Raw genomic sequence first — 60,948 nt, forward strand, 5'->3', positions numbered from 1 at the left:
GTTCTTTAGCACTCTGAATGGCCTAACTTTCATGCCATTAGCCACTAGTGTGACATTAAACCTTGCAGTCTCCACCGACGGGTTACCCCATGCTGGTAGGACTGCATGGCTAAGCACACTGCCTCCTACTCCAGTGTCTACAATTCCCTTTCTTGTGATGTCTCCTAATGCTACCACTGGTAGAACTTCATGCATCTCTGTGCCCTCCTAAAAAGCATTTACATACAAGGATTTAGGCACTAAATTCAATGTTAGGCTCGGTATATACGTGGTTGCATGAGATCATGCAAATTGGCTACTCTTGGCTCATTAGATCCCTCCACCCACTCCTTTAACTCTCACCATAATGAGGAAATTTGCCTAAGCAGATCCCCCATTGGGAGAGTTAGTGGGGCGGCTGATATTAACATTGTAAGCAAGCCACTAGTTGCTTGCCTTTCACTATGTTCTACACTCTTTTGGCACTGGTCTTGAGAAGTCTGCCCGCCTGTGGCACCTAGGCTTTGTCTTTGTGGTGCCACATGATGGGGTGCAGATACTTCTCTAGATTCTATGCGAGTAGGTGAGATAGGCGTGCTCACACTAGAGAGCTTATCAATCTCATCTTCTAAGATGGGCTTGACATCCTTTAAGTGCTTTTGGGCCTCTCTCACCCACTCCTTGACCTTGTTAACCACTTCTAATTGGTGCCTCACCTCAAGATATTCCCCAATCTTGGCACTCCCCTTCTCCGCTATCTTAGGAGCCGATGTCTCCACTTCGGCATCCATGACTTGCTTACCCTTCAGTGTTGTAGTGGCACTGTCAATTTTGAGTGGAACTTTGGTCTCAGATCTCTTCCTTCTCCTCTATGACTCCTCTTTCCTATGGAGGCTGCGCTAAGGTTGATAGGTCCAGGTAATGAGACATCAGCCTGCCTCATCTGTGCCTTGGTCATGACATTCAAAGAGATGGGAGTGGCCTCACCATCAAGTGTCTCAACTCCAAATAGCCCCAAAGGTACGAATGGTACGATAGCTGAACTAGTGGACAATTTCCTACATGACACTTGGCATACAAATGAGTGATTCCACACTCAGGGCATCTCAAGTTAGCCTTTTCTCGACAACGATTAGCTTGCTCTCGTTCAGGGAAACGAGATGAGATGTATCCTAGGTCTCGCATGCAATAGGTTCTTGGTTTTGACTAGGTTTCTACCCCTTCCTTGACCTAACACCATCACCGGTGTACTGGTCTAAAATCCATTAGAATGGGATTACCCTCTTCATTGTAGGAGACGTAAGGGTTCACGTATGCCTCTTCCTCATTTGGCTCCTTGACATAATGCACTAGAGCATCACTCAATGATAGATCACAAAGGGTCTAGGTGGTCTAGGTATCCCTATGAGGTTGATGTCCATCCTAAGGATAGCTGGCCTTGAATCATTGGGTGCTGGAAGAGCTAATGAAGCCCCCCTTCCATAAGTTGGCTGTCTATTTCCTAAGTGGTAATGTTGATTGTATGGCTGTGGGTATGGTAATTGTCTCGATGATTAGCAATGCACTGCATCATGGCCAAACCTATTGCGATTGGCACAGGGTCTAGATTTAGGATCCATGCACTCGGTCAGAAGGTGGTTTCCTCCAGAATGCATGCATTGCGTATGAGGTCTTGCACACCTTCTCATCATCTCTTGAAGCTTAGGCAACTCTAGCTTCATGTCCGCCAACTCCTGGCTCTGATCGACATTCTTTCCTTTCTCCTGGTGGGTGCTTTGGCTCGATCCCTTGCTAGTGGTCGTGGCTCTCTCTCTAAGGTTCTAGAGGTTGCGCTATCTCGGCTTATGATCCTTGAACTTCTCTCTTTGAGCGGGTCATCCACTCATATGGCTTCTCCAAAGACCCTAGCTCGTACATCCTTTCGCAGGTTCAAGTTGCCCACCAAGGCCTTGTAAAGCTCTTCGCTTTGGATTCCACTTATGAACACGATGGAGACCACTCATTTTGTTGGGTCGCTTTGCAACTGGGATTCTCCTGAAGAGACTCCAATCATAGGTGACATAGTCTCGAATGTCCTCTTTGTCCTTTTTATTGACGTTCATTAGTCAAACAATAAGGTTATCGAAGTACCCTACCTCAGAGAGCCTCTTAATGAATAGACTCTTGAGGTTGTTGAAATTATTCCGTTCTAAACTAGTGTACCATGTCTGTCCTTTATCCCCAAGGCAAAGACCAAAAGCTTGTGCATGTTGAGTAGGGTCCATTAGGCCATTTGCCTCACATATCTTCACAAACTACTCTACAAAATTGTATGGATCATTGTCAAGCTGATACTTGTCGAGTTGCTTGGCAACTATAGGTATCTTCGTTTGGCTCTTTGAATTCGGAGTAATACCTAGTCTCGTTAGCAACGAAATTGCTAGGGCTACTTCACAACCATGTTATCTACGAGTCGCTTCATGAGAAGCTCACTCAACGTAAGGGATTTCAAGTGCTTTTTCCCCTCTCCGCATTGGGTCCTACCCTGTTTCTATTGGCAAGTGCTAACCTCTCACATTTCTACCTCTTGCCTCAACCTCTAAGTTCGCAGCTCCTGATTATAGGCGGCTATGCTTTGAAGTGCTTCCCTTGCGGGTCTTTGCTCTTCCTCGAGATATACTATGATGTCCTCGGTTGGTCTTCCATGGTGCTCCATTTTGGTCTGCAAGTCGTATCGATTTATCATCCATTGTATGTCAACTAGGAAGTCCCCCAAAGTTGAGCTCACTGTTTTTGAGATCAGTCTCTTGGGCAACTAGGGTGTCGATCAAGTTGATCAACTCAGGTAAGGTTGAGTCCCTAATCATGTCACCTCCTTTCACTCTCCAAGAAGCTTGCTCAGAGCTTAGTATCCTTGGTTGCACATTTAAGATCCGAGGGTCTTCTCCTATTAGTGGGTTTGTTCGGTCTTATCTTGTACGTGAGTTCCTTGTTATTTTAGACAGTTCTCAAATTTAAGTGCACTCGAGTGCTCTATGGGGTGCTTCCTTTTGTGTGTGGTATGAAATCAGGATTTCGGCTTTCTAGGTGCACTTCAAGTGATTACTTATGTAGTTTGTGACTGTGATGAAAACAATGTGGTGTAGCACACACTTTTCTAGTCTATTCTCACAGTTTTTAGAGTCTGGGGGCTCTATGAGCCTTTCGAGGTGTCTAGAGGCTTACAAGGGTGTTGCTCAACTATGGATTGGTCTAGGGCATGTTGATTTTGTCGGCTTCCAAGTCCTATTCTCAATGTTTGAGTCTTAGGCAACCGATTCCCAAAATTGAACTCTCCAATTTTGGCCCCTATTCGAGTGGTCAGCTCAGACGATCACAATCCAAGTGGTCGAGTCAGATAGTCTGAGTCTGTGTGTCTGATTTTTGGGAGTTCGAGTGACGAGGGTCCAAGTCGAGCGGTCCAAGTTGGATAGTCTGAGCAATCGGATTGATGTTTGTGGCCGAGTGGTCTAAGTCCAAGTGTATGAGTTTGGTGACTTCTTAGACAAGGAGGGGTGTGGTTCAAGTGGACAAAATTCAAACGGTCTGATTAGGTCACTCGGATATTGTTGCTAGCGTCTGAGTGCAACAACGAATTGTCGAAAGATGAAAAATATTTAAAAACCCTACTTGTGCCTTACTAATGATGGTAGCTAGGGAGTTGACATTGATCGTTGAGCACCAAGCAATGTCCAAAATGTATTTGGAGGGCGAAAGTGCTCTAGGATGAAGATCAGCTTATTAAGGCCCTTTTCTACTTAGTTTTGATCTTCCCCCTTTCTTTCTTCTAATGCATTACACATTAGAGCTCTTTTTCTCTCCCTCTTTCCCTATTTGGCCTATTCACAACAACAGAAACCCTACTGTGCATAACCTTCTTTTTCTTGTTTTTTTCCTTGATCCTAATGCATTCAAATCACAAGCAAATGCCTACACTAATCCAACCTACTCATCTAAATCCAAAAAAATAAGAAAATCTACTGGCTAAGAAGATTTAATACCTCTTCAAACTCCCTCGCTTCCTACCTATATATCTCAAGCAGTGGTTCGGGGAAAACTCTACTTCAATGCTCGATTCGGAGCACACAAGCACTCAAATCTTGAATTCATTCTCCCTTCAATAGAACCAAAATCTGGGAGCTTTTGTTCAACCGCTAAGACCCATGGACCGCTTATTGCTTCAAGCATTTCAAGCCAAGTGCAATGGGTAGCTCTTACATAGTCATATGCGCTCTTGCACCTACGAGTGTAGTGAGCTTACCTCAATGCCCGATCGAGTTACCTCCTCCTTCAAGCACTCCGATAGCTCCACAATCCAAGTGTAAGCTTCAAGCGAGCCTCAAGCTCCAAGCTCCATGCTCCATTGATGTGCGCATGAGACAAGAGAAGAGAGTAAGAGAGGAGAAGATAGACAGCTTCTCCATCACAGTCCCTCACCCTCACACACGCACTCCCTCGCACTCTCACACTCCCTCTCTTAAGCACAAGCACCACAAGAAGAAGAAGAAGAAGAAGAAGAAGAATAATAATAATAATAATAATAATAATAAAGCTACTTTTGGTCACACATAAGAATGAGCTTCTCTATTCACTTTTTGACTTTTATACATGTCTTGGTCCCTTTTGGGCACCCACCCCTTTTTTGCATGACTGGCCATTTTAGCCTAGGTCCTCTTTTCCTATTCCTTTCTATTTGCATTGTGGCTTCATCCATGCCCGTCTACTTTTTACAAATTGCACATAAGGGAGCTTGGCTCTCTTTTACAAAGATTTAGGGGCACCTTTGTATATTAATATATGCCTCTTTCATTTTTGCACTTGCCTTGGGTTTTTAAGGTGTGTATGTGCTTTTGGCCTCTTTTTTCCTCTTACTTTTGTTGTCAAGCTGCCTTTTTTCACTTTTCCCTGCACTTAAAATTTTTCTTATGCTTCCTTCTTTTCGTTTTTTGCATTTCTTGCACTAGGGTTAACACTACATGACCATCTTCACTGACTCTCCATTGAAAGTAAACTGGTGCTCAACTCTCATCACCCAAGAAATAGAAGTGTTAAATACCATAACTTTAGTTTTCCCAAGGTTCACCTTAAGGTCTCTATCTTAGCAAAAAGATGATAATGCATCCAAGTGTCTATGTAGTCCCTCTGGTGAGTCAGATTAAAGTACAATATCAACTCCATAAAGCAGTAATGGTACCAACACTTCAGCTAGGTTGGCTCTGGCTAACTAGTTCTGTCCACATATTATGAAGTTTCATACTATGTACAACCTATATAATATCAATGAAAGTGAGTAGCCAATGGTGCTATTGACTATATCTAAGATGCCCTTAGGTGTCCATAGTTTGCCTATCCCCCATGTCTCCTACAAGGCATATATACTCCACTGTATCTCTATGGGCACATCAATGTCTTGCATTCTTCTCATGAGTCTAGCACGTGCACTATGTTAAAGGCCTTGCAAAAGTCTACAAAGTAGCAATAGAATTTTTTCTTGAATGCCTTGCCTTCTTTGATGATTTTTCTTAATGTAAAGATATGGTCTAGAGTTGTATATCCCCTCCTAAAGCCATTTTGGCCTTTTGATCTCAAGCCATGCATCTCGGTCCATTCACTCAATGCTTGTTCCACAATAGAGCCATATATTTTGTCAGCCAATCATGATAATTCGATAGTTACTAAGTAGCATGGGGTCTCCACTCTTAAAGAGCGGCACAATAGTATGGTCCAACCAACTGGTTGGAAATTCCTCAGAGATTGCCCTGTTAAAGATGTGAGCCAGTGTTGGTACCTAGATATCACAAGCATGCACGAAGTGTTCTATTGCTAAACCATCATCATCTTGGGCTTTTCCATTTTTTAGTTTCCATATGGCATTCCTCACTTTTTTTTGTATGAAAATTTTGCAATTTGTTAGTCTTGAGGTTGAGGGGAGTGGCATAGGCTCTTGGCCAGGAATATCATAGCGTGCAAGCATATTCATGCCAATCATTTGGTCTGGTAATTTGTATAGGTAGTTGGCTCTCAAGCATCATTTTCCATGCTCTTACTATCTTGTCCCAAGAACATGGAATACATTTCTATTTCTAGTTATCTCAAGTATTCCCACTTCTTTTTGCATACCAATCATTTAAAGAGTATCCGAGCATGCTTATGTGTACATATGCCAAGTGCCACCTCTCACTGAAAATGTGTTCGTGTCTCTTTGCACTCATCATCATACTAACCATTCTGTGAGGCATTACCTCGTGGAGGCTTACCTGATGGTGTAGTGTGTGGGAAAGCATAGGCTAATGAAGTATGTATTATCTCAACCAACTATCTTGTAAACTCATTTAGAGAGGCCTATGTGTCTAGCTCCCTCGATGCATCTCACATAGCAGTGTTGTATATGTGTGAGGTCGCTTCCACAAAATCATAGTGTGGTAATTTTGGTATGTGTGACTGTGCCTCATGTATATGCCCATATTGCATTGTGAAATCTAGAATAGCATAGCTTATTGCTAATCCAATTGGTCTTTTTGAGATTTCAAAGCTTTTTATGTTAGGTAGCAAGTTGGGTGATCCAATCAAGTAGTCCATTGTGCTAGCCACTTTTGTTTTTGCATCATCTTCCTCAACTCACCAGGCCCCAATGATGGGTACATTTGTAACCCAATTTTGGTGGCAAGAGTTGTAGAGTCTTCAATTGGGAAGCTTTTCTTATCTAGTCCAACCACTCTTACGTGGAGTGCGCGTGCCCATCTTTTTGCCTCTTCGTCCAAGGTGGCATCTATCCATTTTGCACTTTCTTTGATAGCATTCTCCATTTTCTTTTGGGTGCCTTTCACCACACTTGCATAGGTGTGCTCATCCTTATTTAAAACATCCATTTCTTTTTGCAGCTTCGGTGTGATTTATGGTTCCTTTTGTGCATCCAATTTCTTTTTGCTTTCCTATAGTTCTTCTTTCATGTTAGAGACCATTGAGTCTTTCTCTGCCATGTGTGCATTCATTGTTTATCGCATCTCTTTTTTTAGTTCATCCATCATTTTAGCTCAAAGTTACTCTTGTATATCACTTTCCATTTTCTTCCTCATGATATGAATTTTAGCACGACATTCCAATCTCGGGTTTTATGCCTATAGGTTTTTTATCTTAGGTTCTTTAGCGATGTATGAAACATTGTTTCCATGGTTGGTTTTGTGATTCCTTCATTATTAGTTTCTTCCATCATGATTATAGCATATGTTGTAGCAAAAATTGTTTATAGTCTGACTAGAGCAATAAACATGTAACATAAACTATCAATGTAGCATAAATTGTTAGTGTATCATAAACTATCAATGTGATTGTAGCATAAATTGTCAATGTAGCATAAAATTATCAATCTAACCTAAACTGTCAATGTAGCATAAAATGTCAATGTATATGCAACATAAAATGTGATTGTAGCGTAAACTGTCAATTTTGGCACAGCACGTCAGACTTCTGAGCACATTTACATCATTATGCATAGCGCAACATTCTTTATCATGCCTATCTTGGAGCATCTTATGGCATTGTGGTCATATATGTCCATGTTTCCCATAATTATGACATGTAAGTGAAGACTTAGGACTGTGGAATTTACTACAAGCCTACCCAGGAGATTTAGAGTTAGATCTATTCTACTGCGGATCTCTACCATGACAGTCATAACTACCTCTAGCATCATTGATGTCTCTAACTGTGAGAGCATGAGATGCATCGACTGCATCAACATGCTTCCTACTAACCTCTTTTGTGTGAGTAAATCTCCCTCTACATTTGATCATTTGAAGCCATCCTCAAGAGCATTAGTGCTAATGGCAGTACAAAATATATCCCATGACTCAGGAAGAGTGACAAGCAAGAGCATAGACTTAATATTATCATCAAATATAATTTTTTGTGATGTAAGCTAGCTACAAACAAAATGGAACTCATTCAAATGAGTAGACATAGGAGTGCCTTCCTTCATATGAAGGTCCACAAGCTTCTTGAACCAATATAATTACGAGGTTGGGCTTTACTTATCACAAAGATCACATGTCTTTTTTCATAATTGCCATGCACCACTAATAGTCCCAATGACATTGAAATATACTTGCTTAGATAAAGACAAAATAATCATAGACTTGCATAGCTCATCAATCTCCTCCTAACCATCAACATTGAAGTCTTCTAGCTTTATACCTTTGCATTTCAATGGCTTCACCTACTTCTTTTGGACTAAGTCTTGCCAAATTTGTATCTTCAAATAGTTAAAGTTATTGCCATCCAACTTGTCAATGTTAAAGATAGCACTATCCTTAGAAGCACTAAAAGCACCAACCACAATGACTGCAAAATAAAGAGAGTATGGACTACTATAATTTCCATAAAATAACCCCAAAATTGAGTCAAAAGTGTATGCAACAAGAGGAGTACAAGGCAATGTACTATTGGCCACAAAAGAGAAGCAATAAAGTGCCCAAAACAAGTGTCTACTCTCAATAAGATAGCTCAAAGGAGAAATATAACAATATTATCCATAAAACTATAATAAATAAGAGTTCAAATATAGGCAAATGTCGAAGATAAAATGCTCCCACTACCAAGGAAGTCTGGATAGCAATCGAACATACAATGCAACTAAGAGTAACAAATAATGAGAATATAACTCCAAGTACCAAATATTTTCAGAGAATCCAACAATGTTAGATATATAAATGCATCTCAAACAAAAGGCTAACCAAGTACATGGGCTAACTATGCATAACAGATCTCCAAGCAACGTTGAGATCTACCAAGCTACAATCAACTCACTACTCATGAATAGTGAATTTCAGTACATAACAATGCATGTATCCATGATGACTGACAATCCCTCTACCAGGAGGAAGTACTAGGCAACCAAAGAGTCAAATTAATAACTGCAAAGATAATGTTTGCATAAACTAATGAATATATATGAGACTCCCATAGCCTCTAAAAGCCAAACTTTGTAATAAAATTTGAAAGTATTCCTATAAGTAGCAAATTAGAGTTTCCAAGAGCAAAGCAAGCTCAATATATGTATGTCATAACATCAAGAAGCCCAAAGATACCAAGTAATATATTCACGAGCATATAAATGGCATAAGTGTCCAAGCATGTAAGTAATAGATGATTGACCATACATCCTCTACCGAGAAAAAATATAACAAAGCTTAAAATCAAAGCTCAAAGCTCAAAGCTCAAAGAAGTACATATCCAACATGACTAGGAGTGGAAAGCATACATATGATCCAAGAGCATTTGTGAATGACAAGAAAACATAGATTTTAGTGATGTTCAAAGCATGTGCTTGTTGTCCACAATTTATATAGCAAAATACTTTTCAATGGCTAAGTAAAATGAGCTCTAATAGATATGTAGGGCATCCCCAACCATCAATACATCCTTCCAACATTAAAAATTCAATGAATAAGCATCAAAGAAGCATAAACTTTCAAATGCTCATTGGCCCAAACTATGAACATCATGTCTATCCACAAATGATAGCCAAGGGTTGATAGTCTTTTCCATGAATAGTGCCCAAGATAGAGACAAGGTGCTAGAGACAATGCCCAACGTTTGAGCAAGAAGTGGCATGAGTACTGGAAGCAAATGGTAGATGCAACCAATGTGGAACATGCCCCTAAAAATGCATCTCAATTTGACTTGGTGCTTTGCTTACTGCCATTGGCCCTTCTAGGTCACTTGCTAATGGTTGAAATTCCTTTCGAAGCTAGGAAATAAGTTGAGAAGATGGGGAGTAGATGTTTACCTCTGTTGGTTGCAAATATGATTGTCATGGAAGCTCAGTTGAAGCTCTCTTTCCTGGATTAAAGTGGAATGACTAAAGCTCCTTGAATGCCTACTCTAATACCGATTAAAAGGGCGAGTAGAAGTGAGAGAGAGAAGACCATAAGTGAAAGCAAAAGCAATGGTTTGAACTCAAGAGAGTATGATTGGTATGTGGGAACTCCAGCAACAGTCACAATGTGTTATTACCTTCCCTTTATTGATTGCCGTGAAAAGCTCATGTGTCTGTTGCAAGTACTCTCAACACATGTGTTTTCATTCTATGCAATGTTTACAAAAAGGTAATGCTTACTTTGTTACAATCCTTAATGCTTGTAGGTTCCAAGGAATGATACAGAATTTATGCAAACACCAAAGACAAATATGTCAAAGAGTATGCATGGTTCATGGCAGGGAGGGATTAAAGGACAAGATCTCACTCTATGATGCATGTTTTTCACATATGGCAAATACAATGCTTTAGAGTGTAAGATAGCATGTGTACACCCTCAACAAGCATCTTGATGATGCCCTGAGCATGGAAGCACTTTTGCAATGCATTGTAGTGAAGAATGCCCCCGAGCCCAACACACAAGCTAGATGTAAGGGTCAAAAACATCCTATTTAGGGTGGTTCATCCTTGTCATCATGGTTTTGTATTAGTTATAAGGTACATGACCCTATCTTGAATCAAAGACTCTGCATGGACCTAGACAAGACTTATGATAGGGTTAATTGGTCTTTTATAATCTTCACATTGCTTGCAGTCAATTTTGGGTCGAATTTCATTCGAATGGTGGAAGCTTTATTTACTAGTGCCTCAACATTTGTTTATGCAAATGGATTGATAACTACTCTTTTTGCACTCAAACAATCCATTAGGCAAGAGTGCCCACTTGCACCCTTCCTATCCACACTTGTCGGGTTGATCCCTTATTGAGAAAAGTTGATAAGAAGGTTCATGATGGGGCCATCAATGGCCTTCCATTGCTTTCAGGGTGATGATTTGCAACACTATCTTTTGCGGATGACAATAAGATCAAACTTGAGAAAGAGTCCCTTGGTAGCTTCCTCAAGTTCTATGAAGAGTTTGCTCTTCTATTAGCATCACAAATAAAAACTCAAAAAAACTAAACTTGTTCTCTTGAGTTGGGAAGATCCTCTGGAGTGGCTCTTAAGATAAGGATTGAAACTTGGGTAGCTAGGGCAAATCTTCAAGTACCTTGGGTACCCTATGGGAATGGGAATCTCTATGAGGTAGCAATTTAATTGCTTTTATACTAAGTAAATTACCACTGACCAAATGGCAAGGTTCCCTCCTTCTTTTGGTGGGAAGCTGACTATCTTGAAATCGATTCTCATAGTAGCATAAGCTTCAATGTGTCTATTTTTCCCTTCACAAAGGTTATTGGAGAAGATTGAAAAGCTATTCAGAAGCTTTCTTTGGACACAATGTGAGAAGAAGAAAGTTCTTTAGTTGAGTTGGGACACCTTCGCAACTGACAAGGTTGATGGTGGATTTAGACTAGAGCTTCTATAAGAGAAAGCTAGTAGACTTTGTCTCGAGTTCTTGAGACAATTTGATGAACCTCAACCATGGGCTGAATTAATGAAGCATTGGATCAAGAATGCCACTACTATAGGCATCATGTGGTTCGAACCTAGGTAATAAGATATGCCTTGTAGTGGGTGCTTTCTCTAATATAAAAGAATCTCAGATGGCACAAGCTTTAATGAATGTTTAGATTATTGCTCTCTAAGAGCCGAGCCCTAAGCAATGAGTAGGAAAGAGGACCCCTCTTTCTTGACCAATATCTAATGGTCCTTGTTTGCATATGACCCCTTTATTGCCTTAGGTAGAGAAGAGCCAAATATGGCCAATGTGATCCATATGAAAGGGCTTCGATGTTTAGAACAAGGAATCCCATTCTTAGAGAGAGTTGGACTAGATTCAATAGCATTTCAATCTAAATAGCAAGGAGATGCATTGGATCACTAAGCTTGCACAAAGAGTTAAAGGAAGCTTGCCAACTATGATTGAGAACCCATGGATATTCATCCCACTAAGGTACTTGAAGGCCCCAATGGGAAAAAGCTGACATTGTGAAAAGCATAAAGATTTACATGGCCCCTCACCTCATCTATTCATACAAGCATGGTCTTCTTGGAAAAGGCAATTCCCTTTCGCCCAAATTGTTAGTTGGAAGAAAATAATAAAGTGTGTGGAAAGCCACTCCATTAATTAACTTAACATTTTCTAGTTGAAGGTAACTAGTTGCTAATAAGTTCCCTGTTAGGAGCCAACTCACAAAGGTTACTTTGATCTCCTCTTTTGGGAATGTATGTCTATTTGGTGACAAAAGAAGGTCTTGATGATCAGTCCTTGAAATTCATGGATCTCATTGATGTAGTGATCTCTATGACACTCTATCCACTATGACTCGGACACTCACTTCTGAGCACCGGGTCTTTAGGCCCTTTAGTAAAAGGTTAGCAAGATGTAGCTCCTAGGCTTTGCCTTGATGCATTACTATATGCGTGCTACATCCTTTACTTGTGGCATAATATGATAACTAGTGTTCCGCACGTGCTTCGCGCGCACAGAATGCTCGTGCGACTTCGCTCAACAATCCATTTCTCATCTTTCTCTCTCCTCTTTTTCCTCTTTCTCTCTCTCTTTCTTTGCCTTCTATTTTAGTTTTATTTTTTTCCTCTCCTGGTTCTTTCTCTCTCCTTTTTCTCTCTCCCCGCTTTTATTCTCTCTCTCTCTCTCTCTCCTTTTTTCTCCCCACTCTCTCCTCTCTTTTCCTTCTCTCTCCCTCTCCTCTTTTTTCATTTTTTTCTTCTTCTCTCTCTCTCTCTCTCTTCATTCTCTTTTTAAATTTGTTCTTTTCTCTCTCTCTCTCTCCCCTTTTCTTCTCTTTGCACTTTTCTTCTCTCTCTCTCTCTTTCTCCTCTCTTTTCCTTCTCTCTTTCTCCTCTATTTTTTATTCTCTCTCTTTTTAAATTTTATCTTTTCCTTATATATAATTCTCTCTTTAAGTTTATATTCTCTCTTCTCTTCTCTCTCTCTCTCTCTCTCTCTCCGTCCCCTTTTCTTCTTCTCCCCTTTCTCCTAATTTTCCTTTTTTTCTTCTTTCCCTCTCTCTCTTTTAAATTTTATATTTTTCTTCTCTCCTTCTCTCTTTTAAATTTTATATTCTCTCTCTCTCTCTCTCTCTCTCCTTCTCTCTCCCTTCCTCTCTCTCTCTCTCTCTCTCCTTCTCTCTCCCTTCCTCTCTCTCTCTCAAAAAATATTTAAATTTTATGAAGACTTTTCTCTTTTCTCTTTTTTTCCATCTCTCTTCCTGTTTTTCTCTCTCTTCTTCTCTCTCTCCCCCCTCTCCTCTCCTTTCCTTCTCTCTCCTCTTTTTTAAAAAAAAATTCTCTTTAATTTTTTTTCTTTTCTTTTTCTTTTAAATTTTATCTTTCCTCTCTCTATAATTTTCTCTGTGTTCAAATTCTCTCTCTTCTTCTTATTGTTTTCTCTCTTTGTCTCTGTCTCCCCTCTTCCCTCTCATTTTTTTTCCTTTTTTCTTTTCCTCTCTCTCTCAAATTTTATATTTTCTCTCTCTATAATTCTCTTTCTCTCTGTTCCCTCCCTCTCCTCTTCTTTCTTCTTTGCTCTTTGTATATTTCTCTCTCTCTCTCTCTCTCTCTCTCTCCTTATTTTAATTAAAAAGAAAGTTTCTTTTTTTCTTTTTCTTATTTTCTCTCCTTATTTTAATTAAACGAAGAGTTTACATTAAAAAGTTTAATGTGTGAGAGAGAGAGAGAGAGAGAGAGAGAGAGAGAGAGAGAGAGAGAGAGCGAGCGTAGGCCCTATGCATGAGAGAGAGGGGGGAGGGGGAGAAAAAAAATGTTTAATTAAGAAAAGACTATTCTCTTTCCTCTTTCTCCCCCTTCTCTCTCCGTCTTCTTCTTTTTATCCTTCTTCTTCTTCTTATTCTCTCACTCTCTCTCTCTTTTATTCTATCTCCTTCTCAAAGTGTGTGAAAAACTATGTTCGAAAAAATTTTAAATTAAAAAACTTTTAAAATATTTAATTAAAAAGTTTAATCTAATCGAGAAAGAGAGAGACTTTTGATTTAAAAAGAAGTTTGATTTAATAGAGAGAGAGAGAGAGAGAGAGGGAGAGAACCTAGGCCCTACACATGAGAGAGGGGGGGAGGGGGGAGGAATTTAATTAAAAAGGAAAGGGGGTTTTAATTTAAAAAAAGGAAGTGAGGAGGGGAAACTTTAATGAAAAAAGGAAAGGGGAAGAGAAAATGAGATATTACACGTGAGAAAGAGAGAAGGAGAAGGGGTTTTGATTAAAGAAACGAGGTTTGGAAAAGAAAGTAGGTTTGGGAAACCCTTTGAAAGTTCGAGGCTTTCCGAACCTATAGCTAAAATAATATAATAATAAGATACCTTCGCGGTTAAAAAAAGACCACCAAAAGGGCAATGCTCGAGTGCACTACATGCGCCCTCATTTTAGCTTAGAGAGGAGTATTTTAGAAATTTGCGTATAGCTAAGGGTATTTTGTTAGATTTTCTTATTATTATTGTCATTGTTATCGTGGTTTTTAAGTTTTTGTTTGTAGTTTTACGTAGTCAAACATGAAAAGTAGTTAATAAAATAAAATAAATAAATCCAATTACTTAGAAATGCACAGAAGTAGTTGAAGAAGGAACTCCTCCTCCAGAGGGAACAGGTATGCTCTTCCCGTCAAGGCTGTCATGGCAAAATCAGGGTATTCTCTGGTTCTTCTTCTTCTGTCGTGCTTGTTTGCTGTACGCGGTGATCCTGCTGACGAAGGGCGTGTTCTGGAACTCACTGATTCCACCTTTGATGGCGCCATTGCCAACCACGATCTGATTTTTGTGGACTTCTACGCTCCATGGTGCGGCCACTGCAGGAGGCTCTCTCCTGAGGTACTCGTCTCAATGTTAATAATTTGTAGTGTGACAGATGCCCCGAATTATACTCCATTAGAGCTGAGATTAAGCTTTGGCACAGCCTCTCCTCTACCACTCTTTCTTTATTTGTATAATTTTTCCTCTATTGAGTTATTCCCCACCCATTAGAGTTCTCCATCCTGAGGCAATTCTTATTTCATTGGATTCAATATCGATTTTCTAATTATGCCCTGGTAGTAAGCTTTACATTTAGTAAGCCAAGTCTTGAGGCTTGCTCCTAGTGAAGTTTTACCTTTGATCGAGTTAACCCCTCATTCTCTTATGTCATCAACTAGGATCAAGAGGTGTGGCCATAGGCCATTTGTAATCTGTGCAATATTGGTCCACTAATTGAAGAGCATACTTCTGTGGAGACGCACAAAAGTAGTTTCCCTAGATCAAACCATCTCCATCCCCAAAAACTAAGACAATAAACCAATGTTAATCATCTCAAAAGTAGCACAAAGCTGGGCCTTAATTTTGGCTGTGGTAGCAAAGTATGAGCATTGATGATTTACTTGAGCAAGTGATAAGTAAATCATCAACGTATGACAGGATATAGTTGGTCCCCTTAGAAATGATATAGGATATAAGTTCGGGTCATAAGGAGTAGAATGGTATCCTTGAGCTTGAAGAACCTCATCCATCCTTCGGAACCAAGACCACGATGCTTGCTTTAATACATAAAGAATGACCTTATTTTTTTGTTTGGTGTTTAGCAGAGGAAAATCCGGGTGGTTACTCCATATAGACTTCCTCCTCGAGATAATTGTTTAGAAAGGCCCTTTTGACGTCCATCTGATAGATCGGCCAACCGTAGTGAGCAATGAGTGCAACTAACAGATGAAATGATGGCAACTGCACAGTAGGGAGAAATGTCTCTTCATAGTCAATGCCTTGCTTTTGTTGAAACCCTTCCACTACAAGGCAAGCCTTATACTTATCTAACGTCCCATCAATTTTTAGCTTAGTCCTAAAAATCCACTTCATCCTGATGACTTTCTTGTGGCTTGGATGATCCACTAAGGTCCAAGTCTCATTTCGGTCAATACTCTCTAGCTTCTTCTTCATGGCTTCTCACCATTGGGAGTGCTAAAGAGTCTCTTGCCAACTATTCGGCTCAGTATATACTATACAATTAGTTATAAACAATGACACTAATGATGCTTGCGTAATGGAAAAATTGACGCAACCATGAGCCTGAATCTTGATTGAGGAGTTGTTCCCAATGTAGACTCTCTTGGTTGTGGGGACTTGAAAAATGAAAATGTCCTCGATGGGGGTCATATAATGAGTAGCTCCATTGTCCACAATCCAAGGAGTAGTTGAAGTAGTAGGTTGTGATGAGTGGGCCTCTGTAATTACCTTGTCAAGAGGCAACTCATAGATGCGGAGGTTGTATCCTCAAATGTCTCTACGGAGATGATGTGGGCCTTTGTAGACAGACAAGCTCTTTAGTATTGAGAACATTGTTGACTGTGATGGTTGATTAGTGGTAGTGTGGGTTTAGCCTCACCATTGCCCTTGCGCTGAGGGTTGCTACCACCCTGTCTCCCCTGCTATGGGTTGTTTAACAGAGGGGCGAGAGTCTAAGTCTTAGCTTTTGGTGTTGTACCTCTTATCTTTGATCGACTCTCGTGATCAAAATGGCTAGCCTTTTGACGACGTAGATAATATTGACTTTTCTTTGGTATATTCTACTACTTGGGTTTTAGAGATGACTAGGAGCTTCCTTGGATCTCACTAGCTTGATTTTGATTTTGATTTGAGTTTTGATTTTATTTGCCCTTCCCTTGCTACCCCTTCTGAAAAAAGCAATGAGAATCCCCTTTGTAGGGATCAAACTATGAAATTGATTGAATAGCCAAGCGTAATGCAATAGTTGACACTGAAGTTCATTGAAGGTGGATATAGTGGATTGTGATATTACCTGCTACACAAAATAGAAGTATTTTCTTGGCAACTTGTTAAGAAACAATGTGATTTGATCATCTGTGAACTCAAGAGTCTCGACGATAGGAAAACTCAGTAAGAAGGTATCGATACCGAGCCAACTTGACTCTCAAGTCATCCTAGTCAGCGAATTTAAAGTTTTGGAGCTCATGATTCAAATTGATGCAATGGCTCCTATCTTGAGCCGTATAGCGGTCAGTCAAGTGTGCCTAACGCTCAGATGCTAAGTCAAAATACTGAAGTATGAATGAAATTTAGGTAATAGACCTTGTATTAGCTTGACAATAGTGGAGGCATTTCTAGCCTTTCATGAGCAGGTAACCTCGTATGAAACAAGTGCAGGATCCGGTTGGGGTTCCAACCCCTGCACAATATCCCATAGGTTATGGGAGTTAAGGACGTGTCTCATCAAATTTGACTAAGTAGTGAAGTTCAACATGTTAAAACTTGTCTTGTTATTAGAAGCATGTTTGGCTGATGAGGAGAAAGAACCATGAGGTGTCAGATAAGTGGAATAAGATGGATAAGAAAAAGATGGTGGAGGAGGATAAGTAGAAGGTGGAGGTTGTGGGTAGGTAGAAATAGGTGGAAAATATGCAGCAATTGATGTTGGGGCATTACAACATGAATGTTTTCATAAAGTGTCGGTGGAGATGAAGATACTTAGACATGTAAGCCCTGTCCAATTATTGGTTAAGACACAACAAAATGACTAGATCGAGTAGGTAATGCCATGGAGGATTAAGGCAAATTGTGAAACCAATTGATTCACACTTGGTAATGGTTAGGTGGCATTCCCAAGCCACGAGAAACCGGAAATTGTGTATAGGAGGATGAATCTCCCTCATGGAGACACTATCCGATTGAGGAAAAGATGAGTTCCTAAAGGCTATGCCTAAGGATGAAGGACCCCCTGTGTGATGTGTAAAGTCATGAAAGGTACACTTAATGGAGGCTAAAAGAAAGATGCAATGGAACTAATGGGTGGGAGATTAAATGGATTTGTGATTGGTGTAGTTATTGAAAATGAGTTAGGTTTCTTTTGTCCATTAAATGCAAATGATGAAAAAGATGATTCACCAAAGTCAAATTGACCATGAGATGTAAAAGCTGAAGGAAAAGATGAAGAATGAGCATTCGCCAATGATTCTTATAACTTCTGCTTACCTTTTCTTGAGTTTAAATTGAAAAATCTATCTTCTTCAAGGCTTATGAACCAGTACTTTGTTTGAAGAGTTCATCTTGAGCATCATCGATATCTTGCAAAAAAGAGGAAGTAAATTTAAAAGATTGAGAAGTATTGTTTTGCGTACCCGGCATAGGAGTGAATGAAGATGGAGATATGTATGGCATAGAAGAAAGTGGTAAAGAAGCGGAAGGTGTAGATGTAGATGGAATGGGTGGAGAGAAAAAGGTTCTATACTCCATGCCAGTTTCCACGTGAGGATGGCCCACTTCTTTGTGGAGTTTCTGTCCTCCTTGCAAAATCATTAGACTAGTGCACCGAATCTAAAGGGGAAAACTCAAATTCACCTTCAATTTATTGTTGAGCTTGATATATGACGATGAGATCATATTTGGCTCGTGAGATCTAGTATGGTCTATGGACTTCATAGTAGTTTGAAGACTCTCCGGCCATGTTAGAAGTTGGAGGAGCAAGTTGTGAGACCTACTTCGTCTTGTTTCTCGATGTGCTAGGCTTGGGAGCATCATGACATGGTGAAGATGTGTTTGAAGTCATCTTGCCCTCTTGTTGTTAAGTGATCTTCGAGAGAGAGGAGATTGCTCTCACAACTTACAAGAGAAGAACTTGAAAGAGAAATTCAACTAGAACTTGATTGTGAGATAACTCAATTACAAGAGAACTTGATTACAAGAGAATGCTCACAAGAGCGTGGCTTGGTTACAAGATAAGACTCGATATAAGATAAGACAAGAACTGGAAGAGGACTTAACTTGTGGGAGCCTCACAATTGGTGCTAGCAAGACTAAAGGGCTTGTAGCCCAAGACCTCTATTTATACTATAATTTAGGAGGTTAAGGGGAAGCTTCTAGATGATATCATTGATGACATAAGCATCATTGACATAAGTGATAACATAAGCAATGTTGATGTAAGCATTGATGCAGGCCTCTTTTAGAACTTTCCAAAGAATTATCTAAAACCTTCTTAGAAACGTCTATTACTTTCTCGAATTTCCTAGAATATTCTGGAATCTTCTAGAAACTTCATGGAACCAAGGGCTATACCAGCTTGTATACAAACAAAGGACTACCCTTGCTTGATCATCTATTACATTGCTTGAGTGTCCGTTACAATTACTTCCCCTTTTAGCACCAAGTTCCACGAGGGGCGGTAGTGTGCTTTCAAATAGGCCTTGGCTTGGTTGGGTATTGAAAATGAAATTCACGAACCTTAATAGGAGCTCTTTGAAGATGTGAAGTTGGTTCCCATGTTTGTTCATTTGCATCATAGCCCTTCGAATAGATAAGATACTGTAATTTGCCTCTTGAAATTCTCGAATCGAGGATTTTGTCTACTTCATATTCTTGGTGATTTTCAATTATGATTGAAGGCGATAGATTTGGTATTCTTCTAGGGATACTAGATGTATGATATGGCTCCAAGACTGAAACTTGGAATAGAGGATCGACTTTTGTGGACGGGGGAAGCTAGAGATGATAGGTGACTGGATTTACTTGGCCTAGAATCTTGAAGGGCCTAAGTCATCGATAATCCAGTTTCTGGGAGGAGCAAGAAGAACGTAGATTACGTCGAAGAACCAAACTTGATCTCCAATTTTGTAGGATGGGTGTTTCATGTGAAACTTATCTGCATTTTTCTTATTTTCTCTTGAGCTTGTTTGATATGTGCTTGCAACTCTTTATGAATATCAAAGAGGTATTGAGCTAAGTCTGTAGCAGTTGGATTGTTTTCCTGTGATCTTACATTATTGTCTATCCTTGGTTGTTGACCATAATTAGCAAAGAATGGTGTGAATTGAGTGGAGACATGGCAGCAATTATTATATGCAAACTCAGCAAGGCATAATAGATCCACCCCATTGTTTTGATGATAGTTAATTGTGTATCTAAGGTATTGCTCCAACATTTGATTTACTCTTTTTGTTTGTCCATAACTCTATGGGTGATTTGTTGAAGAAAGATTCACTTGTACTTCTTGTAGTTTAAAGAGGCTTCTCCAAAATTCAGATGTAAATTAGGGGCCGCAATCATAGATAATATCATCAGGTAACATGTGGTGTCGATATACGTGTTCCAGGAAGAGTTTTACTGTTCCTCCCCCATTGATACTCTTGATTGTTGGGGTAAAGTGTGCCATCGAATTTCTCTGGAAGATTGACCTTTTGTTCTTTCCTATGTCGACCATAACGGTTACTAGTACGCGATGGACCTTTAGCTTGATATTGTGCAGTGATGCGGGAGTGTAGCACAAAGACTGAGAGAGAGTGAACAGAGAGAAGAGAGAGAGAGAAAAGGAGATAGTGTAAACACAGAAAATCTGTGGTGTAATATGCTGTATAAGAGTGCAGAAATACACAAGGGGGCAGAGGAAATATTTGCATATGTCTCCGACTTGATGACCTCGATCTCTGTCAGCCCGAGCCTTAGCCAACAGATCTCAAGATCAGAATCTGAAATCACTGAATAAGTGTGTAAACAATGTGCTGGAGGACTGCTATATAAAGCAGAAATGAAAGGCATAAAATAAACAGGTTGGCTGCATTAAATGCAGCCGACTGCAATAAAATAATGCCTAAAAACAGTCCGACTGCACTGCAGGCTGCCATGTGGCACCTGCGCAGTCTGCAGCCTGTCCAGGGGATGACTCAAATGCTAACACCCCCTCTCAGATCCTGGACGAGGCATCAGACCGAGGGATCGGGAATGTTGTTGAAGAAGAGCCTAGGGAAGTGCCTTCGTAAACAAATCTGCAAGATTATCCTCTGTCGTGCAATACTCCATATCAATGGTCCCATCCAGAAGCTTCTCCCGAATGAAATGATATTGGATCGCAATGTGCTTCGCCCGGGCATGGAATACGGGATTCCGTACCAAGGCAATGCAACTCTCATTGTTGCACTGCAGAAGAGTAGGACGAGTCTGGGTGCAGCCAAGCTCCTCCAACAATCTCCGAAGCCACACAATCTCACATGTGGTGGAAGACGCAGCTTGAAACTCCGCCTCAATAGAAGAAAGGGCTACTGTGGGCTGCTTCTTGCTACTCCAAGAGATAGCACCTGTACCCAAGATAAAACAATAGCCTGTAGTAGACCGTTGGTGGTCCACATCGCCAACCCAATCCGAGTCACTCCAACTTGCAAGAACCAAATCTAAAGCATCTGTACCTGCGGGATAAGAAATCCCTAAGTCAGAGGTCCCCCTCAAATAGCGAAGAATCCTCAGGGCAGCTTGCCAATGCACCTGTTTGGGTTCCATCATGAACCCTGCCAAAAGACCCACAACAAAACAAAGATCAACACGAGTGTTGAGAAGCCAAATCAAGGATCCAATCAACTGACGGTAGCGTGAAGCATCCACCACGGGAGAATCTGAGTGTGAAGTGGCCTTCCAATTCGGATCCATAGGAGTAGTAATGGGCCGACAAGTCTCCATCTCAAAAGTCACCTAGAGCTCCTGAATGTACCTCTGTTGGGAGATGAAAATCCCCCTTTGAGACTGATAAATCTTGTGACTCAAGAAGAAATGAAGAAGCCCCAAATCCGTCATCTCGAATGCCTGATGTAAAGCTGTCTTGGTCTCTCAGACCTTTTGTGCACGATCCCTTGTCAAAATCAAATCATCAACATACAACACAAACAACACACGACCAACCTCGGAAGTGTGCACATAAAGCTGTGGATCAGCCTTGGAGCGCGGATATTCCAACTTCGACTGAAGAAACGAGTCAATCTTCTCGTTCCATGCATGTGGAGCTTGCTTGAGGCCATACAAGGCCTTCTTCAACCTGTAAACTTTCCTATCCGAGGATCCAAAGCCAGGAGGCTACTCAACATGAATCTCCTCTTGCAAGTCACCATTCAGAAAGGTCGACTTCTTATCCAACTGATAAACAGGCCATCTCCTATGGCTAGCCAAGGCAAGAACAGTTCGAATAGTTGCCATATGAGTAGTGGGGGAAAAAATATCATGGAAATCAATGCCTGGGCGGCGCTGAGCAAAACCTTTAGCAACAAGGCGATCCTTGTGCTTGTCCAAAGAACCATCGCTAAGGTACTTGGTTTTGAAGACCCACTTGACACCAATCACCTTCTTGTGAGAGGGACGAGGCACAAGAGACCAAGTGCCATTCCTCTCAATAGCCTCCAACTCGGCTTCCATGGCCTTCCGCCAATGATCAGACTGCAAAGCCTCCTTCACTGAAGTGGGCTCTCAATCCTGCATAACACGGGTTAGTAAACAATAGTTGGGGCAGACAAGCTTCGAAGAATGTGCCTGATTCCTCTGTGACCTCCACAGTCCATCTTGCGGTTCCCACTCCTCAGGGACCCCCTCGATTCGTGAATCTGGGAGTGTGTCATGGGCCCAACGAGGAGGAGGATGAACCTGTCCCTGTCACCCTCCATCTGTTGAAGACTCTGGAACATCCACCGCTGGAAGCTCCTCGAGGGTGGCCGGTGGAAGAGAAGACTCTAAATCTGAAGAAGCATCTCCATCAAGAGGCTCTGGCTTCAAAGAAACTATCTCGGGAGCCCAACTCTCCCTTGGATCTCCAAGGACGAGGTGCTTCTCACCCCCCTCTGTGGTTGGTACTTCCACGAACCGCACATCTCGGCTCGTGTAGACATCCCGCTTAACGGGATAAAACAAACGATAACCTTGGGATTGGGAGCTATAGCCAACAAAAACTTGTCGTCGGGAAGCCGCCTCGAACTTATCATACTGCGTCTTCGGAATGTGCACATAAGCGTCACACCCAAAGATCCTGAAATAAGAGACATCAGGCTTAGTCCTGAAGTAAGCCTCAAAAGGTGTCATCCTGTCAACGGCCGAAGTGGGAGATCGATTAAGGATGTGAATTGTGGTAGCCACTGCCTCGGCCCACAGAAACTAAGGTGTTTGTTGGTGCTCCATGGTGCGTGCCATCTTGATCACACTTCGGTTCTTCCGCTCCAAAATGCCATTCTCTTGGGGAGTGTTGGTGTTAGCAAACTCCTGGTGAATGCCCCTATTTACACAAAAACGACAAACTCATTAGACATAAATTCACGGCCCTTGTCTGAACGCAAGGTCTTCAGTTGCCGGCCAAAACGGTTCTCCTCAAAAGAGAAGCCAATCCTTGAAATGAGAGAAAGCCTCCGACTTCAAAGTCAAGAAATAGGCCCAAGTCATCCTGCTATAGTCATCTACGATCAACATGAAGTACAAGCTTCCCTTTAGGGACTCGGTCCTCATCGAGCCACAAAGATCCGTAGATACAAGCTCCATGGGGGAAATAGACCTCCTAGAAGCTTTGTTGGGAATCGCATCCCGATGCAGTTTCCCACGAATGCAGGAGACACATGGCTGATGGCTCACTACTATGTCCGGCAAGCCTCGGACAAACGACCCTCGCGACGCCTTCCGAAGGTACTCGTAGTTCAGGTGGCCAAACCGAGCGTGCCATAGCTCGGACTATGTCTGAGAAGTAAGAAGAAGAGAAGTAAGAGCTGAAGAAGATTTCAATTTGTAGACGCCATTCTCCTCATACCCTGCAGAGAGAACCTTCCTCGATCCACGATCAAGGACTTGAACAGTATTACTGTCAAACTCCCACCAAAAGACCAAGAGCACAAATCTTATGAACCGAAAGTAAATGATACCCCAATCTTGGCACACGCAACACCTCAAAGGTGTGGGTACCACCACGTCCATCTGGAATAAGGTGCATCTCACCCCGCGCAGCAATAGACACAGAAGAGCTGTCTGCAATGAGAATCTGCCCACGCAAAGGTCGCAAATGGGCAACACCAATGGAAGAAGGAGTCATGTGCCGTGAGGCATCATTGTTCACAATCCACTCTCGATCTTGGGGAGTTGTCATCGCAGCATTAGAAGTTGTCGGTGTAGAGTCCTCAATGACAGCTAAGTGTAGAAAAGTAGCTGATGAGGGTGTAGCCACCGCTCCAGAGTCCTTCATGTCCTTCTTGGTATTCTTCTTGTCTTTGTCGGGGCAATCCTTCTTTCAATGACCGGTCTTTCCACAAATATGGCAAGTCTATTCCTTCTCCTTGTCCTTCTTGGATTTGTTGTCCTCCTTCTTATTCTTTTGGTCCTTCCCCTTCCTCTGAGAGACTTGACCAACCAATGCCTCCGATTGGGAAGCATTCTATCCCTTCAATTGTTCCTCTTGGTCCAAGACCATAGGAACCAACTCTTCCCATCGAAGAGTCGACTTCCGCCTTAAAGCAATAAGAGCGGAATAAAAAGTACCGAATTATGGAGGCAATTGGAATAGTAAAGTGATCGCCATGTCTTCGGAGGAAATAGGCTTCCCCGCATTTTGAACCTGCATGTGAAGCTGCCGAAGCTTGTTGATGTGTTTCCGAAGCGAAGAAGACTTATTCACTGATAAAGTCTGCATCTGTACCTCCAAAGGAACCCTCTTCATCAGGGTCATCCGGTTGTACATCTGGTTGAGCTCCAGCCATATCTCACGAGCCACTGTCAAGTGCTCAATGTGAGCTATCACGAAAGATCGAATCGTGGCATTCAGCTTGTCCCAATGGGATTGGGCCTTGGTCAACTCCGCACGAGCATTGGAAGAGAGTTTGGACTCATCCCTCACCGAGGGCCTATTAATCTCCTCCATCACCAGTTCCGTTAAATCATAAGACTCTAAAATGGCCAACATCATCACCCGCCAGATGCAGTAATTGTCACCATCAAGCTTTTGATCCATTGGAAGAGCTAGTAGGACAGGCACCTTCTTGTCCATGATTGCTTGGAACTCCAAATCAGTCTTTGTAGACATGTTAACTTGCAATACGTGCACAAACGCAAAAGCAGTCTCCTCTGACTGTGAAAACGCAGCCTTCTAGGACTGATTTCTCCGCTGCCCAAACCTTCTTCACCCGTCAGAGGCGATGAAAAAGTAAAATCTGCAATGAAAGGCCTCAAACGCAGCCTTCCTCCCCTTTGAACAGCAATAACTTGCAGCAAATTCACCGATTAGACTCCTTTCCCGCATGCCCACGCTCGCTTCAGCCTTGATTTGATGCGGAGCCCTCCCGCTCGCCCTCGAATCGTGGAAACGCAGCCTTGTGTCGTGCTGAAATCTCCTCTTCAGATAGGTTCAGCCCTCAGTCAGTCCCCATCTTCACCGCTCTGATACCATGTCAGAGTGCAGCGATGCGGAAGCGTAGAACAAAGACAAAGAGAGTGAACAGAGAGGAGAGAGAGAGAGAAGGAGATAGTGTAAACACAAAAATCTGCGGTGTAATATGCTGTATAAGAGTGCAGAAATACACAAGGGGGTAGAGGAAATATCTGCATGTGTCTCTGACTTGATGACCTCGATCTCCGTCAGTCTGAGCACAGTCTGTCTCAGCCAACAGATCTCAAGATTAGAATGTGAAATCATTGAATAAATGTGTAAACAATGTGCTGGAGGACTTCTATGTAAAGCAGGAATAAAATGCATAAAATAAACAGGTCGGCTGCATTAAATGAGCCGACTGTAATAAAATAATGCCTAAAAACAATCCGACTGCACTGCAGGCTGCCACGTGGCACATGCGCAGTCTGTAGCCTGTCTAGGGGATGACTCAAATGCTAATAGATAAAGACTTGTCTCTTGAATTTCTTGAAGTTGTCATTGTAGGTCTTGCACAGCTAAGCCCAAAGCTTGTGGTTGCTCTGCTTGTAGCTTTGCATTACTTTCTTGAAGCTCTTGGTGTCACAGGGACGTGAAAATTTTGAGATGCTTTAATCTTGCTGATAACATTTGATTATGTATTAACAAAATGTACAAAGTTGTTTAGTAAATGTGATGCACATGGTGGTTATTTCATGGTAACAGACTAAGGGCCTTGGGGATACAATGGGTGTCAAAGATAAAAGTTGTGATAAGTTATGTTGACTGGTTTTTGGTGGTCAGTTGGTGTCAATTTTAACGCTAGGATAGTTGTTTGGCTAATAAGTGTCTGTGGTAATATTAAGAACTAGCATTAATTAATTAATTAATGTCGTTCTAAGGGTCAGCAGAGGTTGGGGACCACTCTAGGTTGCAAATGGCCTAGCCAATTTAATTATGGATGGGCGCATTTAATTTTGGGCGGGGTCAGAGGGTTGAAATTAAGTTTTACGATTATTTAATTCTAAAATTAATTAAATGGTTGGATAATTTTGAAAAATGGGTTTAGAAGGTTGTCACTTGGCAAAAATGCCCATGCAAACTGAGAAAACGTTTTTGGATGTTGGGTCTCAACCATTCAGTCAGTTTTTAGCCTGGGAGAGAGAGAGAGAGAGAGAGAGAGAGAGAGGGGGTTGTTGGTCCATTTTTTGATAAGAAAACAGCAATTTGCTACAGAATACAGCCATTCGGGGGTCTTAGCAGGCAGGGGACAGCAGGGAGATACCTTTCAAGGTCTGGCAATAGCATTGCTGATTAGATGACAGCATTTTAGAGGTGCTTGGCAGTAGGTGACTGCATTAAATGCAGGTTGGAGCAAGCAACAAGCAGATTGGATTAAATGCAGGTTGGAGCAAGCAACAAGCAGGGAGATACCTTTCAAGGCAATAGCATTGCTCATTAGATGACAGCATTTTAGAGGTGCTTGGCAGTAGTAGGTGACTGCATTAAATGCAGGTTGGAGCAAGCAACAAGCAGATTTTAGGATTTTCTTGTGAAGAAAATCGGATTTCTCTCTCGTCTTGGCTTTCTCTCACCTTTTTCAACCCATTCTCAGGAGATCTTAGCATTTCTTAGCCAAATTTGGTGGACAGTAGAGGGATTTCTACGGTAAACCTAGGAGGAAGGCTGGTTTCATGGTTTCATTGTTGGAATACCATCAATTTTGTTGAATTGGTGGGCCTGAGGCCATAGTCATAGGGGATGTAGGGGATGCGGGTCCGGAATGCAGGGATCCTATCCCGAAATGCAGAATCTGTCCCCAATGCGTCCCGAAAAGGGTATGTTTCCATGTAGTGGTCCATCACAAGGGGACGCATCTCGAGATAGGGGGATGTGTTGGATGGGACGCAGGGGACGCCATGTGTCATAGTGTTTGTACTATTTGCATTGTTTATTGTAGACTTTAGTCCACTAGTTTTATTGTTTCTCAGCTTGTACTGTTTCTTGTAGTCTTTAGTTGAAGGACTCATTATTTGATGGTTACTGTTGAACTTTAGTCTTTATGCCATATGGCATTTATGATTCCTCAATTACAACTTTTACTATATTTCTCAGTTTGAACTGTTTCTTGTTCAATGTTTACTGTTGGACTTTAGTTTTTTAGTCACACGAAATTTCTCAGTCACCATTTGGCATTGATAATTATTGCTTTTACTCTTTTAAAGATTAGTTGATGGTAGCAGCTAAAATGTTTGTGTAATTGGAAAATTATCCTTAGTTCTTGCACTTTTTGAACCCCTTAAAGGAGGGCAGCAAAGGCAACAAAAGGAAATCGTCTTCAAGAGCTTCGGGATAGCAAGATGCACCGAAGGAAGAGTCAATACAGTAGCATGATGTTTCAAACCTGGGTAGTGAGCATAAGCAAATGATGCTAGTGGGGCAATTTATGTATATGCAAGGCCAATTTGGAAGTGCCAATCCAATGCTTTTTGGACAGCAAGACATGCATACAATGATGGGGTGGCTAAGTACTTTGGTGGTAGCACGAGTTTCCATGCTATGGTGGATTTTGGACTGCATATAGGGATGTATGGTACAACTCCTTATGGTATGCAGTAACTAATACATGGTGTGCAAGGCCCAATGTATTCATGTATGGCTGGTAATATGCATAGCCCCATGTATAGCAATGTTGGCATGATGCTGGGGCACAAAGTGGCAAGTTTGACAATGCATATATGCAGCCCATTGTGTTTGGGACTCATGGTATTAATGCCGGTCATGCAAACGCTCCCTATAGTGTTGGTCATGAGGAAAAATGTAGCTAGTAATGCATGCAATGGATGGGAAAATGTATCTTGGTATGGCTGGTAGTATGCAAATTCCCATGCACAATCACATTGCAATGGTTCAAAGTATGCAAACAAGAATGTTTTCTAATGCATCTGGTGCTCCTAGCATGTCAGGTATACATGAGGGGCTAGTCAACTGTTTGCAATGTTGTATATTAGTTAAGTTGGAATTGTAGCAATTCGAAAGTATAAAGCATCCCAATGCTTAAGGGAAAGAAAGGTTTGTGAAGAAAACTGCTAGGGTTTGCACTAAGGACACACAGAGTGTACGACCACAACAGAAACACGAAGAGATAGACACAGACACAGAGGGCAAAACTCAAACCCTAAATGCAAAACTCAAAACTCAAACGCAGAAACTCAAACACAAATAGAAGAAGGGAGAGAGAGAACACAACTCTGAAGTGAATGAATGCTGTAAATGAATGTAAGAGTGTACAGCGTGCTCAAGAGTGTGACGTCCACCGGAGATGGATCCCAAGTCTGTGACCACCAGTTGGAGTGTAGGAGTGCTGAATAGTGAATGGAAGCAGGCTGGTCACCAAAATGCAGCAGTCTGGAGGCTGGAAACTGGTAAACGCAATAGTGTACTACCGATTGGAGGCTGGAAACTGTGCATAGCTTGCTGTAAACAGCAGGCTGAAACAATGTCTGATGTGGCTGGCGATGATTGGATGATCAAATCGCGGATGAAGGCGCCAGCAATAGGAGCAAACACGGATGGAGTGGCAGCAGTCTTGAGGGCTAGACAGCCACGTGGGAGGAGGTTGATGGCTGAAATCTTGGAACCACATGAAACTTATTTTTTTAAATTTAAATAAGCGAGGTAAATTTTATGGGATGCGGCCGATTGAGTAATAGTGACCCAGAAAACGGGAGTAGGTAGGGTACACCCAACACATCACAAATTAGTACAAGCTAACCCATCAAATCAGTGTGTCGATGACGAGGAAAAATAGGTAATGAGGTATCCATGTGATGAAGGAGGATGGTGGTGTGGTGACAACAGCCGTCGGTGGAAACAACTTAGGATCCGCTCAAGTGGTGCTCTGCGCAAAGTATGCTACATGCTGAAGAATGCTCATGCAGCAGGTGCCACTTGGACAATGTCCCTCGTAGAGAAATTGTTCACTTGCCCAAGCGCCCTAGTACAAAGATGATGAAATCATGCAATGCAAAGGGTAAGGTACAACAGGGGGGAGAAGCCTATGTCGAAGACGAAGTGCTGAAGCCTGTAGAATACCAAGGAGGGTAGGAATTCCCCTCTCAACGTGGATGTATGTGCCGAAGAAGGAAGAGGAGCATGATATCGGTCTTTGTATGGTGCCAAGAACCATAATGAATGAAAGAAAAGGAAGTGGATGAAGTGGATGAAGCACCCCGCTAGAAGAGCAAGGTAGAAGTCACCGCCATGATAGCATCAAGAGAGATGCTGTACGATCCGCCTCGGGAGGGGAAACCGCCATGTTGGAAGAAGAGCAAGCACTCCTAGGATGATGAAACCATGAAAGGAACGGTGCGTATCCCCATGTCTCTAGCCCAAGTAGGACCAAAGCAATGTGCAAGTTAGCTCTACACTGAAAGACAAAACCCTGCAAAAGAGATGAGAATTTGCAAACACAAAGGTTAGTGGTGAGATGCTCCAAAGCAAAACATAACAGAAAGGAAATCTAACTGAAAATAAATGCAATGAATGTGTATGTATGTGAGTAAATGCAACGGAAGTCAAAAGAATGGAAAAGCTAAGGACAATGAATCCTATGGGCCCAACTCTAAGAGTGCGAAAAATGAATCCTAGACTAACCTAGGGTATCCCAAAGGACCTAGAGACATGCGAGTCTAAGAAGGTGGCCACCATCGTGCACATCCAGTAGCAGGGCTCTACCAAGGGAACGCTTGACGAGGTGGGGAGGAAGGTGAGATAGATGCATGAAGTGCAATGGGATCAGAACTTGCAGACCAATCAGCCAATCCCTCAGGGGTAGTGAAAGAGATGGGCTGCTGAGGTTGTACTCGAGCCACATGTCCAGCAGCAACAATGGGTGCTAAAGGAGCAGATGGAGGAGCGGAAGGCGCAGCCTCACTGGACTGTGCAGTGGTCTGCTAAGGCTTTTTAGGTGGAAGACCTTGGGCCTTGGAGCAACACTCCTCGTCCACATGGCCTGCTCTCTGGCAGTGTGTGCAAAACTGGTTTTTCTTAGGGAGTTGTTGCTAAATAGGACTAGATTCTTTGGTTCCATTTGAGGAAGAGGAGTCACCCTTGGATTGGCTTGCCTTCGCATTTGGCGAGTTCTTGCTACTGGTGGTTTTCCCTTCCGAAGAAGAGGCAACCAATCCCCTCTGCTTTGAATAAGGCTAGGATGAGGATTTCTTGTGGACTTGATCATGCAGCCTCGCGTAATGCAAGAATTGATACTCAAACTCGTAGAAGGTTGGCAATCTAGGTTGGGAGATGATGTGTTGAATGAAATTGAAGTACTTTTTGGGCACAACTTATTCAAGAAGAATGTAACCTGATCGTCATCTGACTTTGGAGAGCCAGTAGTGGCGAACTCGAAAAGTAACTGCCTATATTCAGCCAGCTTGACTTTCAGATCATCCCCTTTCTTAATAGAGAACTCTTGAAGCTTATAGTCGAGATTGATGCGTTGAGTACGATCACAAGCTGCATAGCAGTCGAGAAGGTGACTTCAACGCTCTGACGCGAGTAGAAAGTACTGCAACTGAGAGTGAAACTCAGGAAGCAATCCCTGCATCAGCTCAACATTGGCTGTGGCATTGCGGGCTCTCCGTTGACGGATGTAGTCAGGGTGAGCTAGTCGAGGGTCCGGCATAGGCTCTAGACCAATGACGAGGTCCCAAAGACCCTGAGACTCAAACACTCGTTGCATGAAATTAGACCAAGTGCTGAAATTTGACCCGTTAAAACGTGTCTTATCCGTGAAGGCATTCTTGGTTGTTGCGACAGGAGTGGTAGTGCTCGGAGATGGATAGTTTGAAAAAGTGTAGTTAGGGGTAGGATGGGGGAGTGGAGTACACTTGGGAATGGGCCCCAGAGTGCCCACTGAGCATGCAGGTAGTGTGCAAGATGGATCCATAGGTAGAGATGGGCTGACTAGGCATGGGTATGGTAGCCACATGAGGAACCCAAGGATGTGGGATGGGAACACGGGGAGTAGAAGATGGGAATCCCTACGTAGATGTAACCCAAGGAGAGTGTGAAGGCGCACCATAAGCTGAGGATGGAAACCCCTGCGTATGAGTGGTTATGTGAGATGTGAAGCTGGGGATAGTGAGGGGGATGCCCATCACAGTCGACCCAGGAGTTATGGGTATGCTCCTTTGTTGAAAGGTGAGAGGCACTGTGCTAAAGGGTGGCATTTCCCCTAATGAAGTACCATGGTGCAAAGAGGTAGAGAATGGGGTGGAGAAGGAAAAGGTGCTAGGAGCGGAGATGGAAGATCCAACCCCTAGGGTGTGTGATGTAGATGTGGAGTGTAATCCAAGGTTTTGGAAAGATGATGAGAGGCGATCAAGATGTGATATAGAAGAGGGTGGAATGGGAGGGAAGTGAGAAGTGTGTGTGATATGCTCAAATGAAACAGAAGCTGTAGATGTACCTGAATTTTGTCTGGTTCGTGAGCCCCCTCTATTGAAGTTCACATACACAAAGCCATCCGGATCCTATATCTCAAAAGAAGAAATAGGCGAGGGTTTTGATTCATGCAACACAAAAGAATTGTACAAACCTGACATTGGACCTGGCTGAGATGATGAAGATGGATCACCAGATGTTCCGAATGCCGTATGTCCTCCATGATCGGAGAGGTGGCTAGCCTCACCAACTGGTCCAAATGTGGTAGCAAAATTGGTAGGAGGGGTGTAAACATCACCGTACTTGTTGCGATAGTACTCCTCAAAGTCCTCCTCTGTCATGTTAGTGAAATCTGGTGAAGGTGGAGTGTCGCCCTACTCACCGAGTCCATAATGCCGTCTCAGGGTCTCCAATGATGGAGAAGCCTGATAAGACATCATAGGAACTAGAAAAGAAGGTGTCTGGGACATTGTGATTCGGTTACGAGTCGTATTGTGAGCCTCGCACAAAGACTAGCTCTCCACAATATCCGCAGGATACTCTTTACAAGAGCACCGGCTTTGATACCATGTGAAGAAAACTGCTAGGGTTTGCACTAAGGACGCATAGAGTGTACGACCACGACAGAAACACAAAAAGACAGACGTAGACACAGAGGGCAAAACTGAAACCCTAAATGCAAAACTCAAAACTCAAACATAGAAACTCAAACACAAACAGAAGAAGGGAGAGAGAGAACACAACTCTGAAGTGAATGAATGCTGTAAATGAATGTAAGAGTGTACAATGTGCTCAAGGGCAGAGCAATGTCAGAGTGTGACGTCCACGGAGACGGATCCCAAGTTTGTGACCACGAGTTGGAGTGTAGGAGTGCTGAATAGTGAATGGAAGCAAGCTGGTCACCAAAACGCAGCAGTCTGGAGGCTGGAAACTGGTAAACGCAGCAGTGTACCACCGATCGGAGGCTGGAAACTGTGCACAGTCTGCTATAAACAGCAGGCTGAAACATTGTCTGATGTGGTTGGCGATGACTGGATGATCAGATCGCAGTAGATGATGATGTCGCCAGCAACTGACGTCAACATGGATGAAGGCGCTAGCAGCAGGAGCAAACACAGATGGAGTGGCAGCAGTCTCGATGGCTAGACAGCCACGTGGGAGGAGGCTAATGGCTGAAATCTGCACGTGGAGTGAGAAACCTGCATAGACGGAATGAGGCTGAATGGGGGCAGCCTGTCTATTTATAGATGTGGAAGGGTGCCCCAAAAATTAAGGTTTCCACTGAACGCTCTCAAACCGCTCCCCGTTTCAGGGTTTCCATTGAACTCTCTCGAATCGCTCCCTATTTTAGGGTTTTACTCTAAAAGAGCATTTTTTAGTGTGTTTTGGGACTGTTTAAGAGGCTAATCAGCAAGTAATGCATGTTTTAGCTCATCAAGGTCTACAACCTAGTGGAGGTTTGAGGCAAGTAACGTGAGAGATAAAGTTTCCATATGCTTCTTGGTGAAGCTTCAGCATTGTTTCACCAATAGATGCAAAGTGGATGGAAAAGGATGACTTGACAGACCATCCTCACTTGTTGCAACTTTACCTAGGTCCTAGATGCCTTTGAGTTAGAGCCGACTTCAGTTCGGGCGCTTCGTCAAGTTCAGCAAAGCCACGGTTCGGAGCATTGCTAATACTCAAGGGGGAGGTAGCACTTCCACTCTAGTTGCAGACAACTGTGGTGGATCTTGGATGTATTTAGTGTGCATCCAAGGTACTGTGCTAACAGTATATCTGCTATGGGGTCACTACTTAGTATACTAGTCATTGTGAGATGTATGCAAATGAGTATACTTTTGCATTAGTTTGGCATCAGTTGGGCATGAGCTTTTGACTCACTTTTGAGATCAAATTTTGATCAGTTGCAGCTCAAATTTTGATCAGTTTGAGAATTGTTTTAGTCACTTTTGGAATCAGTTTTGCATTAGTTTTGGCATCGATTGCTGATTAATTTTTGCAATCAGTTTGTGATCAGTTTGGGGTCACATTTGCAGGAGTTTGTGATCAAATTCTAATTTCTTAGATCAGCAAGTGATTAGTTAATGATCAGATTATGCTAAGTTTTCAATGGTTTACATCTGATTCCATGGACAACAACATGTTAGTAAATGCCATTGAGAGTTTCGGCCCATGGTTTATGCTGAAAATATGCTCTATTGTGATTTTGAAGTCAAAGCAGTTGAGAAACATGAGTTATAGATGCATCCAATGGGTTTCTAGCAACAAATGTGGACAATTTTTTAGATTTATATCATGTTTGCGTTGGTTGGAAATTTTCAACAGGTTCGGGGCATGTAGCATGGTTAGACAACAGTGGCTAATGTTGTGACTGTGATGCCTTATGGAAATTCCAGTGCATTATGCTTTTCCTTTGGCACAATGCAATGTGATTGAGGATGATTGCAGGGATTTCAAGGGGGAGGTCTGTCACAGGGAGGCAAAATTTTGAGATGCTCTAATCTTGTTGATAACATTTGATTAAGATATTAATTAAATGTGTAAGATTGTTTAGCACATGTGATGCACATGGTAATTATTTCATGGTAACAGGCCAAGGACCCCGAGGATGCAGTGGGTGTCAAAGGTAAAAGTTGTGATAAGTTATGCCAATTGGGTTTTGGTGGTCGGTTGAGTCTTAGCCATTCAATTAGTTTATGGCTTGGGGCAGAGAAAGAGAGGGAGTTGTTGGTTCATTTTCTGATCAGAGAATAGTATTTTGCTGCAGAAGAGAGCCATCTGAGGGCCTCAGTAGATAGGGAATAGCAGGGAGATACCTTCCAGGGGTTGGCAATAACATTTTTGATCAAGTGACAACATTTTGGAGGTGCCTCGTAGTTGGTGACTATATTAAATACAGGTTGAAGTAGGCAACAAGTAGATTTTAGGGTTTCCTTGCAAAGAAAATCAGATTTCTCTCTCATCTTGGCTTTCTCTTACCTTCTCCAACCCATTCTCAGGAGATCTCAGCTATTTTGAGGAGATCTCAGCCAAATTTGGTGGATGGTAGAGGGATCTCTGTTGTAAACCCTAAATTTCTGCAAATATTAGGGTGTAGTAGCCACCTCGGGACTTGTGCCAATAGGATAAGGCATCATACATTGAAATTAGCACCTTCAATTTGTTGTATTGTCAAGGATTTCAGATACCCAGCCATCCATTGTAAATTTGGGGCAGTATTTGGCCAGCTGGGGTTCAGTTAGAGCAAGTCCTAGGTGAAAATCAAGGGGAAAAGTGCCCAATTTATTTTTTGATTGTTGGATCAGCAAGGGACTTTTGGATCAGCCAGGGAGATTGTGGAATCTCGGCTTGTAATACATCCATTGGCAATTGAAGTTAAAGAAATACCGAAAGAGGCTCAAGTTTGGGGCCAATAGGATGTCTATTGTCCAAGATTGTCAACGTAAATTGTGAATTTTTGGTTACGTGAATTTTATGCTTGCTGTAATTAGTGCTTCATCTGGTTACCATCCTATCCGAGGAGGAAGGTTGGTTTTGTTTGGATTTATTGTTGGATGCTTCGTAACTTGAACTTGATTGCAAGGTAACTTGATTACAAGAGAATGCTCACAAGAGCGTGGCTTGATTACAAGACAAGACTTGATAGAAGACAAAACAAGACTAGAACAAGACAATAACTAGAAGAGGACTTACCTCGCAGGAGTCTCACAACTGGTGGCAAGACTGAAGGGCTTGTAGCCCAAGACCCTTGTTTATACTAGAATTGAGGAGGTTAAGGGAAAGCTTCTAGATGATGACATCATTGATGACATAAGCATTGTTGACATAAGTGATGACATAAGCAATATTGATGTAAGCGTTGATGCAAGCCTCTTTGAGAACTTTCCAAATAATATCTAGAATCTTCTTAGAATCGTCTAATACTTTCTTGAATCTTCTATAATGTTTTGGAATGTTCTAGAAATTTCATGCGCTAGGGGCTGTACCAGCTTGCATACAAACCAAGGACTGACATCCATTACATTGCTTGAGCATTGTTCTTGCTTCTTGGGAAGGGCTTTCAGATCAAAGGCCCAGGTTTCTTCAGAGAGATCCTAGCTGTGATACAATGCAAAGGAATACCCTAATGTAGAAACATAAATTAAAGTGTACAACAAAGCATAAACTCAACAGAACACAATTAGGGTTAGGGTAACTTGGAGACAATGAATACAATGCAGATTTGAATGAATGAATAAATATAATATGATGCTCATGTAGCAAACAAATTGTGCAGGGAATGAAAATTGTACATCGAACCCTTGTGTCTAGAGGACCGAGGCATAGGTAATGAGTTGGAGAGTGTGTTGTACTCTCTTGACGGATCTTGAAATGTAGTAAGGCAGCCTCCAAGTGTCGAACAACAGCAAATGCAACAAACAGTGATGCTGAGATCAACGTTGGACAGGCAGAAGAGAGAGAAAACTACCAAATGCAGCCTCTAGACACTGTTAGGCGGCAGCAGCAACAACAGGAGGTAGGCGACACAGTTGGTCTGCAGCAAACATAGCTTCCAGATGATCGTGGGTAGCAAGGTGGCAGCTGGCTGCAGCAAACGCAGCAGTGGGACAGGTCAGCCTGGCTGTTTGTAGCAAATGGAGGATGTAGATTGTGTGGAGAAGGCTGGAAACAAGCGCTAGAAGGGTACAGACAATGTCCAGCAGCTTTGGCTAAGATAGGGTGGTTTTGTATGTTTAGTATGTTACCTTCACTACGCGAATATGTACAATTTAGTATGCACACAAAAATTTTAAGAATAAAATACATTATTTCATACATTCATTTTCAAAATACATATAAAATTATATATAAAATCAGCCTACACACATTTAAACTGTGCAACTTAAAGATAGATCATGGAAAGTACAAAGTTTCCATGGATTTGAGTTTAGACAACAATTGCAAGGCCATATAAGAGCCAAAACTTAAAATTAAAGTTGGGTAAACTATAACATGTTCAATTGATTGAGAGAGAGAGAGAGAGAGAGTATATTAATGTCTCTAAAAGGCCAATGTGGCCTATGAGACCAAAGCAGTACATACAATGGTGGTTTGTTTCTCATCTGGAACGAGAAAAAGACGACAAACATGCCTATAAGACTGAAAAAGACTGAAATAGTGTCCTATAAAAGTGAAACATGTCAGTGATCTGAAAGTGAGAGTAGAGAAAGGAAAACTCTCCATCAATGATATGTCTGTTCTTTAGGGAGGTGTATCTCTACATGGCTGAGGCGTCTCGGCATCTGTCTCTTGTGGCGCTCAATGATGGCTTTAATCTATCTGTGGTGTGGATGTCTAGGCCTTCGTCCGGGTGGACGTGGGCGCCTAGACTGGCTAAGTGCCACTGCTCTATCCAGAGGGACACCTATAGAAGATGAGGTCCAATGATGGTGTACTCCTGTAGGCTGTGTGGCAGTAGTAGTGGTATTTGCCATACTCTGTCGTGTATCAGTGAAAAAGTTAGTGACTGCTCTCTGTCTATGTGAGCCGAGCTGTGGGGGCCTCCTACTCCGTAGAATTGTTGCTCTGCGTCTCTGGAGCTCCAAGAGGAAAAATCCCAAGCATCTTTGATCCTCAAACTACATGATCCGTCTCAGGGCTCCAAAACCCTCTCGAAACAGACAGTGGTATCTACCTCGTATGTCATAATATGCAGTGCATCGACAGATGTAGTGTTCCTCTGTCTCTGGCTCTCTGTCGCATAGTGGGCATATGCGTTCTTCTGTCTGTATACCCTCCCATCTGCTTGTCTCAATCCTCAGGTGGTGGGATGAGGTGCGGATTTGACCAATAACTGTGCATAGTCCATGAGGCAGCTGTGTGTCCATGTAATTGGGTCGGGTGATGAAACCATCCTCAGATACCTGAAGGAAGTGGGTCTGGTAGTGTGCCATCCTCGTGCCATGGGGGGAGAGGGGTCGGATCCAGGTCTTCTCTGTATTTAACTTTAGTATGTCTGCTCTGATCACATGGTTTAGCTATGATCGGCTTAGGTCAAGTGTAGGGCAATCTAGGCTATAGTCAAAGGGGGGTAGTCTGTCAATCTGCAGCCCATGTAGACTCATCCATGTACTCATCTGAGCATACCAACAGTGTCTGTCACCGTCTGCTGCTAGTTGTCTAGAAGAAGCCAGGGCTAGCCGTGGGTATCTATCTTGGGGGAGCTTCCATAGTCTATGTATGAAAGTCACTGCCTGGACCAAGGCCTCAGCCACCATGGGTGATGCTCCCAACTCAGCTCTGATAATCTCATGTGGGGTCGAGCTCTTCGCTCGTATCATGTGTGAGATCATCATGACCAGTGGTCTTTCCATATGCTCCCATCCGTCATAGTGTTCCTTCTCTGGTCCATCATGGTTCCCAAAGGCTGTCTCCTCGTGTGAAAGAGACTCGGACCCCAAATAGCTGCCCCATATAGGAGTGTGGGTGTAACCAGGGTGTCAAAAAGCCACAGTTTGGTGCGCGGCTCATGAAATTGTATGTGTGCACATTGCCTCTCCAATGCACCTAAGGCTGCATATGCTTTTGCCAAACGAGCCTCTGATGTCTCTCTCCAAGAGAACTGTGGTCCCTTCAATGTGACCCCCAAATAGACATACTGCCTAACCATCTCCACTAGCTCTCCATCAAAAGTAAACTGGTGCTCATCTCTTGTCACCCAAGCAGCTGAAGTGTTAAATACCATAACTTTAGTTTTCCCAAGGTTCACCTTAAGATCTCTATCTCTACAAAAAGTTGATAATGCATCCAAGTGTCTATTTAGTCCCTCAGGTGAGTTAGATATAAGTACAATATCATCGGCATAAAGCAGTAATGGTATCAGCACTCCGTCTAGGCTGGCTCCAACCCCACCAGTCCTATCCACATATTCTGAAATTTCATCTATATAAAATGACATTTGCCATGGCAGATGCTATAGTCTATCACTCAATGCTCATAAAAAGACTCTAAATAACAAAATATAAAATGACTCATCATTCATGAGGACTCATCGTCAGGCCTGGGTACATTGAAAGGTGGAGAGTTGCCCTCACTAGAGGGGGCCTCAGACACCTCACCAAAGTCTCCATCATTGATGATATTTCCGTCATCATCATACTTAGCCTCTCTAACAAGCGCATCCTTTGTAAACTGCAATAACAGCATGTACAGTATAGAAACTCCCTGAGCCTCGCATCACGTAGGTCGTAATGGGTGGTGCAACGGTGGTCTTGGTGCTCGCAACTCAAGTAACAACTCGACGCCCGCGATGGGTGTGTGAATCTTGATGATCAATCTCCTTGAGCTCCATGTAGAGATCCCTGTAGATAGGGATAGGAGGAACTTGAGAGAGAGAGAGAGAGGGGGGAAGAGAGGGAGTAGGGTGCTTGAAGAAGATGGAGGCTTGAAGAAGATTGAAGAAGATGAGCAAGTTGCAAATTGATTTGTGTGGTGAGATAGGGGGGAGGGGGTTGTCCTTTTGTAAGGGCTAAGCCTTGAGGGGAGGAAGAAGAGAAAAGAAAGTATGATTCATGAAGGGGGAGGAGTCTGAAAGAAAAAGTGATGTTCAAACTGTCAGAAGTGGTGCAGCAATGGAAGCATAAACATGAGCTGTAATAAATTGCTGAAATGCAAGACAAAAGAGAAAGGCAAAGAAAGAACACAATACAGATGAGAATTCAGATGTATGCTTGGGAAATGAAATCCATATATTAGACACGAGATTGTCGCATACAAGAGTGAGTCACTGATTGCGTGGGCACTGGCACCGGCTCCTCTCTCCATGGGACCTCCAGGTGGTGAACTTACTGACTGAGGAGGAGCCTGAATAAATAGGACATAAATATGTCCTCAATATGATCAGGTCGGCCAGCAATAAATGCCCAATATGACCATAAAATGACACAAATAAAAAATGCCTAAATATCTGAAATAATCTCCCCAACCTCTGCATGCATAGACTCACACATGAGTTGACATATCTGCTAACACCCTCTCTCAGATCATGGGTGATCTGATACCATACAATGATACAATGATAAATGACTCATCATAGTCCATACAATATAAAACTACCAAGTAGAACCATGGATACCCAAGCAGTGGGTGATCAAGCCACCACTAAGGTGCCTCGGAGAGAACCTAATGTCGATGTCGATCATACCAGCTCTTGAAGATAGAGAAGATTATAGCAGCTCTCAATGTCTATCAACAATGCCTTTGATGTAGCACACGTGACCATCCTGTCACCAATGCCGTAGCGCATAAATGACCATGGATCCCCTTCCTTTGGCCAGACCGCCAAAGTGTCCCCTCATGTGAGCTCTAGACGAAAGCCACCCGCTCTGTGTCAAGTAACCAGCCCATCATGAACTTGGTTGTTAATCCCAGCTCCAGGATTTGAACCTGTCTGACTTCGGTCGATGCATCAGGGATGTCCCTCTCTGGATCTTATGCATCTGTATAGAAATATAGATGAGGCATGACTGCCCCATCTCACCACCCTCTCACACTCTCTTTGGAACTGGAGTTGTGAGGGATGACCTCATCACCACCACTAGAGAGCAGTTGAGGAAGGGGCCACTAAGCCCTTCCCACGATCCGAAGAAGAGGATCCCTTCCGCGCCTTGGACTTCGCCTTGGCCGGAGGATCTGCTTTAGAATCTGAGGCAGATGATAGCTCATTAGAGGAGTCCGCATCCCGCTTCGTCTTTTACTCCTTTTTCTTCTTGGAAGCCGCTAACTCTTTGCAATCCTTTCGTAAACGTCCCTTCTTGCCATAGTGGTAACACTGGGCCTTCGACTTCTTTGTCTTCGAACCCCTCTTTGAAGCTACAAGAGCCTCACTTGAACCTCCAGAATGTGACGGAAGTTGCCCCTATCGCGTATGTATAAACCAAGACTTCATCACAGCACTCCCATGTAAGATAATCAGGTCCATGGAGCTTGTCATTAGTGGATGTGCATGGAGGAGTCATCTGTAGAGGATTTAGAAGAGAAGTAGAGAAAAGAAGGTATTTGGAGAGGGAACACAGCCAAAACACAAGCACGAAACGCAAAAAACAAGAGTTCACATACAGTATAATCCAAGATCTGACTAAAAGAAGACAAAAGCTGTTGCAAAAAGTCAAAAAATTACCAAAAACAGCAAAAACGGCCTGAAGTTACAGTCGCCCAGCCAGGAAGGAGTCAGGAACACCAAAACGTAGGCTGAGTACTGCCACAAATAGGCTGAAAAACTGTCGTAGTAGTGTGAAAACTGAAAACGCAAGCAGCAAAGGGAAAGTATACAGTAGGCGATGGCAAATTTGCAGAAAACGCAGGTAAAACAGGTCTCCTGGTTAGAGCAGCAATCACCTGATTGGCAAGGGTGAAAACAGTCCTGAAATCAGCAAGAACACACAGCACTAGCACAAATCCTGAAATTTAATACCATGTCAGAAGTGGTGCAGCAATGGAAGCGTAAACATAAGCTGTAATAAACTGTTGAAACACAAGACAAAAGAGAAAGGAAAAGAAAGAACACAATACATATGAGAATTCAGATGTATGCTCGGGAAATAAAATCCATATATCAGACATGAGACTGTCGCGTACAACAGTGAGTCACTGGCTGCATGGGCACCGGGCATCGGCTCCTCTCTCCACAGGACCTCCAGGTGGTGAACTTATTGACCGAGGAGGAGGAGTCTGAATAAATAGGACAAAAATACGTCCTCAATATGATCAGGTCGGCCAGCAATAAATGCCCAATATGACCATAAAATGACACAAATAAAAAATGCCTAAATATCTGAAATAATCTCCCTAGCCTCTGCATGCATAGACTCACACATGAGCTGACATATCTACTAACACAAACTTCAAACTCCAAACACTCCCAAAAAATGGTTAAAAAGCAGCACCAATGGTTGGATTCTACACGCAGGCAACGGTCACCTTTTTGGAATAGTTCGAAGGCACGGATCTTGTATGGAATCATACGGAATGGTAGCATATGTAACATTCCATACGCGCACAGAATACAACCTTGGGTTGAAATGTCCTTTGCGAACATGGTGTGGGCAAGGAAGCTAGGTGGCCTAATTCTTGGCTTGAAACCTGTAAAAACGAGATTGGGCTGAATGGAGGGCAGATGAAACTAGCCTTCCTTCTGTGGATGGGTGATAATTCCCTAATTACAACTTAGTTGCAGTAGCAACATTTATTATGAAATGGAGGAATGCAAGTTAACTCACAATCTTGGACAATGGACACCCTGTTGGCCCCAAAACTGGTGTCTCTTTCTGTATTTATTTAACTTAATTGAAGAAGTTGTTGATGTACAATGGGATTTTTCCAATCCCTTTCGGTAGTTCAACTCCCCTTGCTGTCCAAAATAACCAGCAAGTCTTCAATGTAATTTGCCCCTTGATTCGAGTAGTCAATCGGCCTTCACCCGCTTTGATGGAGATGGAAAATGCTCCAAATTCATTGATTTGCTGATCCCTTCACTTGTATTTGATTGAAACTTCAAATCTGTTGAATCCAAGTGTTAGAGCTTCCAATTTTTGGCATACTTCTCGAGATTGCCGCTAAATTCTAATTTTTGCTACAAATTAGGGTTTACAGCAAAGAAATTTGAAATTTCTTAGCCTTTGTGATCTCAATGTTGTAATCTTCGCAGCAAGGCTGTAGAAAGGTTGGGAGATGAGAGAGAATGCTGAGGAGAGAGAAAGTTTAGACTTTCTTTGTGAAGAACATAAGAGAATCAGTCATTTACTACTGTTGCCCTGTCTCAATAGCCTGTAGATATTGTCGCCTACTACATATTGGTCTTCTCTTGCCCCTGGCTGCCTTAGAAGGTTCTCCAATGGCTGCAAATTAGACCAGCAATATCTTCTCTCTCTCTCTTGTAGGCTAAATGCACTAAAATGTCTCTCTCTAGCCTCTAAAGACGTTTTTCAGTCTTGCATGGGCATTTTTGACAAGTGACAATCTTTCCAAATGGTTTTTTCAGCATTATCCATAATTCAATATTAACTTTTAGTCTTTAAATATTGAAAATTAATCCAATAATTATTTCAATGCCCAAAAAAATAATTTGACTAGCCAATAATTAAATTGGCTAGGCAACTTACATTCCCAAGTGTCTCTGTGCTATCTTTGACCACCATCAAATTGGCATTAGGTATCATTAAACGCCACTTCTCTAGTGTCACCAACTGACACTTATGGCCAAATGAATGACCTAGGCCAACAATTGGCACCAGATACCACCAAGTACACGTGCAACATAACTTATAGCAACTTTTTCCTTTGATATCCCGTGATTTCCTCGGGTCTTGGGCTCGTAAATTTACTCGAACCCCAGTTACACCTCACATGTGCAACATTTACTTAACCATGTGATTAAAAATAAATCCACATGTTAAGTGAGGTTTCAAAGATACATGTCCTCATGACAATCCTTCCCCTTAAAATCCTTGTAATCGTCCTCGATTGTAGTACGAGATGTATCAAAAGCAAAATAATGGATTGGAATTTCTACAAGGCATCATAGTTAACACACATTGCTGCTTAACCATTCCATATGCCCAATACATACCGAAAATTACTAGCCAATATAACATAACATAAGACTCACAAAGAATCTCAAAAACATTGCCAGATTATCATGTGACATGTCTATTCCTCATGAGCTCAATTGATCTAGCAAAACAAAACCATAGCATAGCATAAACCATGGCTAAAATGTCAATTGGCATCATAATATATGTTGCTGTCCACAAAACCAGCTGAATACTACTAAATATTAATGATCATACATTGAAAACCAGCATTTGTTAATCAGTCCCCGATGATCATTAATCAATGCAAATGTACAGTTTCAGAGCTGCAGTGAAAACCATATCCATCTACATACTAAACATAGTGACTAATACACTAAATAGTGATCTCCTGGCAAACATACTATCAGCTATAGTACCCTAAATGTATGCTGAATACATCCAAGATCTACTACATCTAGAGCTGTCCATAATTGAGGAGCAGAGGTGCTAGCTCCCTCACGAGCATCAGGTAATACTCTGGATCCTTGCTCTGTTGAACCTAATTGCCCAAACTAAAGTCGGCTCTAATTGGAAAGCATCAAAGTAATGCTGCAATAATTGAGGATGATCTTGACATCTCTATCTTGGAATCCTGCATCCTTTCCACGCAGCAATGTGTTGGCTGTAGTAGCAGTTTCTATAAGCTGAGACATGCTAGAAATAGTGGACTTAATGCAAAAATCCGAAATACTTTCTGGCAAATCACAAATATACTTCTCCACATGCTCATGGAGGGGTATTGTGCGATAAGAAGTAACTGGCAGCAATGCATCCTAAAACTTCTTATTATATTGATCCAAGTTCTTGCAATCTTTGGGATTCAACCGATTCCAAGCTGTCATAATGTCTACTTCAAAGGTACTTGTCAACCAATTTGAAGTAAACATTTGCTTGAACTGGACCAAAGTGGTAGGTGACTTCCCGTGAATAAGAAGTGTAGACCACCACTGCAATGCATTTCCCTTAAAAAATGTGGTTGCCTTTCGTATCTTAGATGCCTCTGTGAAGTTGCCTCCAGAGTAAGTTGCATCAAACTGCTGAATAAAAAGAAGTGCTTTTAGCCTATCTTGTGCTCCATTGAAAGGCTCAAACTTCACACTTTAGCCACCTTCATCATAGTCCTTTGGCGGACCTATGGGAGTCAAGCATCAAACTGCTGAATAAAAACAAGTGCTTTTAGCCTATCTTGTGCTCCATTGAAAGGCTCAAACTTCACACTTTAGCCACCTTCATCGTAGTCCTTTGGCGGACCTATGGGAGTCAAGCTATCATAAATAGACTGCTGCAAAAAGGGTGCATTTGCTGTATTTAGATGATAACCAGCACTATCAGATGCTCCTACATGACCAGCACCAAATCCTTGTGCTCCAATAGTCCCTAGGGGTGCAGATACATATCCATATGGCATGCTTTGTGCCCCAAGCATTATGCCTATGCTGCTATACATGGGAATAGGCGTTCCACTTGCATTACCTGGATACATTGGGTGTTGTGAGCGATGCATCGACTGTTGCATACCATAGGGATTTGAACCATACATTCCTGTATGCGGTGCCTGTCCAACTATAGCATGAAAAATGGTATCACCACCAAAGTATCCTTGCTATCCCATGCTTGCATGTGCATAATTACCTTGTTGCCCATGTTCCCATGGATTGGCACTACCAAGTTGGCCATGCATTTGCACTTGCTGCCCCACGGGTACCAACTGTTTGTGCTCATTAGGCATTTTAGGCTATTTCAAAGAAGACTTAGGCATTTTCTTCAGTTCTTGTGGCTGTCCCAAAGCTATAGAAGGTGTCTTCTTCTCTTTGCCTTTGCTGTTCTTCCTTGGGGCATTCACGAATTGAGAAAACTAGGAATCCTTTGCCAATTCAGCAAAAAGATTTGCTGTTGTACGCATTCGATCCTTGAAGCTATTATCCCTTGTTGGTCATCAATCTCTTTATGCATTGAAGTGCCAACATTTGGGTCATTTTCCACATTTTCAACTTACTGTCCATGTTGAGAACCATGCCCAACATTGGTCATTGCATTTCCCCTTTCACCACGTGACTGACCAAGGAGTGATGCATCCTCTCCATTGATCCCATATCACCATGTGAAGACATGCTTGTTGTGATTCACTGCCAAGAACAACTTCAACACTAATGCAATAGTCCCAAGTTGCAATCAAGTGCCATGGGCCCACCAATTCAAAGGATTTGATGGTATCTGATACCAGCCTTCCTTCCGTGGATGGGTGGGAATTCCTTGATTACAACTTAGTTATAGCAAGTAACATTTATTACAAAACTGAGAAATGCAAAATAACTTACAATCTTGGACAATGGACACTTTGTTGGCCCAAAACTGGTGCCCCTTTTGGTATTTCTTTAACCTAATTGAAGAAGAAGTCGATGTACAATGGGATTCTCCCAATCCCTTTCGGTATTCCAACTCCCCTTGCTGCCCAAAATGGCTAGCAAGTCTTCAATGTGATTTGTCCCTTGATTCGGGTAGTCAATTGGCCTTCACTTGCTTTGATAAAGTTGGAAAATGCCCCAATTCATTGATTTGCTAGTCCCTCCACTTGAATTTGATTGAAAATAGCTTTAGCTTTGTTGAATCCAAGTCTTAGAGCTTTCAATTTTTGGCACGCTTCTTGAGGCTGTTGCTAAACCTTAATTTCTGCTGTAGACTAGGGTTTACAACATAGAAATTTGAAATTTCTCAGTTTCTCTTGATCTCAATGCTGTAATCGTCAGAGTAAGGCTGTAGAAAGGATGGGAGATGAGAGAGAATACTGAGGAGAGAGAAAATTTAGACTTTCTTTGCGAAGAATTGAAGAAAATCAATCATTTACTGCTGTTGTGTTGTCTCAACAGGTTGTAAATGCAAGAACTGAAGAAAATAAGTCATTTACTGTTGCTGGAGTGTCTTAACACCCTGTAGATGCTGTTACCTGTTGTTGATTGGTCTTCTTCTTCTACCCCTGGCTATCTCAGAAGATCCTCTAATGGCTGGAAATCAGACCAGTAGCATCTCCTCCCCCTCTCTTGTAGGCTGAATGTGGTAAAATGCCTTTCTATAGCCTCTAAAGACGTTTTTTAGTCTTGCGCGGGCATTTTTGACAAGTGGCAGCCTTTCCAAATGGTTTTTCTAGCATTATTTATAATTAAATATTAATTTTTAGTCTTTAAATATTAAAAATTAATCTAATAATTATTTCAATGCCTAGAAAAATAATCAAACTGGCCAATAATTAAATTGGTTAGGCAACTTCCATTCCCAAGTATCTTTGTGTCATCTTTGATTACTATCAAATTGACATTAGATACCATCAAACATCACTTCTCTAGTGTCACCAATTGACACTTATGGCTAAATGAATGACCTAGGCCAAGGTGGCACCAAATACCACTAAGTACTTTTGCGGCATAACTTATAGCAACTTTTGCATTTCACATTTCGTGATTTCCTCAGGTCTCGGGCTCATAAATTTACTCTAACTCTAATTATACTTCACGTGTAACATTTACTTTAACCATGTGATTAAAAATTAATCCACATGTTAAGTGAGGTCTCAAAGATACATGTCCTCGATGACATTATCTCGGCAATGAAACCATGAAATCAGCCTTTTGTGGATGGGTGGTAATTCCCTGATTACAACTTAGTTATAGTAGTAACATTTATTACAAAATTGAGAAATACAAATTAACTCACAATCTTGGACAATCGACATCCTATTGGCTCCAAAATTGGCTTTTGGTATTTCTTTAACTTAATTGAAAAAGAAGTTGATGTACAATGGGATTTTTCAATTCCTTTCGGTATTCCAACTTCCCTTGCTGACTAAAATGACTAGCAAGTCTTCAATTTGATCTGCCCCTTGATTTAGGTCGTCAATTGGCCTTCACCCACTTTGATAGAGATGGAAAATGTCCCAAATTCATTGATTTGCTAGTCCCACCACTTGAATTTGACTAAAAACAGCCTTAGCCCTGTTGAATCCAAGTCTTGGAGCTTCCAATTTATGGCATACTTCTCGAGGCTGCTACTAAATCCTAGTTTTTGCTGCAGATTAGGGTTTACAGTAGAGAAATCCGAAATTTCTTAGCCTTTGGCGATCTCAATGCTGTAATCTCTAGAGCAAGGCTGTAGAAAGGCTGGTGGATGAGAGAGAATACTGAGGAGAGAGAAAATTCAGACTTTATTCGTGAAGAACGGAAGAAAATTAATCATTTACTACTATTGCTTAGTCTCAACAGCTTGCAAATGCTATTGCCTGTTGTAGATTGGTCTTTTCTTCCCCTTGGCTGCCTCAGAATGTTCTCCAATGGTTGCAGATCTAACCAGCAATATCTCCTTCCTCTCTGTTGCAGGCTAAATGCGCTAAAATGTCTCTCTCTAGCCTCTAAAAAAGTTTTCCAGTCTTACATGGGCATTTTTGACAAGTCTTTCAAATTGTTTTTTCAATATATTCATAATTAAATATTAAATTTCAATCTTTAAATACTAAAAATTAATCTAATAATTATTTTGGCATCCAAAGACATAATATGACTGGCCAATAATTAAATTAGCTAGGCAACTTCCATTCTTGAGTGTTTGCATCATCTTTGACCATCAAATTAGCGTTAGGTACCATTTAATGCCACTTCTCTAGTGTCACCAACTGACATTTATGGCCAAATGAATGACCTAGGCCAACAACTAGCACTAGATACCACCAAGTACCTGTGGAGCATAACTTATAGTAACTTTTGTCTTTGATATCCCGTGATTTCCTTGGGTTCCGGGCTTGTAAAATTATTCTAACTCCAATTATACCTCACATGTGCAACATTTACTTAAGCATGTGATTAAAAATTAATCCACATGTTAAGTGAGGTTTCAAAAATACATGTCCTCATGACAACATACTATCTATTTATAGAAAGTTTCAGGACCTTGAACCTCTCCCTATTTTAATCTCTCTCGAATTGTTCCTTATTTTAGGGTTTTTTATTGATCAACATTTTTAAGGTTGTTCAAGAGGCTAATTCAGTATGTAATGCATACTTTAGCTCAACACCCTAAAGGTGTATGAGCACTACTTGGAATCGAAGGTGTAGAGATCCTAAAGGTTGTACCTATGTTTAAAGAAACCCCCTTTTTTCCTCCCTTTTGGTGTGGTGTGTGCAAAAACATGTGGTGTTTGAAAATTGAATGTAAATGGTAATGGTGATGCAGCAGAAGAAGTAGATGGGATGGGTGGGTTTTAAAATTGTGGTATAAATGATGTGGATGAAGATGCATCAAATTGATTTTGTTGATTTAGTGATGGAAATTGAAATGATGATGATTATGCAGGATGCCATAAAGATGAAATACCATACTCATTTTGACTTTCAGAAACAAAATTCAAAGTAAAAGAAGAGTTCCTGATCATGTCACTTTCATGAGAATTTAAAGCTTGGCGAACTTCAGCTAGAGTCTCCATCTCTTCATTATTTACTCAAGCTCTTTAGCCAAATCTAAGGTCCATTAGGAATAGTGCTTGCTTACCTTGTAGCTATCCCTAAGCTTTTAATATTTTGCACATCTTTGGGGTGTGATTTGTATTTGTAATTACACCACACTGGCAACATTAATTGTCACTGGTGACTTGGACTTATTATCGGAGACTTTGCTCTGTTCTTTGTTTGGATATTGCTTTGCTATGTGGCCTATTTATCCACATTTAAAACACTTGCCTTCTTTCATAAGTGTTGCTTTTCTTCTTTAGATAGTTGCTTGCTTGTGGGCATAGAATGAAGTAGAATTGAGCAGCATTTGGAGATGCATAGGGCTTCATCTTCTTTTGATTGAGTGGTTGCTTTTGCTATTGTTTTTGTCATTCTTTTAGGGTTGAATATTCCTCATGATCAACTACTCTCTTCTTATCATTCTTTTGGAGTGATTTATTGCCATTATGCTCCATTTCTCACGTCTCAGCATGGTCAATTAGTTCCTTGAGACTAAAACAAAGATAATGATTAAGAGCGGCCTTTTACTATTAATAAACAGTAATACATCGATATGGCTTGCTTCTTATTCTTGAAATGAAAGAAGAGCTCAAGAAGTAAGGGTTGTAATGAATTTACAAGTTTGTTGTCCTACAAAATAGCAGTGAAAGAAAAAAGAAAATGGAAGTCTTTCAATGATTGAGGATTGGAGGATGATATTGTAGATGGATGGGGCCAACTTTAGGCTTGTAGAATGAGAAAAAACAAGCTCTCTTTATAGGGGAAGAGAGCTAGTGCAAAAAGGGGAAGTTGAGTAGTATAAGACAAGTATCCAGCCACATGTCTTAAGGTGTGACAAGTGGTCTTTCTTTTTGGGCTTTGTTAAGAATAAAAACAACCAAATTTAGTTAGCATTACCAAAATACAAATTTTAGTATTTTTAGAATCTCTATTTTTTAAGAACTGGATTTTTAGGCCAATCGAAGGCTTCTAAATTAGTGTTCCCCCTTCCCCTTGCCCTCTCCAAAAAGAAAAAAGGGTGTCATGTGAAAGCTCTTTATGAGTATGTTACAAAAGTAGTGTGAAAATCTTCATACAAGTTTTCCATGCAAAGATATGTATATTTTAAGCTCCTAGCCTACACATGCACATTGTACAAACATTTCATGATCATGCCATCTTGGTGATTGTAATTATTTGTTTCGGTGGATCTAGCAAATACTTTAAGGGAGGCTTCACCTAAATAAGTTTTCTTGCATGGATGTGCAGATGTATGCTGGTAATATTGTATTGTTTCTCTTGCTTCAGACAAAGTGACCTGATGCAGGGATTTGGGCACTTTGAGAGAGTGATTATGAATTTATGCCTTGCACTGGCTATGCATCTTGTATGGATGTGTAGATGTATGCTAGTAATATTGTATTGTTTTCCTTGCATCAGACAAAGTGAGCTAGCCCTTGTTAGCATTTCAAAGCATTATTTATGTGCATAGTTGTCAAGAAACCTGTTTCATAAATTTAGGAAACTTGTTTCATACCTAGGTGTTTTATAAACGTATGAAACACCTCTTTTAAACTTTCACAAATGCCTCACCCTAAATGTCTTGGGACTTTTGTAATCATTGTTTATCATGGATTTATTCAACATGTTGATATGCCGGACTTCTATTTTCAGTTGTTATCCATGATGATTGTATATATTGATGACTCCTTTTACAGCTAAAGTTGATGTAGGGCATGGATAGTGGACCATGATGCATGCAAATATTGATGCTATGTTGAGTGTTCATTTGCATTGTATAGAATAATGAAGAATGTTAATCTATGTTTTCTACATCACATGAGTCGTATAGTGTATGTATATAAACTTTCATACTTTCTTTCATCTCGAATGAACCCATTTCTGAGTGAGCAAAGTTTCCAATATTTTACTCTTGTGACTTAGATTGACCATTTTGACTTATGTGTGATCTAATTAAGTTCCTTTTTTGTTTTGGAGGTAATGTTTGCTATATCACATTATGATACTTACACAATAATGTCACACAGTTGGATGCTGCAGCTCCCGAACTTGCGAAAAGCACTCCGCCAATTGTTCTTGCAAAAGTGAATGCTGAGAAATACTCCAAGCTTGCTTCAAAATATGGTGTCAAGTACTTGTCATGATTAGTCAATTGAAGTTTTTTAATGATGTAAGGATTTTCTTCTCATCTCCCTTCAAGTTGGAGTCTGGAATAAATGCAGTGCTTTTGTTTTCTGATGCAGCGGATACCCAACCCTGAAGTTTTTCATCAATGGCTTCCCTGTTGAGTACAATGGTCCTCGTAAAGCTGCTTCACTTGCATCTCATTTACAGAAACTTGCCTATCCTGATGTGAAAGTCTTGAGTGATGAGCTTGAACTTCAGGATTTTCTACAGAGTGCAGATGATAATTTTCCCTATTTCCTTGCCTTTGGATTGCCAAAGTCTTCTGTATCAGAACTGGCACAAAAGTATAAAACTAGAGCTTGGTTTCTTGTTGTGGAAAGCTTTTCAGAGTCGACTATGGAACGTTTTGATTTTGACAAAAGTCCTGCTGTTGTAGCACAACAGCCAGGTCATCAAGGACAAGAAGTGTATTATGGACCTTTTGAAGGTATGAGAATTGTAGGGCATTCAAATTGCTTAAGGTCTAGTTTTTGACAAGGTGAAGTTAATTGATGTGCTTCCACAATACTGATTGTGGGCCAGACTCTGTCTTTCTCCTCAAGTTAGAGCAAGTTAGAGTGGCAGTACATGTGTCTAAGTGCAACAGATAGAGGGTCCACTTTACTGTTCTATCTTGATTACACAAATGAGACCTGACAACTTCAACTTAGACTGGTGCTCATGTATGAACTTTACGTCTCCAAAGAGAATAGGACAAGGCAATCGTTTTAGTTTTGGTTAACACAATTCCACTCTAGGAAAAGCAGATGCTGCACATGTAAGATACTACGCCAGACCTGAACTTCCTGTTAAATTTGTGAAACTTTGTGGAGGCATTACAGCTATTTATTAAGTTGATCTCTTCAGGCTTCTCACCCCTTGTAATTAAAGGGATGCAGAAAGGTCACAAAGACTATTAGATAATTGTAGTGGTTGAGGCAGCCTGACGTTTGAACTGAAAGGTAGATCATCCATGTAGCCTCTACCAATGTGCAGCTAGTTTGCTCAAATAGTGTGCCTTGGGCTTGGATGACCTTGTGGGTAAAAAAGCAATTTAGAGAATGAACCTGATCTCAACTCTGTTTAGTACCAACCTGTGGAGAGCCACAAAACTGATATGTGGAGAGTAGTCACATGGTTGTGCCATGTGCATAGTAACATGGGATGGATTTTGGAGACGGGGTTGGGGACATGAATTGCCATCCCCTCTTCATTAGCCTTGTCATTACATCCCCCTAGGATGCAACCCGTGCACAAGACACAACACAAGCAATACCCATAATATAGAAACCATAAGGATTTGACATTAGACTCACCTCCTAGCCATAGAGCCAAACTGGCTCATCCATGAGCCTGAGGCTAGTAGCTTTCCGGGTCACAATCACATCCCAAGAGCTGGCATCCCATACTGTCAAGCCGCAAGGCGATGGCAATTGGGTGTAAAGTCCAAGAATAGTGATGATCATACAATGCTTGTACGAATGGGCCTTGAGTCCTATAAATAGGACTTAGTTGCACTACCCCTAAAGTGCTCTTAATACGTTCACACTATACAAGTGTTACATCCTTGGACTGCCACGATGGGTACCCATAGCATTGGTCACAGCCTTGGGTCACATGTGACTTACCACCAGGTCACCCTATCCTGATGTATGGACCTGGTGGACATTGGGCTTAAAGTCCAAGCATAGTGATCACACAATACTTGAGCACAAGTAGGCTTGCAGTCCTATAAATAGGACTCGACTACTCTAACCCTAAGGTGCTCTTAGTGCATTCACACCAAGGCACACACGACCCAAGGCTGTGGCCAATCTTGCAGGCACCCATCTTGGATGTCCAAGGATGTAATAGGGCAGCTGACAAACATGCACACTTGTGAGATGCCAGCAGGTAGGGTTGCTAGACGGTTTGACATTGCTGGATTTGCTAACCAGCCCGAGGGCCACACCAACAAGGTAGTAAACCTTGATGGTGCTGTGGGACTAGTTGAAGCCTCATGCTATCCCGATGGCCATAGCAGTCCAGCATCCCTTGCAGGGTTACGTATACATGCTGGTGTTTATTGGGCAACCCAGCAGTTGGACCTAGGTTTTAATTGTGAGCAGTGCCAACATGGACAGATGAGCAGATAATGCCTTGTGGGCAGTGTCCTCCAATGGCTAGTTCTAGGACATCAACTAGCTATGGAAGGAGGATACCCTATTGGCAGCCATGTAGATATGGCCCGTGGGCAGCACAGCAGGGAGTTGGCCTTGCATGACACCATGGCTGGGCAGCTTGTGGACAGCCTTGTACAATGTTCCCCCAATTGGCAGCCCTTGTGCTTGGCAGCTTTATAAACAGCTGGTGATGGTGACAAACTCACTGGATGATACTCTGTGGGTGGTTTGTGTGGACCATATTTTACCCAATGCCTTGGTGGCTTGCATGATCCAAGAGTAGTCATGAACATGGATTGGAGAAGGGGAAAAAAATTCAAAACAATTTGAAGAAATCAGTCTCCTGTTTTCTGAGACTCTATAGCTGTTTTCCCTGCATTTTTGCCTGCTGCTTTGGCATTTTGGGCTGGAACTTCTTCTCCCAAGCTGTGTGGCTGTTGCCAACTGTACTGAAGACTCAGACATTGTGCATTTGTGGGCTGACACCATCTGGTGGCTGGTAAAACCTGTGTTTTTACTGATCTACACTTTGCACTTTTGCGTTTTGTGTGTTTTCAGTTTTAGAGAGGGTCTTATATGTTGATTGTTGTGATTCTTCACTACATTCACTTCATTGTTGCTCCATTCATGGTCTACTCTTGCGTGGTGGTGTGTATGAACTGTTGAACTGCCAAACCCTTGTTTGATTGTGCTGATTTTGACCACAAAGCCCCCAGGCACTCTCTCTTAACTTTATCTTCCTTTACCCTCATGGCACCTCCGTGCTCTTCTATTGATGATGAACTCAACAGTCGTGACTACTCTACTTGGAGTGCTATTATGAAGGCTTGGTTTACAAAAGTGGTTGTAGTATAGCATCTCTAATTCAGTTTGTGTCCATCCTGTTGGTAGTCCTTGATTGGGACTCTGATGATGCCGTCACATATTCGGCTCTTCTTTGGTGTATCTCCAAGGAAATCTTATTGGCAGCCACCTCTTGTGAGATTTCTCTTGAGGTGTGGGCAAAGCTTTGCCTGGTGTATGAGGCTTCATCAACCATGCAAGTGTCAGAAGTAGTGCAACAATGGAAGCATAGACAAGTGCTGAAATAAACTGTTGAACACAAGATAGAAGAGAAAGAAAACTGAAGAACATTGCAAAGAAGAGAACTCAGAATGTGCTCGGGAAATGGAATCCATATACCAAACACATGACTGTTGCATACAATAGTGAATCACTGGCTATGTGAGCACTAGCATAGGCACCGGCTCCTCTCTCCAACAGGAAGTCCACCTACAGAATGATGATGATTGTGTGTGTGGAGGAGGAGCCCAAAAACAATAAATAGGCCACAACCAACAACTGGTCGGTCAGCACTAAATGTTGGCCAAGTAGCATAAAATGCAAAAAGCCACATGAAATGAACACTATAAAGTGCCTTTAAGACATACAAATGTGCCCAACCCATTAGACATGTATGGACTCACACATGAGGTGATAATCCTTCTAACACTCTCTCTTAGATCATGGGTAATCTGATACAATACAATGATACAATGATGATGACTCATGATAGTCCATACAACATAGATCCATCAGAGTAGACATTGAGGACATATGTGTAAAGCTCACAGGTGTAGATGATGTCTATGCTCTCAAAGCATTTGCCACTCCATCAAATTCTAGGGGGAGCTTGTAGAGTATTGTTTCCATGAGATGCACCTCTGGAAGGGTGGCTTGCATGTGTCGAAGGTGGTCCTATACTTGTGTAATATGGAGAAAAAATAACTGAATAGTGTCCTTAGGGTCGAACTTCATGTGTTGAAGTTGGCCATAAAGGGTGACTGCACGTATGGTGGAAGGTGCCTCGTACAATATCTGAAGCTTCGACTATACTTTTGGAGATGTCTTTCAGGAGGTAACCACCGGTAGAACTTCTTTAGAAATACACTAAAGCAGTGCGGAATACACATGTGTATCGTTCGAATCCCATGTAAGCACAACTTTCTCATGGTTGTCCTCATCAAAATCTTCGGGAAGAGGAAAAGGACACTAAGGCCGAGCAATAGCTCCACTAATAATGTACCAAATCCGCTTATGCACAAACCAGGCTTTCATCACAACACTCCATGTAACTTATCGTCTGTAGAAATGCACGGAGGAGCCATCTAAAGAGGATAAGAAGAGAAGATAGAAGGTATATAGAGAGAGAAGACAGCCAAACCAACAGCAAAAACTTCACCAAATGGGAGTTCACGTGCAATGTAACTAAAAATTTGATCAGAAATGATGGGCGATTGCTGCAAAACAAAGAAAACCCATTCAAAATTTGCTAGAAACAGCAAAAACAGCCTGTAAAAATAGTTGCTCAGCCACGGTTAGGAGCAGAAAATGAAAAACACAGGCTGGTTGAGCATTTGATGCAGCAAATTGACGATTGCAAGCTGCAATACTGGTGCAGGCTGAAAATCCAGGCAGCAATGGACCTCTGACAAGCTGAAAATAATCAGCAACAGGTCGTGTGATCAGCAAAAGGGAAGAAAGACCTGTAATCAGCAGAGATCACAACAAGAACCTAGATCCTGCAATCTGATACCATGTCAAAAGTAGTGCAGCAATGGAAGCATAGACAAGTGCTAAAATAAATTGTTGAACACAAGACAGAAGAATACTGCAAAGAAGAGAACTCAGAGATGTGCTTGGGAAATGGAATCCATATACTAAACAAGAGACAATTGCGTATAACAGTGAGTCACTAGCATTTCCACTAGCTCCTCACTCCAACAGGAAGTCCATGTGCAGAATGATGATGACTGTTTGTGTGGAGTAGGAGCCCAATAAATAGGCCATAATCAGCAACTGGTCGGCTAGCACTAAATGTTGGCCAATTGGCATAAAATACTAAAAGCCACATGAAATGAACACTATAAAATGCCTAAAAAACATACAAATGTGTCTAGCCCATCAGGCATGCACAGACTCACACGAGTTGACAATCGTGCTAATAGCAAGCTATCACTCTCTATGGACATCTTTGGACCCTCAAGTTCGAGTAGATGGATTCCATCCAGTCTTTTCTTCTCTTAGTGATTGCTATCCAATGCCAACTTCACATCCAAGCTACTCTTCTTGAGGCACATCTTGTGGGGTTGGTGCTTTTTAAGATCCCTTTTGAGTTTGATGGTGTGGCCAATGCCTTGAGGGCTTAGACCTCAATGACTCTAGTCAGTTTTCTTCATATGCAATCTATGTTGATGGAACATGAGTTTGCATCAAGGCTATAGGGAAGATTGTCGTCTCTAGTTGGTGCTTTAGAGGTTTGAGTTTTTCAGTTGCAGAGAGGGTTGCCAAGAAGAAGGTGAAGTGCTTCTTTTGTGGCAAGAAGAGGCATTTCAAGAAGGATCATAAGAAGTTAGTGACTTTTCGAAAGAAGAAGGGGAAGAAGGGCAAAGGCGACTTAGATTCTCATCATCCTCAGGCTCCCAACTCTGATTTTGGTCGTGCGGGTAAGGTTGCACTAATGGAGGAATCCATTTTCGATCCCTAGTGATGCTGTCCCTCATGAGTTCTTAGGCTCGAAAAGGGATTATGAGAGAGTGGTGGTGGGGGTTGCCAGCCTCATTGATTTCTTGATGCAATGGACCATGAGAGAGACTTGCCACATGCATTAGATTAGACTAGCAACACAAAATCATGGAAGTTGGTGCGGTCCACATCCATGATGGGAGGTTTGGACAGCAAGTGGTGCATGCTTGCTCCTAGTTTGTTCTCACATGGGGGGGCACTTTGGCAATGTGGCTTAAGGAGGGGAATCCATGGTCATGATGAACTTATGTAGGGCATTAGTAACGGGCATTGAGATTCAACTATTTCGACATTTTGTGATTAGGGATTGAGTATGATCATCATTGACATTAGTATCTTTCTAAGGCACCTTGGTGGTGGCTTGATCACCCATTGCTTGGGTATACATGGTCCTAGCTGATTGTCATTGTTTGTATATGTATTTGGATGGTATAGCTTTTGGTAGATCATTGTTGTGGTATGGGCAAATGGTGGTGGTCCCTAGGGTTTTGCATGTTTTCCATCATTGTATATTTCATTGTACTAATCATCCATGATGAGAGAGAGAGAGTCTTGGTTTAGTACATATCATGGGCTTTAGTTGGGCACTAGACAAAGGCATCTAGATGGCCTATTTTTAGGGTTTCTTCAATTGTCTCATGTCTCGCCTTGAGGCTTTAGGGTTTCTGCACTATCTCATGTCTTGCTCCAAGGTTTCTATAGATGCTCGACTCCTCTCTTAGTTGTTGTATCACATCATCTTGCATCCTTGGAGAGAGGGAGATTGGAGGCACGCCGCCGCACTACTGCTGCTGGTGCTCTATTGGTATTGTAACATCTCATGCTTCATCTTATGGATTCCATTGCCCATCCATTTTGGGTTTCTTGTGTTCATATGTTCATTCTTTCTGTTAGTGTTCATACTTTCTCTTTCATGCTTCCAATCATCTATGCATTCTCAACATCATTGCCAGCTTGTTCCACACTGCGATTGCTGTTGTCACCTTTGTCGAAGTTTTGAATAATGTCTCCATGTCCATGCCATCTGCTAACATTCATGTGTATAGGTGGGCCACATGGGGAGGGAGAGAGGGTGGCATTTTTGTTCAGAGTATCAAAATGATAGAATTGGTCTCTTAGCCAGTTTTAGCTGGATCTAAAAAGTCTGCTTCCTGCCCATCTCTTGTAAGCACCAGTGCATTGTGTATGCTGAGTTAACTTCAAAATAAAATATGTGCTACACTCCCAGGCACTCTAAGATCAGTTTTTAATGCTATCAGGTTTATTCCTGTCTGAATTTCATTCATTTTCGTTTGTTGGACTTATCTGGGTCAAGCTGTCATTTTCAAAATGAAGATTGTCTTATGCCATTACAAATATTATAACTGGTTGCAAACTTCAACTTAGTGGATTTGTGTTCCCCATTGACACTGAACAGGGGACGAGTTGTCACAATTTGTACAGCAAAATCTGCTACCTCGTGTTAACTTTTTAACTGCTGATTCCCTGAACATTGTAAGAATGGATGGGCGTGCAATTGCATTAACATTTCTCAAAGATGTTTCCTCGGAAGGATCAGTCTCATTCATAAAAAAGCTGAGGGCTGCAGCTCCTGCCAATCGTATGTTTATCTTTGCTTATGCTGATGCCCTTGAGTGGCCTTCATTTGCTTCAAACTTTGACATCAATGCACAGTCAAACTTACCCACACTCGTTGTGTGGGATGGAGATTCCACATATTTTGTGGTATGATATGCATTCTCTTACTTTTTCTAAATAAATGAAGCTAGTTATATTCCTTCCATATTAGGAAAGATTTTGAAGTTTGTATTTCTGGCTTATGTGTGTCTTCAGAGCTCTGAACGATACGACTTCAACGATGAGAAGGCGGATGCTTATATAACTTTCTTTTTGGAAGAATTCAAGGAGGGTAAGGCTAGCAAGCATTACTGGAAAGGTCCATCTTTCACAGGCTTTCTGAAATCATTGCTTAGTGTAAAGACTTTATGTTTTGTGATGATTGCTGTTGGAGTACTGGTTTTTGCTTTGGGTTCAAACAATAATGAGACTGTCAAGCAGCATGGGAGTAGATTACACGATGGTGAGTTTGTTGATGACAAACAGAGGAGCTCATCAAAACTTATAGATACTGGTGGAAATATGGATACCGCCAGTTATTCATACAAAGAAGAGTAGCTGTGGATCTGCTTGTTCATACAGTTGAGTAAAATTTGTAATAGTAATTTGTTCTGAGCATTATGGCCTTGAGTTTAGAAGAAACTGACCTGGGCCCAATTAATCAACCCAATATGGATTTCCAAAAGGAAAAGGCACTTACCATAGTGCGTCATACTTCTGATAAAAGGGTCTCACATTATTTGAGCAAGTTCAAGGTGGCAAATGCTGAAAAGATTTGTGGGCAAAATCTTAGTGTCCAGGTTTCAGCTCAATAGTTTGTGGTGGCTGTTTGACTTGTGTACTCTCTTTTGGGCTGACTTTCTGTGGGATGTTAGCTCAAACTCTTTATATGCGGTAAAATGAGTTGTATGCTAGTTCAGTTAATGCTTTAATATTTGGGGTTGGAGCTGTACCTCTGTTGCAATAGTAACTTGATGGAGTGGGTCTGCAACTTGAGATTCTTAGATCTTGAATTTTGGCTACATAAGCATTTATGAAATGGCAACGATGAGTTTCTTATTTGAATGTGTAAGCAGGTTCTTGCAAATCACATTTTTGTATGTCAACTTGTTTTATAGTTCTAAGCAAATGAATCCTTGTCATGATTCATCAAGGCCAATTTTACATGTTATTTGCTTTGCCACCATGCATGTCTGAGTAACCTCAGCAAATTGTTGACTTTTGCTACTGTTGCATATCAGTTTGGTTGATGTTGTCTAGCTAGTCTACAATTTCATTATGTCTTTCCTGAATGCTACTTAAGCCATCTAGTCCTCTTAGTACTCAGTGAATTCTCCACATGGGACATATTATAGTTCACCTAAAACTTGAAATTCTTGCCCAACAAAATTTTCTTCTTGGTAGTCTCATGTTTAGATAAAACAATGAACAAGAAGGGAATACTTTCAACCTTAACACAACATGAGCTCGAAATTACCTAGCAAGGAATACTAGTGACTGCCATATAGGTCTAGTTTTGCATTTGTTTGGCACAAGGTTTAGTTGTCTCATTTCTATTCAAGGATCATACATGAGGATGTTTTCATTGGACCCTTTTTCAATGATAGCATCTATTGTGGCCTCTATTTTGCTATCAACTGGACCCTGACATGCAAGTGGTGTGGATGGTTCTTCTTTCAGGTTGCTCTTGTAGTGAGTTTGACTACTCTAACAATAAGGTCAAGCTCTTCCATCAATTGGTCTATGTAATCAGATTGCAATAGGTTTAAGAGTACATATGGGGAAAAGAAATTGCCTTGCTAATTGATGCTTCATACTCTGGGCAATCAACACATAAGTGTTTAATGGCACACTCAAGGATCTTTATTCTACCTTATTGTCTCTATTTAGGCCTTGTTTCTCTGGATGTCTTGATGCTATGTGCCATGACTAACCATAAGGTGGACATGATATTTTATTCTCTAGGTTGAATCATTCCTCTTCCGTGATCTCATCTTGACCACTGCTAGAATAGGTGTATAGTCTGTTGCAAGTATATTACTCTCTTTGTCACAAGTGACTTAAGGGCTCGTGTAGAGTTCTTATTTCAATGGTTCCTCTACATAGTGTATGGGAATATCACTAGGAGGATGGGCTATGGCTGGGGCTAGGGTGCCTTGGTATTTATGATGAGTTGATGTCAGTTGTAAGTACTGCAAGTCTTTGTTCAAGTGTAGGTAATGCTAATACAGCTCCCCATCCATGAGAAAGTCCCATATTCCTCAAAGGGTTATTGGCATTTGGATCAGGGTAGGGAAACTTTGTGGGTACTTGACATATGGCTACATCATAGCCATATCACCCACCATAATCTATTCTCAGGCTTTGGGCATTTTAATGCTAGGTGACTACCATTGTAATGGATGCATTGGACATTGGGTGTATTTGTCTACCTAGGGTTTAGGCTCTCTAATTGCCTTATCATCTCTTACTTTAGGTTGGCCACATCTTGTGATTGGCTTGATTCCTTCTCCTTTCTTGTATTTCTCTAGATACTAATTAGATAAAGGTTTAGGATCATCTTTGTTTCTCTCTTTTCAAAATACTCCACTCAAGTTTAATTTATCCAAGCTAGAGTTTCCAACCATGGATCCATATAGCTCCTCATCCTTGATTCCATTGATAATGATAACCTTTTAAATCGGTCATAGTTGCATATTTTCTCTTATAGAGATCACATATAGTAGTTACGCAATCCCTTATGCCTTCATGCTCTTTTTGGATTACATTCATGAGTATGACTATGTTGTTATTTGTAAAGCCAACCTTGGAGAATATGGTCATGAACATGTTCTTGA

General features: G+C 41.7%; 1 protein-coding gene across 1 annotated transcript; it reads left to right on the forward strand.

The window, feature by feature from the left end:
- Positions 1-14,474: 14,474 nt before the first annotated feature.
- Positions 14,475-59,145, forward strand: PDIL5-2 (PDI-like 5-2). Its single transcript, XM_087696024.1, has 5 exons — positions 14,475-14,757; positions 50,630-50,733; positions 50,846-51,216; positions 57,912-58,219; positions 58,328-59,145. Exons 1-5 carry the CDS (start codon positions 14,563-14,565, stop codon positions 58,667-58,669), a joined length of 1,320 nt encoding a protein of 439 aa, XP_087552150.1. The 5' UTR covers positions 14,475-14,562; the 3' UTR covers positions 58,670-59,145.
- The last annotated feature ends 1,803 nt before the right edge of the window (positions 59,146-60,948 follow it).

Source organism: Lygodium microphyllum, chromosome 16 (assembly GCF_053477565.2).
Source record: "Lygodium microphyllum isolate KBCC chromosome 16, Lygodium_microphyllum_v1.1.10, whole genome shotgun sequence".
Lineage (NCBI taxonomy): Eukaryota > Viridiplantae > Streptophyta > Polypodiopsida > Schizaeales > Lygodiaceae > Lygodium > Lygodium microphyllum.

Coding starts and splice junctions, on each gene's coding strand:
- PDIL5-2 (XM_087696024.1), top strand. CDS start 14,563: ATGGCAAAATCAGGGTATTCTCTGGTTCTTCTTCTTCTGTCGTGCTTG. Junction 14,758..50,629: donor GCAGGAGGCTCTCTCCTGAG/GTACTCGTCTCA, acceptor AATGTCACACAG/TTGGATGCTGCAGCTCCCGA. Junction 58,220..58,327: donor GAGATTCCACATATTTTGTG/GTATGATATGCA, acceptor GTGTGTCTTCAG/AGCTCTGAACGATACGACTT.